General features: G+C 45.3%; 1 protein-coding gene and 1 non-coding gene across 2 annotated transcripts; both read right to left on the bottom strand.

Moving 5' to 3' along the window:
- Positions 1–21,583: 21,583 nt before the first annotated feature.
- Positions 21,584–24,108, bottom strand: Hey1 (hes-related family bHLH transcription factor with YRPW motif 1). Its single transcript, NM_001191845.2, has 5 exons — positions 23,859–24,108; positions 23,573–23,648; positions 23,348–23,431; positions 23,019–23,100; positions 21,584–22,152 (listed from the first exon to the last, which is right to left on the bottom strand). The coding sequence occupies exons 1-5, from the start codon at positions 23,945–23,947 to the stop codon at positions 21,584–21,586; spliced, it is 900 nt and encodes a 299-aa protein (NP_001178774.2). The 5' UTR covers positions 23,948–24,108.
- A 13,125-nt stretch (positions 24,109–37,233) lies between these two features.
- LOC120101326 (small nucleolar RNA SNORA17) lies at positions 37,234–37,360 on the bottom strand. Its single transcript, XR_015679466.1, has one exon. It is a non-coding gene; the product is annotated as a small nucleolar RNA SNORA17 (small nucleolar RNA).
- Positions 37,361–72,089: the final 34,729 nt, after the last annotated feature.

Below are 72,089 nucleotides of genomic sequence, written 5' to 3'. Positions count from 1 at the left end.
ATGCCAGAGCCTTGCACTTTCAGATGAGATGCAAAACCTCCGAGAACGTCTGTGCTTGCACCCGGCTTTTTTTTTTTTTTTTTTTTTTCTCTCTGTCTTTTTTTTTTTTTTGTCAAGTATTTTTTTTTAATTTATTTAATACTTAATAATAATTCTTTGGTTTCCGGGCAAACATCCCCCTCCCCCCTCCCCTTCCTTATGGGTGTTCCCCTCCCAACCCTCCCCCCATTGCCGCCCTCCCCCCATAGACTAGTTCACTGGGGGTTCAGTCTTAGCAGGACCCAGGGCTTCCCCTTCCACTGGTGCTCTTACTAGGATATTCATTGCTACCTATGGGGACAGAGTCCAGGGTCAGTCCATGTATAGTCTTTAGGTGGTGGCTTAGTCCCTGGAAGCTCTTGCACCCGGCTTTTTACACGGTCTATAACCCCAGGTACAGCAATCTACCCTCCCTACCGGAGCTCCCTACCAAAAGGAAGTAGGCATCCCTGTGTCCTGCCTGCCACATGGTTTCACAGACCAGAGGGTACAGAAGCCCAGTCCTCTGAGGCTGCTGCTGCTTCCGTACAGAAAGAGAAAAGTAAGTTTAACCCCTTTTCCCCACCACAGGTCTTCAAGACCCATTCATTTCAACCCCTCCATCTTTGACTGGGCCAAACCCATGGGGAGAGAACTGCGGCTCAGCTTGCTCAGTCCCCCCACCTTGAAGGCAGTCATCTCTGCTCAGAAAGGGGCAAATGTTTGTGACTCAAATGGCCTTTATTAGTCATTGTGTGCTCTAGAATAAACGGGTGTCTCTAAGGACCTCCTGCTTCCTGCGGCCAATGCTTTAACCTCCACCTCACCTTAAAGTTCATGGAGTTTGAGAAGAATGCTCTCCAGCTCAACAATTGACTGTATCTTAAGCACAATAAGCCGATCTTTAAAAAAAAATGGGAAAAAAATGGGGCCGAAAGTCAAGCCTTGTAAAATAATTCCAACATTTTATAGTGTTGTTCTGATACATACAATTCCCACAAGAAGGGAAGTCCCTTTAAAATAAGGACTATTCAATACTAGTCCAGGATTTCCTCTTGTTGTTGATAATTTCCTCCTAACAGAAGACACGACACAGTGCACAGTGAATTCAAAGGAGATACCCAGAGACAACACGGCATCTACGTTCTGCAAGGAACATTGTTCAGTTTAATTGATGTTTTCCTTGCAAAGCAAGAGTGAGTGGAACTATTTTTACCCAGAACAGAATAGATTTTCCTAAACTTAAGGCTTCCCCACCCCTCACCTAGTTTTATATATAGTCAGAATCATAACCTGTACTCTTGCAAACTCAACATTTCCATAAGAAGAGTTGTGAACAATAGACAAAGTGATGTGTCATGTTCTAAACAAACCAGCCTTTACCGGTTAGAACCATGGACGATTTGGTTCAAGCATTATGTTTTCAATGGGTCCTGTCATCTCAACAGAGATGGCTCATAGAAAAGATCTCTCTATTTCTGTGAAGTTTAAGGCTCTCCCTCTCCATTGAACAGTGACCCTGTGTAATCATCAGCTCAGCCTACCTATAATGGCTGAATGGTGTCCTATCATTTGGTGTGGTTGAGATCTCCCTAGGCAAACAATAACCTTGACTCTTGTATATACAAGGGCAAGTACATCAGTAAGCAAATTTTGGCAGAACATTTTTCCAATTTCCTCTCTTCAGTGAGAGAAGCATAATTCAACCCTCACAATTTGGCCTGACATGCTAGAAATAAACGAACACCACCTTTTGTCCAAGTACTTAAACATATCCAGTGAAGACGGTGAGTCTCTGTTTAGACTGAATTAGGCAAAAGCTTTGATTATGCAAATAACACTGCTTGGGTTAAAACGACAGGGTTGTAGTAGCAAACACCAATGCTCTCTAGCACGTGGATTTTTCAGATTTTAACAGAAGCAGTTCTTAAAACCGAAGCATACTATAGTCAGTGTAGCTCAGGGTCAGTCTCAGGTGTTCCATTTATTTGAATAAATAAATGAAGACTGCATGTAAAATCAAATTCATTTTCAGAGTAATACTACTTTTTTTCAAGTTACGTCAGCAGTCTGGGGGATAAAATGAATTAACTATTAGAGCAACAAAAATACTCTCAGGCTTCCAATTGTGTATACAGAGTTAGAAAGTGGGAGCTGGGGCTAGAGAGATGGCTCAGCGGTTAAGAGCACTGACTGCAGGGGTTGGGGATTTAGCTCAGTGGTAGAGCGCTTGCCTAAGAAGCGTAAGGCCCTGGGTTCAGTCCTCAGCTCTGAAAAAAAGAAAAAAAAAAAAAAGAGCACTGACTGCTCTTCCAGAGGTCTTGAGTTCAATTCCCATCAACCACATGGTGGCTCACAGCCATCTGTAATGGGATCTGATGCCTCTTCTGGTGTGTCTGAGGACAGCTTCAGTGCACTCATATATAAAGTAAGCAGAACTAAAATGGGAAGAAAAAAAAGTGGGAACTGAGGTTTAAACAGGTTAGGTAAGTGCATTCTTGCTAGCTGCATGTATTCTAAGCTAGCAATTCTTTGCTGAAGACTTGGTTTCCCTTTCTGTCAGGAACTGTGCAACGAAACTACCTTACAGGCAGGGAAAGTTTGTGTTGGGGAGGAGACAGGGTGGTGTGCACGGTGCCTATGCTTGTGTGTGCACCCGTGTCAGTATAGCTCTTCTCACCTGTGTGGAGGCCAGAGTTTGTCCTCTTACTCTGTGTTGTCCTTTATCTCCCTCAGCCTTATTTTTGATGTCATTCCTCTCATTGAACTGGGCATTTGCCATTTCAGCCAGAATGGCTGGCCAGGAAGCACATGGCATCGTTCTGTCTCTCTTCCGGTGCTGAGGGCCAAGGGTGCTCACCTCCACTCCCAGCTTTGACATGGATGCTGGGATTCAAACACAGGTCTTCTCAGCTACAGAACAAAGTTTACTCACTGAGCCATCACCCTAGCCCCAGAGAAGTCTTTAAGGAATAGGTAACATAAAGAGCTAACCAAGAGGAGGGCCATGGTGATGATATTCTGTGTGCCCTGTCACTTGTTTGCCTATCACCTGCTCTTCTGGCCTAAAGATACAATTTTTCTTCTCTCCATTAAGAGCTGGTCCCAAAGCCAGGACAACATCAAAGCTGTGCAGACCATAAGAGTGTTGTCTTCTATATCCCCTCCTAATGACCACACTTAGAGACTTTCTTCATGTGTACCCAGCTGTTGAAAGGGAGCCCCAAGTCTCCTAGGTCTCATTCAGCCTGCACGCGCACTGCCACACAGTCCTACTGAAATGCCTTTTTAATGTTCTGCCTCTTTGTTTCAGGTCCTGGCATGGATCCTCGGAGACTGGGGCTGGAAGAAAATCTCCATGGCAGACACCACACTGCATTCAAAACAACCCCTGGCTTTTGAATATGGTTGACCTTGTTACTCTGTTCTCTTCCTGTGGTGCTTTCTGGAAAGTGTCTGAGCCCTTCCTGTAAAGCAGCTACTGTTCCCAAGACAAGCATAGGCATGTCTCAAGGCAGCTGGGGACTCCCACTCAGGACTCTTATCCTCCCTTGACCCCACAGCAGGAATCCAGAGCAATTCTTCAAGCTTGACCCCTCAGATGTTATATGATCAAAGATCAAAGAAGCAGGCCACATGCATGCAAGGGGAAGGTTTTGGTGGCCAGAAGAGCTAATCCTCCAGCGTGTTGTATTTACTCCACAGGAGTCCTGAACCGAAAGTTCCAACTTCATTTCCTTACTACCCTCCAGCTTTTTGACTCAGGTTGCACCCTTAGCTACTCATTGTGCAAAGGTCACTGGAATCCGTGCATGCAAAGAACAGAAGGGACTCTTTCGAGAGTTGGAAAGGACATTTTGTGGAAACTTTAGTTTCATCCTGGGGCCGATACACCCTAAAGTTGGTCCCTGAATGGGGACTACTCAACAGGCATAGAAATAATTTGTCTTTGCAGCTCTCACAAAGTATGTGATTAGCTAGACATGTTTCTAAGACCCTGGACGACTGCAGAAGGCTCCATGCAAAGAGGAGTCTCCACAGCCTACAATGCAACCTGTCCTTGGCTCTCCCTGTGTCCATTACTCAGCTGCATCTTGGTGCATTCATGAGAAGGGATCAGCCCTTCAGCTGATGGCTACGAAGCTGAAGGGTCAGCTTCAAGGACCAAATGAGAAGCCATCCACAGGTCCATCCAAAGATTGGGTCCTTTTAGCTGCTCTTGGCTCAATGGTCTTCACCGCTTGCAGTCTGCACTTCTCTGTTTGCTTGCTACTTTTACACGTCCTTTCTTTGTGGTGACATGGGCCAAGAAAGAACCTTTTTCATCCCATTGCTCTAAGCATCCTTGAAGGTCCCTCCACCGGAGAGGGGAGGAGTTGAGCATTGTTTTGTTTTGTTTTGTTCCTAAACTCTGCAAATAATAGAAGAAACCCGATTGTTTGTATTGGGTGCACCTGCTTCCCTTGCCGGGGTGAGGTGTTTTGTTTTTCTCTCTCAACCCCCACTCTCCTTTTATCTCCACTGCACATGCTTTGTTGTTCGGTGGGAATTTTTGTGGCTCCTGATTTCTTAGGGAACTTCCTATCCCAGGGAACTCTGAGATTCTCCCCAGAGGCCCCCAGAGACTCTTGTTTATTGCCCCCACCCTTCACTGCAGGGCCATATTAAAGAGGCACCAAGAGGTGTACAAGATGTTCTGAAAGCAGCAGAAGAAATGCAATCCTGCAGCAAGTTGCCTGTGTAGATGTGCAGCCAAACTATGCATGCATGCTTGAATGCGTTCCCACGGCCAGGAATGCACATCACACAAAGAGCCTGTGTGTTCACTCTATGCATTCTCATAGTCTTTAACACAGGCCTTCTAGCACCGTTTGTGGTCCCCACTCCTTCCACAAGTCAAGCACTAAACTGATCATAAACCATCAAGTAGTGTACTTTCAACTGTTTCTCTGATATATACATACATATGTGTATGCATGTATGTAAAAATGTAATTTTACCATTTATTAAAGGTTAAAGTAAATTTGCATACCAATGGAAGGGATGTGCTTGCTTATTTATTCCTTTATTATAGGTGTGTGTGTGTGTGTGTGTGTGTGTGCTTCGTTTGTTTTGGGGGGCAGGATGAGGTCTCATGTAGCACAGGCAGGCTTCACACTTACCATCCATCTGAAATTGGCCTCGAACTCTATTTCTTACATGCTGGGACTACAACCGTACCATGGCACCTGGCAGAAAGTCTGCCATCATCCTAAGCCAAAATTCACTGAAAAAAAGAAAGTTATGAAACTCAGCTCAGCAAGTCCAACAGCAGTTTTTAAGATGAAGCTTTCTTTCTTGAGACAGGGTATTATGTGGCCTTGAACACACCATGTACCCCAGGTTGACCCCAAACTCCTAATATTCCTTTTCTGCCCTGGGATTATAGGTACACACCACCATGCCCAGCTAGAAGTGAGCATTCTGACGCAATCCAACCCAAAGAGTAAGGACTGATGTTAAGACAGCATTGAGAGTTTTCATTTTCTGTAACTGAGCTGTTGTTTAAGAAGAAAACGTTGTGCAGAAAATACTGCATTCGTAACATATACGGTCTCAAGTCTGAGCTGATGGGTATCACTCCGAGTTCAAAGGCACCATGTGCTACTCAGCACATAAGGGGCAGCCTTTGCTGTGTGTTCAGAACTAGGGCTGCAGTCAAGTCATAATCATGTTGGTGAATCCCGCCAAAAGGCCTGGCACTTGTTAATTTGATTTTCTATCATTGTTTGTTGCTGTGAATCAATTGCACTTATCCCAGAAGCTTGAAGACCTGAGTTTGATTCCCATGCCTTACCACACCCAGCCCATGGCACATAGGTGCTTGCCAGCTCTCCTCCCCGTCCCCATCCTCTCCCCTCCCCCTCCCTCTCCTCCTTCCCCTCCACCCTCCTCCTTCTCCTCTTTCTTCCTCTTCTTGCTCCTCCTCCTCCTTCTTCCTCTTCCTCTTCTTCCTCTTCCTCTTCTTCCTCTTCCTCTTCTTCATCACCAAAAAAAGAGGCTGTGGTTTAATACAACAAAAATGAATACCTTAGGTGCACAACTCAAGGAGATTGGTGATCCACCCGCCACATACATTTTGTGAACTTCTAGATAGAATCATGCCCTGCTTCATCCCTGTGCCCTAAATGCCTGGCAAATAGCTTCACACATAGGACTGTCAAGCCCCTTCACGGCTCTGCTCTGGTTGTCTTTGTGAATCTATAACACAGCTCATCCTAATACTTCTCTGATTCCTGCCATCCAAAGTGGATGTGGCTTTACATTACTATGTCAGCATGATGTACAAGGCAGGAACTAAAGGAACTGGTCTGCCAACAAATTAAGCTCCATTCTCAAGTGAAATGATATAGTATCCTTGACCTCAAGTGAATATTGAGGGCTCAGCTGCCATTTTTCTGTATAGCCATCCTCAATCCAAATCCATGTCATGGGTCCAGACACCATGTCCTTCTAGATCACTGAGAAGAAGTGCAGGGAGACAAGACCACAGCAGCTTTTGCAGCAGCTTTTGCAGCTGGGCCCCATTTAATGCGATCCTGGAATCTCTACTTAACCTCATGCTTATGCATCATTGACTAGACTCTGGTTGGGTAAGACGCTACCCAAGTACAAATAGCAGCTCATTGCTCAAGTGGAAAATGAGAACTGAATGGCTGCCGCTGACAAACAGTGATCCAGTAGTTCATTGCGATCTATTTGGCTTTGTAGTTCCAGAAAACTGTATACAGTTGTTACGAGAGCTTCAAGTTTTCTCAAACCCTGACGTTTCAACCATTCCTGAGAAAAATGGGTAAGGGGATAAAAAGATAAAGTAGTTTGTTTCTCAAATGGAAACTTTACATTAGATTGTAGTTGGCGACAGAGCGCCCTCCACTCTACTTAGACCACTTTCTCTCATTTTCATGAGACATGTGTTTCCTGTGGGAAATGATGCTGGGGTAGATAAATTCCATTTAGTTTTATTCTGGTCCTTGCTTCTTACACTGCAGCTGTGGCCTCTGCTCCAGCAGCCTGGTTTGTTCTCTGTGAGTCTTATCTGCAGAAGTCCTTAGACCTTTTCTTTATTTGATTCCCAACTTCCAGATTCAGAGAAATCTGGGGCTAGGTGGGGGGCATGTCTATATTGCATTAATAATAACAGAAAAATGGAGGTCAGAGGTTTGGTTCATTGAGGAAGATATAAGTCTCTCATACATCGACATCAAGAAAAAGCTTGCTAGTGATGTTGTCATCTGTAAGAAAAGAAGGTGTGTTTATCCCTAACTTCCTAAATTCTAATACTTCTTCTACACAGAATGAATCTGAACAAGCTACTCTTCCTCTTATCTCATTTTCATAATCTGTAAAATGGGGCTAATAATAGAGAATTTGAAATGTAAAACATTTGTAGAGAATTTACCACACAGTGCCTAATACAGAATGCATCTTATTTCAGGTAGTAATTCAACTGTCAATCACTTTCTAGACAATTTTCTGACAGCTTCAGGACCTGTTTCTTCTCCCTGGTAAAATACAGTGGAGAGGCAGTCAGTCCAAGGTAAGAACGACTGGACAGTGCCGTAGTCACCAAAGACCTGGATCTTCTATCAGCAAGTTCCACCATTCAGTTATCAACACAGCTCAGGAGCCGAGCATAGACCTCTATATGCAGAAGGCAGAAATGGCATGAGAAGATGCTATTGTCATTTCTTCTGAAATCCTACATCTTCCGTTAAATCATGGGGCAGAATTTAGTCCATGAGCAAACCTCAGAAGTGGGGCCTGTATACACTGAGCAGTACTATCTTGAATGTGAGATCCTGTGGCCAGTCAAGGAGAGAATGAGCATGGGGTTAGGCAGTGGATGACTGGGCCAACAAGGAATCGCCATATTGTTTCTCATTGCAGAATCTAGGAAAAGTGAGTGGCCACAGCTAATGACTCTGAAGGTCACCACTGTAACAGGTGATGGCCAATACTACCCAGGCCACAAATCCTAGAGATCTTCTGTGCCTGCAGGAAACAGCATTTCCCTGTGTATTTAGAAATTCACAATAAGGGAAGATCTTGGGATGCAGGTAGAGATTCGCTGGTGGAGTACCTGCCTAGCATGTGGAAAAACCCTGGCTTCTGTCATTCTACCATCAGAACTTTGTAAAGCTTGGCATTGTAGTACACACTTGTAATCCAAACACCTAGGAGGGGGAGTCAGTAGGACCAGAAATTCAAGTCATCTTGACTTCGCAGCAAGTTTGAGGCTATCCTGGTCTACATGAGACCATGATGGGTACTCGGGGCAGAAGAGATATCTTAGTGAGAAGGGACACTTGCTGTTCAAGCTTCTGTTTTGTTTTGTTTTTCAAGGCAGGGTTTTTCTGGCTGTCCCAGAACTAGCTCTGTAGCCCAAGTTGGCCTCCAGAGTGCTGGGATCAAAGGTGCGCATCATCATCACTTGACCTCGGCTGTTCATGTTTAAGAACCTGGGTTCAGATACTGCACCCACATAACAAGTTAGGAATGGTCCGACACACACCTCATAAGCTTGGCAATGTTGAAAGTGAAGATGGGAAGATTCCTGGGACTTATGGAGTGCTAGCCTAGCTGAAGAACGTAACTCCAGTTAAGGGAGACACCTTGACTCAAAGCAATAGACAGGTTGATAGGAGTCAACACCAGTTCTACCCTGGGCTCTGGGAGTGGGTGTGTGTGCATCACTACATGCATACATTGATACACGCAAAGAAGAAGGAACGAAAGAAGGAAACAAAGAGTATTTGTTGTAATTTTATCACTAAATTAAAATAAAGAGAACAGGAGAAAACTTTGGAGGTAATATCCATGTACTTATGACATTAACTCACCAGATTGCATGCAATAACTATACAGTGTTTTTTTTTCTTTTTTTTTTCTTTATTAACTTGAGTATTTCTTATTTACATTTTGATTGTTATTCGATTTCCCGGTTTCCGGGCCAACATCCCCCTAACCCCTCACCCTCCCCTTCTTTATGGGTGTTCCCCTCCCTATCCTCCCCCCCATTACCGCCCTCCCCGCAACAATCACGTTCACTGGGGGTTCAGTCTTAGCAGGACCCAGGGCTTCCCCTTCCACTGGTGCTCTTACTAGGCTATTCATTGCTACCTATGAGGTTAGAGTCCAGGGTCAGTCCATGTATAGTCTTTGGGTAGTGACTTAGTCCCTGGAAGCTCTGGTTGCTTGGCATTGTTGTTCATATGAGGTCTCAAGCCCCTTCAAGCTCTTCCAGTTCTTTCTCTGATTCCTTCAACGGGGATCCCGTTCTCAGTTCAGTGGTTTGCTGCTGGCATTCGCCTATGTATTTGCTGTATTCTGGCTGTGTCTCTCAGAAGAGATCTACATCCAATTAACAGTGTTTTTATATCAGACTCATGTCTTAGTTTGGATTTTATTGCTGTGAAGAGACACCATCGTAGGATTAGATTCTTGAAAACCTACTTTGATAAGGGTAAGTAAATGCTTTAACCTCCCTTCTAGCCCACCACCCACCAGAAGTAGTAGAAAGGAAAGGTTAATAGGGCAAAGGAAGAGATGAACCTGTTTAGAAATAGTTCTTTGGAGAGAATCCAATTTGTGTTGTCAGGATATGAGTGGTTCAGTTCACACAAATCAACCAACCATGGTAGCTTGATCCACCCCGAAGCACCATTCATGAATCGGCAAAGGCATTTGGTCCAGAAGAAACATTGAGGCTGTGCCAGTCTGCCCGAGTCACAGAGCACCATCAGAAGTTCTCTGCTGCATTTCTTTCTATGAAGTCATGGCAAAAGATGACAAGAAAGAGTGGTAAGGTGAACTAATACCATACAGCATCTTCCATTGCCTGTTGGATTTATACAAACACTTTCCAAATATCACATGTTCTTTCAAGCATCCTCTCCAGCAAAACATCAAACGCCCTTTTTCCAAGCTGCTTCCAGAAAAACACCATGTGTCTGTTCTCAGCAAAACATCTTCCCACGTGTCTACTTCAGCAAAAATACCCACTCATAAGACAGGTTCCAGAAAAACATCACATGACACAACTGAGCTGTGAAATTTCCACTTCATACCATGACCAAGGCGACTCTTATAAATGAAAACATTTCATTGGAGCTGGCTTACAGTTTCAGAGGTTCAGTCCATTATCATCAAGGTGAGAAGCACGGCAAAGTGCAGGCAGACATGGTGCTGGAGAAAGAACTGAGAGTTCTACATCTTGATCTACACACAGCAAGGAGAGACTGTTCTCCACATTGGGCAGATCATGAACACAGGAGCCCTCAAAGCCCACTCTCACAATGACACACTTCCTCCAACAAGGCCACACCTCCTAATAGTGCCACTCCCTATGGGCTAAGCATTCAAACACAAAAGTTGATGGGGGCCATTCCTATTCAAACCACCACAACTTAACTTGTTCAAATACCCTTTTTAAAACCCAAAACCACATGAGCAGGAAAGTCTTGAAGGCATAATGTGAGTCTCCTGGAGTTGCAACCATGTAGTAGTTACTGCACAGACCTGCAGGCTTCATGCCATTGCCTGGAGCTAGTGCAGTCTACATGGGATCCACTGTGATCATCTGCAGTTCTGCCCAGCACAAAGGTGCAGCTGGCTGCTCTTTAGAACTACTTAGAGGATCTGCGCTTCAGCTCAAGTGTGATGGTGTTGCTAGCACTGGGCTGTGGAAAAGGGAGGAGTGGGGCAGTGACCTCAGAAAACAGTAGCGACATCTTTTTCCTTTAAGGATTTATCTGTACTTATTTTTCTGTGTTTGTGGGTGCTTCTGGGTGTATGCATGTGCACCACAAGTGTACAGGTGTCCACGCAGGACAGAATAAGATAGCAGATTCCTTGGAACTGCTCATATAGATGGTTGTAAGCCATCTAGTATGATTGCTGGGAATCAAATCCAGGTCTTCTGCAAGAGAAACATGTACTCTGAACCCCTGAGCCATCTCTGCTGGGAACACCTTTAAATTCTCAAAACTCACTTAAATGCCAATTTTCTAATGGATTTTAAAAGACTGCATATGCATTATAATTATTTAATTCTAAAGTAATACAGTTATATTAAATTGCTCAGTGTTTAATATAAAACATGACAAAGGCAGAAGTAATATATTTTAGAATGACACCTGGATAAATGTGAATTTAGCCACTCATGTGCCTGTGGTGGTGTTCTGATTCTTCAGACTGACAGTCATGGTTCTCAGAGGTCTGAGCTCTTCCAGTATTCACATCTCACCCCCCAGTTCCCAGTGAGAGCAAGACAGTTCAGGAGTTGGTTCGTTCCTTTTGAACAGTCCACTGACCTAATGCCCTGCCAGCCCACAGGTCCCAGCAAAGAGTCCCTGCTTTCTCCTTCTTCTCAGAGTTGGAGAGGGACCTTCCCCAGCCCCTGCCCCTGCCCCTGCCCCTGCCCCTGCCCCTGCCCCTGCCCCTGCCCCTGCCCCTGCCCCTGCCCCTCACATTGCCAGTGTTCCTGCTGCTGCTGTTTCTGCCACCTAACTGTCCATGTGTCTCTTATGCCTGGCCTTGCCCTATACCAAAATACTTTGCACCAGTTTAGCTCTGTACTCGGTTTTATTTGTTTTCCCATTCCTCTTCCCGTCTTGGTTTGCTATCTCTGTCTTGACTCTCTACCAAGGTTCTTTAGCAGCCCATCACCCAAATCAAAACTAAGGTACTTTCTACAGTGCTGGAACACTGGAAAGCCCAAACAGATGTGAGAACGTATCTGGAAGGACCTTTGTTGCGTTCACACTTTAAAATCCACATTTCCCACTGATTCTCATCTTCATCTACTGTTCTGTTTCAGGCGCTAACACATGAGCTGTGGGAAACCACACTCAAACAAAAGGAAGGCTTTGTCATAAGTATCCTCATCCAGAGGGAGGAAGAGACTAAATAAAGAAGCATAAAGACTATCTGTAAATAATTCCATTGTCTGGAGAGACCTTGCAAACCCATTTAGTGATGAAGTTGAGCAAACTCACTTGGGCTAGCCTACCATCCCTGTGTCAAGTAGCCAGGAAGGCAGTCTGGACAGTCATGCTGCCAGGGCGCGGTGGGGCTGCTGTGCTGGAGGAAATAATAAGAGGTGAGCTTCCTTGACAAGGCTGTGAAGGACTCAGGGTACCTGAGCTTCCGTTAAGGATTTGACTAATCCCTCATCCCTGCGTTCAGCTATTTCCTTTCTGATGCCACTGTGTCACTCTGATAGACCATCTCCCTGGTGAGTACACACAGTAGGCAGCCCAGAGGCATGGCAGTCCATACAATGAGCCTTCATTTCCACAGAAGTCTAGAGACTCTGGTGCTAAAGATGAGCATGAGTAGTAGTGTTGCAATTACCTGTCAGTGGCCAGATGTCTTGGGGACAGAGACAAGCTTCAGATCCGCTGGCAAATGAGAGTTAAGACAATACAAGAGAAATGGCAAAAACCCATGTCAACCTCGAGGAGCAAAGTTTTCCTTCCACTCACTGTCGTTACTTACCGAACAAAGTCTACCGATCCGTGAGCTGTCTAACTGCAGGTGTATGCCTGTATGGCCAGAGGCTGTCTGGTTTGGCTGCACTCAAGATCAGCCTCGAAAGCAAGCCAGCTTTCAGCATCTGGCCTCTTCCAGGTCACCTGTCACTCAGCACTGTTTCTTCTTTCAGTCTCCTAAAGCAGCCAAGATCAAACTCAGCTACGAAGCTTTTTTTTTTTTAATTTCCTGGGGAATTTTAAAAAGCACTGATGCCACCTCTGGATCTTCTGATTTAATTAATCTGGGTTGTGAACTGTCTGTCAAGATTGCCTGAATTTTTCCCCCCAGTGACTCTGATTTGAAGCTCGTTGAAATTCACTGTCCCAAAGTATTTTTAACAAGACCTTCTCGTGTATTCAGACTTTCACTAAAGCTTTCGATTTATAAAAGTGTGACTCCAGCAGAAGATGGGGAGGGAAAAATCTTCAAAGTCTATTTGAAATATTTGTGTCTTACAAATATAAAATGCGTTAGTCTATCCCCTCCTTTGGAAAACTTGAAAGAAGTGAGCGGCAACCTCCTCCCATGAGTTCCTCCCCCTCCCTCAAGATCCTTTTCTCCCCAACTTGTAAACCTGCACCCAGTGTTGGTGCTCTGGGCATTTAATATAATATGAACCCTACAGAAAAGAGTCACTGGGAAGGTTGCTGCAATGGTGAGAACCTCTGAGCGGGCCACCTGGGAGTCTGGGAATCAGCTGTGGTTACAGAGGACATTCTGCATGGTGGTAGTAAATGTTCCCATTAAAATATCAACAAGAACCTTGTGGACACTGACTGGACATCTGTAACCAGACACAAGATTGCAGGATTTCTGGTAGTTGGCCATCATGTCTTTCATCAGGTGATGAGAGATCAGGCAAGAAAGCAGAGGAAACCCTGTGCCTCCCAGCATTCCAAATTAGATGATTCCACTCTCTGATCCCTGTTGCTGCTCTAGAACCTTTCAATCCACTCCCGCTTCCCTCACTACCTCAGCCTAACCCAACTGCAGGATGTAACTGCCCCAGAAACCAGTGAAAATGGAGGATAAGCAGGCAAAAAAGAGATTTGGTTGTTGTGCTGTGTTTTGAAGAATTTACCTAGGGGCTGGGATGTGGGGCAACTGGTCAGGTGCTTACCCAGAAGTCTCAGATTCAACCTTCTGCACCACAGGAACTTCACATAGCTTAAAGGTTGAAAGGTTTGACACATTGATAAAGGAGATTAAAGGGAATATGGGTTGATGGAAAAGTGGCCTAGTCACAGATTGGAAGAGTTCATCCTGTTGCAATGTACACTCTTACCCAATGTGAGCCATGATGCAAGGCCTGTGCAGTTACACAAAAACCATTCTAAAAGTCACATCTGCTAGGGGGAAAAGACCCTCTGCACAACACTGCGATTAGTAATACTGTATTCATAAAAGTTGTTTAGGAGAAGGGGGCTGGAGAGATGGCCAATGGTTAAGAGCACTTGCTGCTCTTCCAGAGGATCCAGGTTCAATTCCCAGCACCCACATGGTGGCTCACAGCCATCTGCAGCTCCAGGCTCAGAAGATCCAACATCCTCTTCTAGCCTCTGGCACCAGTCACAGATATGTGTGCCGACAAAACACCTATGCACATAAAAATGAACTAATTGAAAGACATTTTTCTTCCTTGTCTATGAAAAATGTATTAGGGGAAGATTCTAAGTGGTCTTACCACCTACGAAAACAGGTAGGTTCAGCATATATGATTGAGCTCAATGGAGACAAGATATACTATTCATGATAAATATAAACAAGTTTTCCCTTTAAATTTTAGGGTGTTTTTATTGCATGGCATGGCATGAAAATTGAACTACAGTACACATAATAAAGGTCAGAGGACAGCTTGTAGAACACAGTACACGTATGAAGGTCAGAGGACAGCTTGCATGGTGGTGGGAAGTGGAAACTTCTGGTTTCTTTGGAAAGTCAGTCATGTCAAATGATGTTTTGCTGGGGCACACAGGATGTCTTGCAGACATGTGCGTGAATGGTTTCCTGAAGCAGATACAACTGAAGGGATGTTTTGTTGTAGCAAACATGTAAAAGGGTGCACGATATTCAGCATAGGTTTGCTCTGCTCCACCTCGCTAGTCTTCACTAATGACCGGCATGCACTGGTTCACCTTACACTGCATTGCTGAGCTCTGCTTGTGGTGCCTTGGGGTAAAAGTATGGAGACATGTATGTACCACAGCACTCACCTGAAGGTCAGAGGACAGCTTGCAGGAGCTGGTTTCCCCTTCTACCATGCGGGTTCCAAGAATCTATCTAAGGTCCTTAGGCTTGGCTTCAGTGGTCTTGAAAGCACAAGATAAAGAATTTTTAGGCTTCAATATTAAAAACTAAGTGATAAAGATATATTTTATGTGCAACAATAGACCACACATAGCTGAAGCAATGTTGATGTTTTTGAATGTACTCTCTCTACCAACTGGGCTACATCCCAACTCGTAAGTTAAATATTTTAAATGATAATTTAATAGTAGTAAAGAGAAAATGCAAAAGTAAAGTATAAAAACTGTTTCCCAATAGATTTTAAACTAAGATTGGAGGTAGGGGGTTGGAAGGCTGAGACATACCTAAATGCAACTCTGTCACTCTGCTCATAAAGGTGAGCCTGACTATCCCATGTATGCACGCATCCATCCTCCCACACACCCATATATCCACCCATCCACCTGCCCATCTATCATCCATCCATCCACCCATCCATCCACCTGCCCATCTATCCACCCACCCATCCACCCATCCATCCACCCATCCATCCACCTGCCCATCTATCCATCCATTTACCCATCCATCCATCCACCCATCTATCCATCCACCCCCACACACATATATTCATCCATCCATTCATTCATCCATCATCCACCCATCCATTCACCCACCCACCCACCTACTCATCCAGCCATCCATCCATCCATCCATCCATCCATCCATCCATCCATCAAGTCATTAAACAAATGTTTATTGAAAGCCTCCAGTATGGTAGGTGCTGTTTTAAAGTGACAGAACCACGGAAATGACAAACCAGCCAAAAACATACAGTAAGCAAATCATCAAAAAGTGTGTACTGTCACTTTTATAGTCAATAGTGCAGTGCCATAGGGAGGAACAGAAGAGGAAAGGGAGGGTGGAGCATGAAGTGTAAGTGAGTAACCCTGTTTGAAATGGGATTGTCCTGGAAGACCTCAGGGGAAAAGAAAGCTTAGGACACACCCCAGCTGAATCTGATTACAGACATGTCTTAATCTATCTGCTGTTGCTGTAACAGAATATCACCAAATCTGATTGATTTTATGAATAGAAACTTGCTTGGCTCATAGTTCTGCATGCTGAGAGGTTCAAACCCAGAGATCCAGGGCCTGCAAGGGGCCTTCATCTTGCAGCACAGCGTGGCAGGAGTGTCTCAAAGAGAGAAAAATGGCGTGAGCTCATCCTTTTTTTGTCGGGAGCCCACTCATGGAATGGTCAGCCAACTCTCCAAATGACAGCATTGATCCATCTGACTGTGCACAGCCCCTCGAAGCTAATCACATGGCTGTCAGATGTCAGCAGGAGTTTTTAGAGGTTTTCAAATCATATAGTAGGGTGCAGTAGTGGACCTGGGCAGAGGCTTAGCAGTGAGGGCACGGGAGACTTGCCGTAGCCACTGCAAAGTGCCAGAGCCGCTGAGCCAGCTGCAGGGAGAGCAACTCGTATGAAATGGACTCAATGAGGTGTGCAGAGGCTCAGGAGCCCCTTCTGCAGCCACAATGGCTTAATGCTGCCTGCTGGAACTTTTCTAGATTCCAGAAACAAATCTGTTCCCAGGCAAGGAAAAACTCTGGAACTGGATAGATGTACCACACCCACACAAAACCCAATAAGGTTCCCAAAATCCGTATCAAGCAATTCACAACACGCTGTATCTCCAGGTCCACGAATTTCAGTAATCAATTCTCAGAGTCTTTGGGTTGAAATGTGTTTTCATGCCTGTTCACTAAATCAAGGCATAAACTCCCTACAAATGACACAGTTTTCAATTTTCAGTATGGTTCTTTAAGTTGAGTACAGGGCCACTTAACTTACAGAAAACAATTATGGAAAACGCCAACATTTCCAGTAAAGGATATGGGAAAATGTAAAACTAAGCTGTAAAGAACTCTGGGAAGTCAGCTGATTAACACCAAGTCCTAAAGCCTGCCTGAGCCCCAGACCTGTCTCTTGGGGGCACATCTTTCCCTTAAATTTGCCTGGTGCTTACTGTTGGGGAGTAGCTCTAGGACACATGCACCCACAGATGCTCACAAAGGAAGCCAGGATTTCTTCCTCCTTGTCTTGCTTGTACCACCCCAACTTGCAGCATCAACCCCTGGAGAATCTGAAGCATCCTAGAGGACCCTGCAGCCCAGCAAGCTCGAGATGAGCCCTGGATTTCAAGCTGGTTCAAATTCTTTCCTTTTTGCTGGGGCTTCTTACTTCCGGAAGTCAGGCCATGCCTTCTGGTGGGGTGCGTTGAGGGTGCTGAGTCCAGGCCACCATGCTGGCATCTTCTTAACTGTGGCAAAGTGAACACAGGAGCAAGGGGAAACACGTTCAGAAGAGATTCCTGTGAACTGTCCAGACACTACAAGAAGGATATTTTGTTTCTTTCTTTCTCCTGGCTTTATTTTATTTTGAGGGTATGTGATGGCCTAGAAAACTAACAAAATCTCCTAGTGTCAGCTTCAGTGCACAATTGATTCAATGTTTCCTTTGTCTGACGAGGCACATTCAAAAACATCCATAATAAAAATATCAGAGAAGTTCGGCCCTCCAGAAGAGCGGTTCAGGGCACTGCTCGGAGACATGGGGCTCCTGCCACCTTGCCAGCAGATAGATTTTGGTAAATAAGTTACCAACCAATAAAAATTGGTCAATTCCACATAGAAGTCCAAAGGTGAGTTATGGTCTTAAAGACTCTATAACATGTCCTGTCATTAATTTATAACAATAAATTTAGTTGAATACATGAGTGATTATCCAAGACTTCATGAATGTGACCAGGAAGATGGCTCTGCAGTTAAAATGCTCACTTGCCCTAGAATTCTGACAACATTCAATACCCAGAACATGTAGCAATGTTATCCTGACCAAGGTTAACACCCACACCCAGACTGTGGCACACCTACACACATGAACACAGGGGTGGTCGTGGTAAGCAATAAGTTACTGTTAATAATTTTTAAAGACTTCAACAGTTGGAAAGCACTAGACTAAACCTGTGTAGGAGCAAGATCTGATATGATCTCTCAACTGGCCTGATACCTGCTCTCTCCCCAGTCAGTACATGTCCTTGTGAGCAGACACTGAGGACCTCGATCCCCACCTAGTCCAACCGTTTCATTTGGCAGATGACCAAAAGAGCCTCTACAGAATTTGAATGACCTCTCCAAGGTCACCCAGTTAGATAAAGGCAGAGCTGAAGCTAAGATTTTAGCCTCTTTCCCAAGATGCCCCATTCCCTGGAGCTTGAGTTGCGAAAGAAACTGGGCCACAGCAATGTCTCAGATGATGTTGGCTCTGAAGTTGTTTTAATTATAAATCAGCGCCAGAAACTAATGAAGGCATCAAAGCCGTGGTACTGGTGCAGACCAGAAGGGCTGGGAAACTGTAACTAAGAGACACAGTATTTCCTGAGGGACTTTAAATTTAAGTAATCTATATTTAAAATATCATGACTTTAGTGACTAGCAGTAGGGACGGGAAAATCTGAATAAAAATTGCATCCTAATTTAGCAGTATGAAATAAGTTAGCTAGGGTATTTCCTGAACTTTTCTAATAGAGAAATTCATGCAAGTACTCTCTTCAGCTTTCATTAATTCACATGAATATATTTAATCAATTAAATGGGCGACCAGTAAGGACTTTCATGATATTTATGACCACTAGTAATTTTTCATAAGATAAATATACTAGGGGCTAGAGAGATGGCTCAGCCATTAAGAGCACTTGTTGCTTTTGCAGAGGACCCGGGTTTGAGCTCCAGCACCCCATGGTAGTCCACAACCATCCACAACCATCCACAACTCCAATTCAGAGGATCGAATGGTTTCTCCTGACCACCAAGGGCACCAGACACACACACAGTGCACACACACACACACACACACACACACACACACAGTGCAGATAGTGCACAGGAAAAATATTTACACACTTAAATACATCTTCAAGAAATAAATATATAAGTCATCTAAAATGATTATTCATTCTGGTAGATTATACAGGTGGGTGAATAAAAATCATATATGATATAAACACAGACTCAAGTCACTAACTGACAACCCTGGTGTTAATTTTTAATGCATAAGTTCAAAATGTGAATTATTGTAATCTAACAGTTCTGCTGGCTCTCGGACATAGTAATTCCGTCCTCCCACTCTGGCTAACCCACACACAGAGTTTGAGATGATCCTGGGGTAGAAGGGAGAAGGGTGAAGGGAGAGAGAGAGAAAGGAAGAACTTGCTCTCCCCACAAGTACTCCCTACCAGATCATGACACAGCCATCGTCCTGGTGACAAGGATGACACATTAGGTATCTCACACTTCCACAGCTCGTTCTGCAAACCGCATTAGCAGCCATCAGCCTAGGTATCAGCACGCTGTGGGAGTGAAAGAAAGCACAATGCTGTTCGGTACGCGGTAGCACCACCGAAAGCTGTGTTTGCTAAATTTAAACATGCCTGGCAAGATCATCAAAACACTTTCCATCACAGCCCTGTGACAGGCAGAGAGTGTCTGCACCGGCACAGGCAATGCTGAGGACCAAGCCAAGGATCTCAAGAGAGACCAATGGTTGAGGCCACAGAGCAAAGGCTTGAATGGCATCCTCACATTGGAAACCCAAGAGCCAGCCTCCTGCCCTTCCCAGAGACCCAGAAGCTATTGCCCAATTGCAAAGTCTAAACTTCGCTTTGTGTTGTCTTTGCTTTCTCATCAGGGAGGTCGACCGCAGTCGTTGCCCAAAGTAAAGGAACACTATTGTCGCCTGCCAGAGTGGGTTCTGCCTTCTCTCCTCTTTGCCACTGGTGGGATCAAGGCAAACTGCTTGAGAGGCGGTGCCCCTCCATTGGCAGGATCTTCAAGGCACTGGAAGGCATTCTTCTGTGGCCAATTACTGCCTCTGTCATGGTAGCATTATTTTCTAACTTAAAGCATATGTCTGCTTCCTAACACACCGTCAGGAGCACAGCGTGATCCAAGGGTTAAGTGCGTTCCTTAGAAACTAGACAAGGGAAGACTCCTTGGAAGTTTGCAGGTGCAGAATTACAGACCGCCAACTGCTCATCACAATGCTACACCAAGCCTTCTCTGCAGGCTCAGCTACAAGGCCACTGCGGTCCTGTTTTCCCACAAAAACAAAAACAAATAGACGTATGAAATGTCTGGTTTTGTCAGCAAAGAACTGAGCGCACAGTAGGTGCGTTCAGCACTCATCAAATGATCGACCACAGCTTAAAGTGATTACTAATAACTGCAGAGCCCAGCCTGAATCTGAGTCTAGAGACAGTTCAGGGGCAGACCACCTGACTGACAGTCAGATCAGCCACAGTTCACTCCCAGGAGGCCAAGCAAAGAAGCAGTGCAGTCTAACAAAGTCACTCCCTTTGGTGGTACAAATGCACACAGCCTAGAATTCCAAGAATAATGAAACTGGCAAATGGACGAAAACCAATCGTGAGGCAAAAATGAAAACCAAGAAACTGGAGGTTTCTCTCAGTCAACACGGGGAAAGGCTAAGGAAGACAGACACGGCAGCGAATATTGTCGTTTGCTTTTTATTTAGTCACAATACATCAGTACAACAGAGGTCAAACCCAGTTTAGAGGAGGCTGTTCAAACTACACCTGCTAAAGGGAGAAGCCTGTAAAACAATACTTTTAGAGTCCAAATCAAAATTTTAAAAATGAATGAGAAGGCAGAGAAGCCCTTTTAAGTATTGCAAGAACCACATTTTCATGCACCAAATAGGAAAACACAACATAAAAATTTCCACTTAAAAGAAAATACGGCAGTTCCAGGGAAAGCGGGTAATGTGTTTAACAGGCACTGACTGCTTTTGGACTACGATCACTTCTGCAAGTCGACCCTTGTGAACTTGAGATCCGAGAGACTGAAAATGCTTTGCATGGCCGGGGTCTGCAAGGTGCAGGCGTGGTCTACATAATTGTCTTACTTGCTGCCACCGCTCCAAATGGGGACCTAGCCTACCAGTGGCTGTTTCTAAACCTGAAATATCAGAAAGGCCGGGCAGGCCACAGTAGCTGTTCATCTGGATTCAGGGCCACTGACGAGTTTGTCCACTCACCTCACTGCTCTAAGAGGCAGAGAGCCACTGACGAGTTTGTCCACTCACCTCACTGCTCTAAGAGGCAGAGAGCTAATGTCTCTAGAATAAAGCTGATCATCTGATTTGTCAACGCTTTGTTTGGAAATATAATGCTTTGCTGACCCTCCCTCCCCAAAGAGTATCACTTGTACAACACCTTAATCTGTCAACGTATTAACAAAATCATGTTAACATTGAGCATAGTGGTTTGGGAAACGAATCCTCAAAAGATTGCAACTTACAGAGCCGGGAGACAGATCCCAAACACTAATGTTAAGATTTCCCCAAGCTGGGGCAAATGGAATCATTCTTGGACAGACAGATTTATACAGTAAATGAGGCACAGAACAGTCAACAGATCAAAGTATTGGTTCATAATCACTACCTCAATTGGATCTTTTAAACAAAAATTAACTAATTTTTTTAAAACTGCTAATGCATGACATGATAAAAAAATTAAAGAAAAAAGTAAACCAACAAACCTTTAGTCTTTAGAAAAAAATTATCTGAAAATGTACCTTTTTCCTGACCTTTACTGACGACTTTAAGGTGGTGTTGGCAACTGTCCCAGCACACCTGGGATTTTAAGCTTTCCCCTCCCTTGTTCTACAGCATCAGTTCTTTAGAAAGCTCCAATCTCTGTCCCCCAAGGTCTATAGGGCTTGCCAAGGTTTGCTGCCTGTGAGGGTGTCGAAGGACTCAGTAGATGAAAGGAGCTGAAGGAGAAGGGGAAGGCTGAGAGTGAGGCCACGGAGGAGAGCAGTGGCGGCGACAGTTTGGAGGCTGAGGTCACCACGGGAAGCACTGGTCCCAAGCCGCCACTAGGGGGCGCTCGCAAGGCCGGCGCCTCAGGATGGGCAGAGGCCAGCCTGCCCTGGTGATGCGGCTCCGTGGGTGACGCCGTAGTGCCAGCGTTCCCGTGGCCATTCTGGGGCAGCAGCAGCGGGTGTGCGATGTGTGGGTGATGTCCGAAGGCGCTTCCCCAAGGAATGTGTCCGAGGCCCCCGTGAGCGCCGCTCGCGGCTTCCCGCTGGGATGCGTAGTTGTTGAGATGGGAGACCAGGCGAACACGAAGCGGATCGGAGGCATCGAGTCCTTCAATGATGCTCAGATAACGGGCAACTTCAGCCAGGCATTCCCGAAACCCCAAACTCCGATAGTCCATAGCCAGGGCGTGCGCGTCAAAATAACCTGTGCACAAAAACAAAAGAAAACCTTCAAGGCTCTGCTCATTTCCTGAATTTCTTCCACTCCAAAGGCAGCCCTTCCTGGCAACTACGTACAGGAATAAAACAGCACAGATCATGCTTGGGTCCTGCAAGCCCAAATACTTTGGAGCTGACCAAAATCTTTGCATTAATCAACATTATATGTTTGCTAATGCAAGTTCAAAGTCCAATTAGAAGCTGCTGGGCAGAAATTGGAATTCTACCCTACCAGCAGTTGAAACTATGTTCTCTCCTTTAATGTTTTCCCTCCACAACAACAAAAAATACATCAAGGACAGAGAAACCACAGAGCAGTGAAATTCATTAGACACACAGATGTAAGTTATCATCGTGGAGCTTTTAGGCACGTGGTCCTTGGTGAAGAATCTGGGGGCTGGAGACAGACACCGACTTCAGTCTCTCGCCCTGTTAGATTTTTTTTTCTCTACTTAGCCCCAGCAGGTCTCTTTCCTCCAAATTCTTTTGGCAGTTCGTTTTCTAAATCCTCTATATGAGGCTATCTAGTTGTTGTTTTTAACAAGCCATTTCCCAAGGTTTTCTTAAATAGTAACAGACAAATGTGACTGACTTGACCTAAATCAGGGCTGTCACAACTGGAGGAGCTCCTGGAGAAGGCACTTGCTGAAAGGTGCATTAGCTCATTGAGAGAGGACTAGGGTGATGTATTCGCTGTTCAAGAACCCATGTGCTGTGGAAGGTGCACTGGTTGGCAATCACATACAGCTCTCTCCCCACCCCCAAAGCAAAAGCAGGCAGGGACTGCACCAATCCCAGACTGCGCTTGCTGCTCCCTCCACGCGCAGAGCCAGCTGAGCTGGAGAGGAATACCTTTCCCTCCTGCAGTGTGCAGCATTTTCAGGTGATCCACAGTCATCTGCAAGATCTCAGCTTTTTCTAGCTTCGCAGATCCCTAAGAAGATGACAAGAGGCTTATTCGACACAAGTGCTTTTGGAGAACTTAAAATATGCACACGAACATGCATACATGTAAAATACAAACGTAAACAAAAGCAAAACGAGATGTATCCACAAAAATCTGTTGGAATTTGTGTAAGGACGTTCAACGACCTGGCACAAATGGAGGTTAGAAGCATGGAGGAGAGGAAATCAGAAGGTGCTGAAGGCTACACTAGGCGCTCTCATACTTCCTCCATTACCTGCTTCTCAAAAGCACTGGGTACCAGCCTTCTCAGCTCAGACAAACTGTTATTGATTCGGTCTCGTCGGCGCTTCTCGATGATCTATGGGAAGCAGACAAAAACAAAGGAAGGCATTTCCATTATGACTGTACATTCCAATGAGGAGCAATGTGGTTCTTTCCGTTAGTTAATATAACAATGTGCATATGTGTTTAAATTGGGGGGGGGGGGGGAGATACTCACGCCTCTCCGTCTTTTCCGGGCCAAAACCTGGGACGATGTGGTTGGGGACATGGAACCCAGCGCCGAACTCAAGTTTCTGTAAGATGGGAAGCAATTGCCTTGAGAAAGGATGAGGAGTCAGAGCCTTCCTACACTCAGATTTCTTTGGCAACTTGAGCTGGATAGAGCGGAGAGGATCGCTCACAGCCAGAAGCGGCCGGCCCACGACTCCCGGCAATGGGGACCCAGCACCAGCGCACCCCATCCTCTCCTCCGGCTCCGGATCGGCCGGACGCCGCTAACTCACCCATTCTCGTCTGCGCTCTCCTTCTCCACCTCGATGGTCTCGTCCAGCTCACTATCAGAGGAGCTGTAGTCCGGGTGAGCTCTCTTCATGGTGGCGGAGCGCGGGCTCCCAGGAGGGTCGCGCGGCGGGCAGGGAGGAGTTAACTGCGCGGCCGCTCGGCGCTCGGCTGCAGGCGGTGCGTGCACACTGATCCCACTCACGCTCAGCCTCTGGTTAAAACTCAACCATCCCTTTCCCACGCTGCGCCCCTTCCCAGGGATAGGGGGAGGGCGGAGGAGGCGGGGAGGTTGGGGCAGGGGCGGGGCCGCGGCTCCCGGGCAACCGCGGGCTCCCGCCAATCGGCGCCTCGCTACGCGGATTGGCAGCCGCAGTGGGGCGGGACGAGCAGACCAGGCCCGCTGCGCCCCGCCCCTGGAGCCCGCCCCTGCCCGGCGGCAGTGCGTCGGCTCTGCGGGAGCTCGGCTGGGGGCCGCGGGCGGCGGTGGGCCGGCGGCGGGCAGGAATGGAGGGCCGGCCGGGGACACCAGCCCGGCAATAGCCACCGACCCGCCCCACCCGGCGCGCCCCGATTGGCCTGGCCGTGTGCCAGGGCCGCGCCTGCAGCGCCGCCGGTGAGCCGCACGCGCCGCGGGCCGTGGGAAAGTGCCGGCGCCCCGGCCGCCAGCCAATCCGGACGGACGGCGACGGCGGCCGCGCTGGCGGCGGCGGCGGCAGCTCTGGGCGTCCGCATGAATGGAGAAGAATAGCCTGGCGGGGGAGCGGGGCTGCGCGAGGGCGCGCCTGCCGGGCTCCTGGTGTGAACCTGTAATCGGAGTCCGGGCGCCGGCGGGCCCCGGAAGCCCCTGCCCGCGTCCGGCTCTCGGCACTGCTGTCGGTGCCCAGCGGCGGGAGGCGCGCACAGTTGGCGGATCCTGCAGGAACAGTCGCCCGAGGCGCCGCTCGTTTGGGTGGTGGCCACCAGCTCTGGGAGCAGAGCCTGGGGCGCCGATCAAGGGATGCTGCCTTTTGGGCTCTGGGAGCCCGTGACAATCCTTCAGGGCTTCTCAACTCCGGGACGCATCTCATTCCCGGGAAAGTGGACCGCTTGTTTTCTGGGTTAGCTTGAGGGAGGGCTAGCTGTCCCCGGAGACATTCATTATGTTGGGATTTTTGCTGTTGTTTTGTTTTGTTTTTGCCCTCCCTTCCCCCTAGAGTTGGCGGCCAGATCCTCTCAGCAGGCGACAGGGTGGCGGCCTGAGTGTTTGCTTCTGAGTCTGACTTCGCTGCGGGGATGCACGTTTCTGGCCGGCACCGCGCAAACACACATCATCCCTTTGGTCTCATTTGGGGCAGGCATTTGGGGTGCTATATGAGGTTCTGCACACCGTTCTCCCCGCTTCCCCACCAGGAAGGCCGACTTTTAAAAATAGTTTGGTTCCCGAGTCCAGAGTTCATAGAAGTAGACGTCCTAGAGAAAACCCAGTCTATCCCGCTCAAAGGTAGTGAGTGCACTTTGGGATCCACTCTTGGAGCCTGCAATCCTGTCTGTGAAACAAAACTTCATAAACGTTGAGAAGAGTAAAGCAAACTCATCGCCTTTGCAAGCAATTCTGTTTCTAGACCTCAAGAGTTCCATGAGTGCAGACTAAAGCCAACCCCTAGGTCCAGTCCTCCATCTGCACACACTTTAGACCACCTCCTGCGTCCTTTGAAAGTTCTTACTGCACTTCACCCTAAGGTCCAGCTAGCTCCTCAGCCCTCCCGGGCTCCTCTGAAAAGGGGAGGTCGCTCCATCTTGTCTTTGTTCTTCCTAGTGCTCATATCCCACCACATAACGCTTAGGGGTGGTCAATCCAAGGTCAGGTTCACTGCCTTCTTCCCTATCCACGTTCTCCATGTTTGCAGCTGAGCTTCTAAAGGGCTCCTGCAACAAACTGTAGCTCACCTCCAAACCTCTCTCTGCTGCCTCCACCTTCAGGGCCTCATAACACCTGCCTCTGACCGCCTGGTGATTCACAGTCTCCTTCCCATCCCTTATCTCTCCCTAAAGTGACAGAGCACCCTGCACCTGAATCAGCATGATCTCTACTGTGTAGCTCTCAACTTTCTGGGTCAGTGACACCTAGGGCAAGGCCTTCTTTGTTTTGGCCAATTTGGGCTGTGCTGGGACAGAAGCAAGCAGAGGTTGGCTGATAAAAATAAATGGTTAAAGTTGAGGGTGCTTGATTTTACACCATTTTAGATACCGACATTCCTCACACATATATGCATACTGTGGAAAATGAGGCTATCCTGTTGGGCATGTGAGATTGTGCGGCTAATCATAGAACTTGGGAAGAAGAGGCAAAATTTCATGAGTTCGAGCCCAGCCTATGCTATATACAGTTCAAGGTTCTCCTGAATTGTATGTATAATAAGACCCTGTACAAAAAAAAAAAAAAAAAAAAAAGTTGTGGCTATAATTCAGGAACCCAGCCCTTGTTTAGCACCACAAAGTAACATAGCTGCTTATCCATCTGTCCATTTACTCAGAACTTACGTAGTGTCTTCGACATGCCTGGCACAATGCTGGCACCCGAGGGACAAAGGTGACAAGAGGTGATAAGCTCCACTTTCTCAGAACTCACATCCCAGGGAGACAATACACAATGAGCACAAGTAGGACAGCTATAGGTACCCCCAAAGCCTAGTGGCACCTTCTGATAAGGAGACAAAAGAGAATGGGGCCCCTTTTATGAGGCCTGGGGGTCGTTTTCAGAGCTGACCAGAAATGTAAGATGGAGATGTGATCAGAAGCCAGGAAGGAAGGGGTGGTAGTGAGCGCTTCCCTTGGGTAGTGGCGTCTGAGAGTGCCAGGCTGTTTTCTGACCTGTTGCTAGCTATAGGCATTTTTTTTTTCTGGGAGATTTTGGGCACCTTGCAAAATGAATAGGAGAGCTCCAGGCCTGGCCTTTAAGAAAAGGGCCTTTGTATAACTCAAGTCCCTACTGCAGGACCTGCAGGAGACCCTTGTTCTGCACTGTGCTATCAGTGCGGGAGGTCTCACTAAATGCTGCTGGAATGAGGCCTCATCTGCAGCTCAGAAAGAAGGAAGGGTGGCTTCATGGCCCCAGCTTTCAGTCAACTTGTTGTATCCACTATGAAGCAAAAAAGTCGTTGTAACAGCCTGCCTTAAATCTCAGCTCTCAAGAGACTGAGTCAGCCAGATCTTAACTTTGAGGCCAGCCTGATCCACATGTGGAGTTGCAGGCCAATGCTGTGTGGTGAATCCCTGTCTCCAAAATGGTTTGTGTCAAAACAACTCTTAAGAGTTACTCACTTGGACTTGAGCTTTGTACACGGAGTTAAGTATACTGTCCAATCATCTGCAAATAGTGATATTTTGACTTCTTCCTTTCCAACTTGTAATCATTTGACTTCCTTTGTTGTGTAATTGCTCTGGCTAGGACTTCATGTACTATATACTATATTGAATAAGTAGGGAGAGAGTGGGCAGCCTTGTCTGGTCCCTGATTTTAGTGGGATTGCTTCAAGTTTCTCTCCATTTAGTGTGATGTTGGCTACTGGTTTGCTGTTTATTGCTTTTACTGTGTTTAGGTGTGGGCCTTGAATTCCTGATCTTTCCAGGACTTTTATCATGAAGGGGTATTGAATTTTGTCAAATGCTTTCTCAGCATCTAATGAAATGATCATGTGGTTTTGTTCTTTCAGTTTGTTTATATAATGGATTAATTAGATGGATTTCTGTACCCATGCATCCACTACATCCCTGCATCCGCTAAAACTAATAGAAGAAAGAGTGGAGAAGAGCCTAGAACACATGGGCTTAGGGGGAAATTTCCTGAACAGAACATCATTGGCTTCTGCTCTAAGATCACCAATTGACAAATGGGGCCTCATAAAATTGCAAAACTTCTATAAGGAAAAGGATACTGTCAATAGGACAAAACAGCAACCAGCAGATTGAGAAAAGATCTTTATCATTCCTATATCTGATAGAGGGCTAATATCCAATATATACAAAGAACTCAAGAAGTTAGACTCCAGAGAATCAAATAACCCTATATAAAAATGGGGTACAGAGCTAAACAAAGAATTCTCAGCCAAGGAATATCACATGGCTGAGAAGTACCTAAAGAAATGTTCAACATCCTTCGTCATCAGGGAAATGCAAATCAAAACAACCCTGAGATTCCACCTCACACCAGTCAGAATGTCTAAGATCAAAAACTCAGGTGACATCAGATGCTGGTGAGGATGTGGAGAAAGGAACACTCCTCCATTGTTGGTGGGAGGGATTACAAGCTGGTATATCCACTCTGGAAATCAGTCTGGAGGTTCCTCAGAAAATGTGACATAGTACTACCTTAGGACCCAGCTATACCACTCCTAGACATATACCCAAAAGATGCTCCAACATATAATAAGGACACATGCTCTACTATGTTCATAGCAGCCTTATTTATAATAGCCAGAAGCTGGAAATTACTCAGATGTCCCTCAACAGAGGAATGGATACAGAAAATGTGGTACATCTACACAATGGAGTACTACTCACTTATCAAAAACAATGACATCATGAAATTCATAGGCAAATGGATGAAACTAGAAAATGTCATTCTGGGTGAGGTAACCCCAGTCACAAAAGAACACACTCACTGATAAGTGGATATTAGCTCAAAAGTTTGGAATACCCAAGATATAATTCACAGACCATATGAAACTCAAGAAGAAAGGAAACCAAAGTGTGGATGCTTCAGTCCTCCTTAGAAGGGGGAACAAAATACTCAAAGGAGGTAGAGGGATTCTGGAGGAAGAGAGGAGGGGAGTGGAAAAGGTGGGCAGGATCAGCTATGGGAGGAGACAGAGATGATATACAGAGGGTCAGGAATTTGAACAGAGGTGTGTAGCAATGGGGCATGGGATGCTAGGGGTAGCCACCAGCAAGTCCCAGATGCCAGGAAAGCAAGAGGCTCCCAGGACCCAAAAGGAATGAGATTAGCTGAAATGCCCAACAAAGGGGAGATAGAACCTGTAGAGACCATATTCAGAGGATGGGCAAGACCCCTCCCATTGGAGGATGGGGCCACCCACTCATCCCCAAATTTTTACCCAGAATACCTCCTGTCTAAAGGAAATATAGGGACAAATATGGAGCCAAGTCTGAAGGAGAGACCATCCAGAGACTGCCCCACCTGGGGATCCATCCAATATACAGACACCAAATCCAGTCACTATCACTGATGTCAAGAAGTGCATGCTGACAGAAGCCTAATATAGCTGTCTAGTGACAGACTCTGCCAGAACCTGACAAATACAGAGGTGGATGCTCACAGCCAACCATTGGACTGAAGCAGGGACCCCAATGGAGGAGTTACAGAAAAGACTGAAGGAGGTGAAGGGGTTTGCAACCCCATAGGAAGAACAATAATATCAACCACCAAAGAGTACACATAGGGTTCTAGCCGCTTATGTAACAGAGGATGGCCTTGTTGGGCATCGATGGGACTCTTAGTCCTGTGCAGGCTAGATGCCCCAGTGTAGGGAAATGCCAGGGCGGTGAGGCGGGAATGGGTGGGTGAGAGGGGAACACCCTCGTAGAGGCAGGGTTAGGGGGTAGGGGATTCCAAAAGGAAAACTGGGAAAGAGATAACATTTGAAATGTAAATACATAAAATATCCAATTAAAAACAAAAAGAGTTACTCACCATGGGACATGCCTATAATTCCAGCCCTGAGACAGGAGGAATGAAAGTTTGAGGAAAACTCAGACTCCATTAATCCTGTCTTGAAAGCCAAAAACGAACCAAAGAAATTCCGAGGTGAAAGCAGCAGATGAAGTATTTGAAACCTCTAGGGTTTGGTTGACTAAGATTTGCTGAAAAGTCCTACTAAATGCTAGGCCTGGTGCAAAGAGGCCTAAAAGCCAGTCTCCATCCACCTCCTCAGGACTTCCCGACACTGGGCAAGTTTAACCTCTACATCTCCACTACCTGTGACACAAGGGCATTGATAATAGTCACCATCCAAAGCCAGTTACATAAAGAGCATTGATTCCATAATGTGTGGCCATTGACCAACACTAAATAGACAGCACCCATTGGTATTAGATGCTGTTGGCGAATGTAGCTGTAGGTGACCACAGCACGTTCTTCTGATATCTCACATCTGCTGAGATTATGTGGCATAATCTAGTAATGGGATATATCAACAAAGCATCTCTAGAAAGTAGAAGATCTCCAGCATCATGGTAGATAATTGGTGCCACCTATTTAAAGCACCGGTTGAGCAAAGGGGCCTTCTGCTATTCATTTTTAGTGAAAGTGCTGTTTCTGAGTCTCTTATTAAGAGACACCCCCCTGAGCACACACTGCTATAAATAGGTATATGAATTAGCTTCTGCTTCTGCTTCTGCGCAGAGTTCAGCTTCTGCTCCTTTTGGAGCTCGCATCAAGTCAGAATTGAAGCAGAATGGCCCCAAACTGTCACAAAAGAGTCTTGACTCAGCAGCCATTTTCCTCTACCCACTGTATGCAGTGCTCCCCCGAAACCCTGTTCAGAATATCGCGGAGCCTTGTGCCGTGCCACGCCACAAACAAGTGCACTTCCACGCTCGAGTCTCCTAGTGGAGAGCCAGTGTGAGGTGCCCTGCTGTTTGCTGGGTAGGCATGTTTAATTGTAAACCACACAAGACACGGAGGCACAGTGGGTCAGGAAGGGCGATCCTGCCTGGGTCTGAGTCACAGTGAGCTAGTCCTTAGCCACGCCCTCTCCTCACTCCCATGAGCCTCCGTTTCTTCATCAGTAGGAATGACGCTTCCCAGCATCTTTTTTTTTTCTTTTTTTCTTTTTTTTTCGGAGCTGGGGACCGAACCCAGGGCCTTGCGCTTGCTAGGCAAGCGCTCTACCACTAAGCTAAATCCCCAGCCCCCGCAGCATCTTTTGGGGTGCTGACAGTGCCTGTAATCCCAACACTTTGGAGATCATGACAGAAGGATCAGTGCAAGGCCATCCTCGGCTACATAATGAGATGAGAGCTAACCTGGAATACATTAGACACTATTTTAGAAACAATGAAAAGAGAGAGGAAGTGTCCAGGGAGAGAATGAACCCAGAAAGATTCATCCTATAAGCTCTGTAACTCTAGAGAACCCCAACTAATGCAACAGATTATTATAAGTATGTGAGGGTTAGTTGGGTTTTTGATTTTTGTTTTTGTCACTTGATATAAGCTAGGGTCATCTGGGAAAGGAAAACCTAAATTAAGAAATTACCTCCATCAGATTGGCCTGTAAGCAAGTCTGCAGGGCATTTTCTTGACTGATGGTTAATATGAGAGGGCCCAGAGCTCCACTCTGGGCAGTGTCACCCCTACGCAGGTGGTCCAGGCTGGTATACGAAAGTAACCTGAGTAAGTCATGAGGAACAACCAAAGACCAGTGTTTCTCCGTGATCTCTGCTTCAGTTCAGATACAAGAGTCCCAGCCAGCTGGGTTCCTGCTTGGCTTCACCTGATGTTGGTCTGCAAAGTGTTAGATGAAAATAAACCTTTCCTTTTCTCAATTTGCTTTTGCTCGTGGTGTTTTATCACAGCAATAAAGAGCAAAGTAAGACAAATCAAAATTTGAAAGGTCAAATACAGGAGGCTCCAGGTGATCCCCAGACAGGAATTCACAGGCTTCGTGGCTGTGAAATTAGCCAGCTTCTAGCCCACTGCCCATTGGCTAGAATTGGTACTTCCTGGAGCTTTGATTTTAGAGTCAAAAGAATTTCTTTTTTTTATCCAAAAGCACGGGGCAGAGATGAAGGCGAAAAGAGAATTGCAGGCACAGATATTCTTAGTAGACCAAGGTTAAGACCAGAGTCTAAAGGAGCTGGTAGATCATTTTGGAGAGAAAAGAAAGCATTGTCTGCTGTGTAAAACTGGTCTGCACCGCCAACCCACACCTTGGCCACACATGTGCATATACTCCCTACCACATGGCATCCTGGGAAATCTTGGTAGGATGGAAATCTTCACAAGGGCTTGACCTTATGGACAGAAGCAAGAGTCACCCTGAGAGGATGGATGAAGTGAACAAACAATGCTCAACTTGATCCACGGTTGACATGTCCTCCCCAGGTGAGGCTCAGAGCCTAGAACAGGGCAGAACCTAAGCCAATTGGAACGATTGAGTCACTAGTTTTTTTGGGGGGAGGGAGGAGTTTCTTCTTGTTATTCAGATTTATTTTTATTTTATGCATATCAGGATTTTATTACTATAAAGAGACACTATGACCAAGGCAACTCTTATAAAGGAAAACATTTAATTGGGTCTTGCTTACAGTTTCAGAGGCTCAGTCCATTATCATCATGGCAGGAAGCATGGTAGTGTGCAGGCAGACATAGAGCTGGAGAGGGAGCTGAGGTTCTCCGTCCTGATCCTTAGACAGCAGAAGTAGACTGGCACACCGGGTACAGCTTGAACTTAGGAAAGCTTCAGGCCTGCCTACACAGTGATGCACTTCCTCCAGCAAGGCCACACCTTCTCCAACAAGGCCACACCTCCTATAGCAAGGCCACACCTACTCCAGCAAGGCCACACCTCCTAATAACACCACTCCCTGTGGGCCAAGCATCCAAACACATGAATCTATGGGGGCCAAACCTATTCAAAACACCACAATCACATGAGTGTTTTGCCTGCATGTGTGTCTGTACACTATATGCATGCTTGATCCCCTGAAACTGGAATTGCACACAGTTGTGTGCAGCCATGTGGATCCTGGGAAATGAACCTGGGTTCTCAATAAGACAAGTGCTGATAACCACTGAGCTGGGTCTCCATTGCAATATGAGTGTAGATGGGGCCTTGTCTGTATTCAATATCTAGTGGGACTCTGCAACCTTGGGCTACTGCAGGGAAATAAAAGCAGCAAGCATTTGGATTACTGTCCTGTAATGGATCCACAGCCTGAAGGCACGGTGAAGGAGAAGGGGCCTCTGCTGGCTGGCTTTTATGTCAACTTGACACAAGCTAGAGTCATCTGAGAGGAGGGAACCTCAACTGAGAAAACGCCTTCAGAAGATTAGGCTGTCAGCAAGCCTATAGGATGTCTTCTTAACTAGTGATTGACAGGGTAGGGCCCAGCTCCTTGTGGGTGGTGCCATCTCTGAACTGAACAAGCCAGGGGGGGGACAAGACAGTAAGAAGCGCCCTCCGTGGCCCCGTGTCAGCTCTGCATCCAGGCTCCTGCTGTTTTACTTCCTGTCCTGACTGCCAAAGGTGATGAACTGTGATGTGGAAGTGTAAGGAAAATAACCCCTTTCCTCTCCTATTTGCTTTTAGCCATGGTGTTTCATCACAGTGATAGTAACCTTAACTAAACAGGGCCCTCGGGAGATAATTAAGTTTGGAGGAAGATGGAGCCATCATGATGAAACTGGTGCGCTGGTAAGAAACGATACCAAGAGGCTAGACCTGGTCCCTCCTCCCCACTCCTATCCCCACATCCTACTTTACACTCCCTCTTCCTCCCCTTTCTTTATATAGCACAGCAGACAGTAGCCAGACGTCTTCAAGGCCATACAGTGGGGTTGGTTCCCTGGCACCCCATCATGCTGGGACCCTCCTCTCGCACTTCCTGTCTCCAGAGCTGAAAGGGGATTCTTATTGTCTACATGACTCCGTCTGTAGAACTGAGCTAGGATGGCTGGAGGTAATTCATGTTGCAAAAGTTTTTTTTTTCATCTGAGAAACACAACAGCGTTTTTACTAATAAATTCAATGTTAAAAGTTAGATATTAATTTTTCTCTTATTCTTCATATTCATATTAGAAATTTATATTTAGAAAATCGTTCTATTACTCTACAATTCCAGACTGTATCGCATAACACATTCAGCTTGTTCTCTCAAGATTTAGAACTTTTCACTAGTTATGAAATTCTATACATGCTTTATTCTTTATATTGCCTATGCGTATGCACTTTTTTTTCAATGGAAAAATGAAAGTCTATTGACACATTCATTAAAATGATACCTTTCATTTTAATGAGCATTAAAGAAAACTATAACAAAAATCTTCTGGAGAATGAACAACAGAATCTAAGATAAGGATTGGGGGATTGTCCATTTCAAAATTTCTGTTACATACTACTACGCCTTCATAAGTAAGCATTCCTGCTCACAAAGGCCCTTTGCCCAGCATTTGAAATGTGTTCCACTGAGGGGCAGAGAGATGGCTCAGTGGTTAAGGGTACATACTGCTCTTCAGCGTATTGGGCACGGCCACAACCTTCTCTCTCTCTCTCTCTCTCTTTTTTTTTTCTGGAGCTGAGGACCTAACCCAGGGCCTTGCGCTTGCTAGGCAAGTGCTCTACCACTGAGCTAAATCCCCAACCCCCACAACCTTCCCCTTATTCCAGCTCCAGTGATTCTGCTGCTTCTGGGCTCCCCAGACACCGCACCTGTACTTGTGTGCACATACCCACCCCCGCCCCATACATACAAAATTACTTTTTGAAAGCATCATTAAAATGCATTTTACTTTATATATAATTGAATGAGCTGAGCAAAAGACACACTGTTTTACACTTTAAAAAGCCCTATTTTCAGAGCAAGTACGGTTGGTTTTGTTTTGTTTTGTTTTCAATGACTTTTTCAAATCCTTTAGGGATTACAAGTTAATGAACTAGGACAAGTTCCTTTCTATATTAGTGACACAGATCTTGGTATTTCTCACATCTCTACTTAAGAGCAGCTCGAGTTTTCAGCCCACATGTTTTTCTTCTTTCTTTCTCCACTTGAGCTGTTTGTCAAGTGGCAGAGGGCTGGATGGCCAGTTTCTCCCGGCTGGATATCCCCCTTTATAGAACTGATCCTTTGGCTATTGTTGGTTCATGAGACCAAAAAGGGAAAAAAAAGGGCCCAGGATCCTCCCTCCCTCTAAGATTTCAACTCCCTCTACTTGCCGTCCTGAATCCCAGAATGCACTGTTACCAGGGCTGCTTTCTCCAGGTTTATAGTTATAGCTATCTTTGCAAGAAGAGTCTTCCCAACAGTGAGCCAGACATGTCTTGTGCAGGGTAGATCTCTATAACTTGAAGTAAAGGGGCTGATATTGGCACAAGACACCCCCAGACCTAATGCTCAGCCCAAAGAGTTATTTTCCCCCAGACAGACAAAGAGACAGAAGACAGGACATAGATGAAAGGAGGGGGAGGCAAAAATAAGAGGGGGAGGGATATTTGTCCTGGGGCAGAGGGACAAAGGACTGCCTCTGGATGGAGAGGAGGCTAGAGTGGCCCATAGACAAATGGCAGTTGATAAAGGTAAAACGGGAAGCCCCATGTTAGGATGAGGTGTTTGATTCTTGTTGGGTTTTTGATTGCTGGGCTCCAATACTTTAAGAGGTGGGCCTCAGTAGTTAGACTCGGGAGGCGGAAGAGGCCAAAACCATAATAGACCTCGGTGGTTGGCTTCAGGAAAGTCACTTGACGGTTTTAGCAAGGCTGAGGAAATGCGGAAGAGGAGCAAGGCCACCAGAGCCATGCTTGCTACGCTCAGGCAACCAGAGTCCGTTCATACTGGACCTTTCTTTTGCTTTCTACCATGCAGATCATCCTCCAAAGTGAACACATCGCAGGTTTGTTTCCCAGTGTGGGAGGTGAAGGGACTGTCTGCTGGTTTGAATAGGGATGACCTCCATAGGCTCCCTGGGCACTGCTTGAGAGGGATTAGGAGCTATGACCTACGACCTTGTAGGTGTGGCCTTGTTGGAGGAAGTCATTAAGGAGGGGACTTTGAGGTTTCAAAAGCCTGACAGGCCAGTGTCTCTCTCTCTTCCTGCTGCCTGCAGATTCAGATGTAGATCTCTCAACTACTTCTCCAGCACCATGTCTGCCCGTGTGCTGCCATGCTCCCCACCATGATGAAATGGACCAAACTTGAGAGAAACTGTAAGCCAGTTAAATGCTTGCTTTTATGAAAGTTGCTGTAGTGTCTCTTCAAAGCAATAGAACACTGACCAAGACAAACCTTCAAGAGGACTTTGGTCATTGGTGAACACCGCCATGCCCCCAGATCTGATCAAATCCAGGGCCTTGTGCGTGCTAGCTCAGAACTCTACCACTGAGCTACACCTTCAGGCGTTTGAAGGATAGAATTAATTTATTTTCTACCATGTGAGGAAAAGTATAAAAACAGAAAATTGAATTGGCTGACTGTGTCATAGATTTTTAAACACGTTATCATTTTTGTAAAACAATATATTTGGCTTGAGGATAGTTCACTTTGTCCCTTCATTTGTGTGCAATCATGCCAATACCTCAGTCCCTAGTCCCTGCACAGTCAGGTTGACAAACAGTTAATGTAACTTTTGGTGGTTTTGTTTCTGTTTTTGAGACAGGATTTCGCATGGTAGCCAAGCTAACTTGGAACTCAGTATATAGTCCGGCTAACCTTAAACTCTCTGCTTCAGCCTCCTGAGTGTGGATTTCAGACATGAGCCGCAATCCTCTCCTTCAAAGTTTCCTTTGGTGGTGGTTGTTGTTGCTGTTGCTGTTGCTGTCATTGTCGTTTGCTACCTTTATTGGTTCTTTGTGAGTTTCACATTCATGAATTCTACTTCCATACATCTTCCTCTCCCTTCCTACCTACCTCCACCCTTGCAACCCAACAGAGAAAAACAAAAATCTCCCTGTGGAAGCTGTAGTGTGTCACAGTGTGTCCCACAAGATACACTTTTGTCCACACGTCTGTGCTTGCAGATGTTCATTGCAGTGACTGTACAAGGCCTCTGACTTGTGCTGCTGTCAATACTGGACCCTCACTGGGCCTCCTGGGTACCCTGCTATTGCCCTATGTCACGGAGACCTCGGATACTGCAAAGCCACAGACTCAGACATGGCTGCCAGTGTCAGCACAGTCCAGGACCCACCATGGTCCCAGGTAGCATCACTGGATACTCACCTCAGGCTGTTCCTCACTACCCTCCAGTCTCCCGTTCTGCCTCTCTTCATTCTTCTGTTTCTCTTCCATTTCTCCACCACTCACTTGCTCCTCTTAGCAACTAGGGGTCACCTCAGGCATGCTATGCCCCACTTGTGCCTCATGGCTCTGGGCAGGGGTCATCTTGGACATGGTTTGCTCCCCCTCAGGCCTACATGGCCAGGCTGGTAGCCATTGCAGACTAGTTCCCTGTCCATGCCTCACAGCTCCCATTTGGTGGTCATCTTGGGCTCATTCCTCACCTGGCCTGCCCTACTGACTTAAAGGTTCATCCATCTCAGGCTCAATCCCACCTAACAGTCCCAGGAGGGGTTCTTCTAGTCTCTGGCTTGCTCCCCATCCTGGAAACCTGTCCGGTCTGCCTGACTCCGGACTAGTAGTCTTCTTAGACTCATATATTTCAGGGAATGTTTAGACAATCATTCAGATGTTCATAGGTCAGAGCACAGCATAGACATAACCTGTCCCCTCTATGCCACCTACTGACACACATGTGACACAGCAGACATACCTGCAATGCCTCTGTGGGAAGGTCCTTAAATTTTTTTATTTAAAATACCCACCTTTGGGAGTATGCGGAAGGATAGCTAACACTAGAAACCTTTGGGGGGAAAGTATGTGAAAACATGCTGTGGACGTTTTCAGAAACACATACATATATAAAAAAGAGTTTCAGTGGATTTAGCCTATAATGGGGGTGGGTGCTGACCTCCTAGACAGCAGAGGTAATCAAAGTACCAGGAATGAGACACTCTTTTGATATTATTGGTCAGAGGAGTCTCATAGAATGCCCAACAACCATTACAAGCTCCTGCCATTGCTCCCAGTTCTCCTCCAGAACTTGATGGTAAGACCCTATTGTTGAAGACACCACAGACTTAAGTCAGAGAACAGGAAATCAGGCTGGTGCACTTCTGGAAATGTCGCCCCTCTGGATAGCTTCCTTACTGTTGAAACTTTATATTTGTGCTTCTTGGGGAAGAAAATTAATCATTAGCTCTACCCAACTCTGAACTGGGTAATCTGCATAGCTCCTGGCCTGTCAGGATATATCCACTCAGGCAATAGTGGTACAAATAGTGCTAACCAAGCACTTTCTGCTTGGATTTAAGGCCTACATCACAAAACAGAACTCATGTCTGGAATTGTTAAATACATATCCTATAAGTATAATTTTCTGTGAATTTCATGATTTGTCTGTAAAACCTGTCTCTTGGAGGATTTTTGTACCCAGTTTCAAGAGTTTCTTTAATATTTAGTGGCTAGGGAAAACAACGTGTTTCCTATAAGCTGGTTAATTTAACTGGCTCATGTTAAAACATTTTTATACTCAGTTCATTACTATCTTTGTTTCCTCTAAGACTTGATTCGGAACATAAAGATTTGCTCTTTCCATACTACTGATTTCTGATTTGCAACATTTATTGAACTTTTGTTTTTCTCCTTGAAATCTAATTGGAAGAATTCATCTTAACTTGACCCATGTTCTCTGTGTTACTTAATTCATTGCTGTGACAAAATATCCAAGCCAAAGCAGTTGGTAGGAAAAGTGTTTATTTTGACTCACGGTTCCAGGGAACAGGCCAAATGGTGGGGAGGTGGAGGGGAAGCCAGTTGCCAGTCACGCTGTGTCCAGTCATGCTGTGTCCAGTCACGCTGTGTCCAGTCACGCTGTGCCCACTTCAGAAAGCAAAGCGATAAGTTCTTATGTTCATTCACTTTCCCTCTTTATTCAAGAAGCCCAAACCGTTGGATGGCACTGCTTATGTTTAGGGTGGCACCCCCCTCAGTTAACCTCCTCTAGGAAATCCCTTCTAGGCAAACCCAGAGATTTGTTTCTGAGGTGGTTATAAATCACATCAAATCGACAATACTGACCAACACATTTATATACAAGATTCTGCTTCCTAACAGGTAAGTGTTTTCTACAAATTATTATATAGTTTAAATAATCTGCCTTGTGGAGTTTGCCATTCTTAAGTAAACACACTAGAAACCGAGACCACATCACAGTCCATGCTCACTGGCATTCCTCTCTCCATGTCTCTCTGTCTCTATCTCTGTCTCTCTCTCTCTCTCTCTCTGTCTTTCTGTTTCTGTCTGTCTCTGTCTCTGTCTCCTCTGTGTGTGTGTGTGTATGTGTATGTGTATGTGTATGTGTATGTGTATGTGTGTGTGTATGTGTATGTGTATGTGTGTGTGTGCATATGTAGTCTCTGAGTCACAATTTTATTTCAGTGCAGCCAGAATTTCATGTTTAGATGGTGGAAAGAAAGAAGAATGGTTCAGATTCTGTTTTGATGCAACAGGTCAAGAGTAAGTTGATGCCTTTGATCATATTATCTTTATTTTGTCGAGTCAAAACAGGAAAAGGAGAGGATGTGGTCATCTGGGCCTGGTAGAGAAAGGACACAGGGTAAACAGGCAGGAGGAAGGATGGCCCGGTGAGACAGGAGTTATGCAGCCCTATGGGCAAGGAAGTGAACTAAGTAAAATTATCTGTTAGACCAGAAACTGACAGGGATTTCCAGTCTGCACTTGCTTGTAGTTGAGATGATTTAAAATGACTAACAGAAGAAAGTCCTAGTGTTGAGATCTGTGGGTGAGTGTTTCCAGGGATGGAAAGAACATGGGAAATGAATTGTGAGAGGGCATTGAGCAATACTCAGGCTGTCAGTGGATAGAAGTAACTGTCTCGAAAATCATTTCCATACTAGGCACCTGTAATCCTCACATTTGGTAGTCTGAGGCTGGTCTGGGCAACAATAGTAACTTCTAGGATAGCCTGGGCTACCATAAATAAACCAAGCAAAACAAATCACTTTCTGTTTTCTAGCCCTCAAACAGTGGCTACAAGCATCTAGCAAGTATCGCAGGAAGTTAAGGTGACTGGTGGGTCCAAGGAGCACATTCGCAATCCATTGTTTTAAGAAACAATGTGTCTTTGCTGGTAGAGAACCTGACTCCAACGGGAAAGTTCTGAAGGAAACAAAGTTGCTTAGACTCTGTCTGTCCAGAGATCCTGAGATACACAATATTCAACTGTGTAGCTTTGAGATCTGCCCTGTTCTCTGGAATGGTAGGAACCTGGTCTTTCCCAAGGAATTGGGGATGTGTGTTAAATTCCCAATGTAAGCCATTTGAATTTGAGTATAGTTCCAGTGGTGACGGTTGGAGTTTGATGTCTAAGAAAGTTGCTGCCTATCTTGAGAAACTGTGACTCTCAAAATAAATTTCCCATGGGAAGGGTTCCACAGACAATAAAGGAAACCATTGTCTTCCCGTGTCAAATGAAATGCTCAGATATTTGAGTGCCAGATAAATGAGCAAGTAAAAGATAAAAGCATAGACGAGGCCATCCTTCAAATCTACAAAAGCAAAATAGTTAAAAGTAGAGTGTGCATTACAATGGCAATAATGGAATTTAATAATATATATTAATTATATAGACAGAGAAACTGCTCCTCTGATGCCTGTAGTCCACAGTGGGTTTTTTGTTTTGTGGTTAATTGCTCCTTTGTCTCACTATGTAGCCCTAGCTGACCTCCAACTTGCTCTGTAGACCAGGCTGGTCTTGAACCCACAGAGATCCACCTGCCTCTGCTGGTATTAAAGGTATGTGCCACCCCAGCCAGCCTAGTCCACAGCTTCATAATGAATTATGGGGGTCCAAATAATGGATGGGAGGGGTACACACACACACACACACACACACACACACACACACACACACCACACACAGGTATCCCAATTTCAGAAGCTAGTGCTGTGCTGAAGGCAGCAAGAATCAGAATCATACAGATTCAGGAGTGTTATCTACAGGGACTCAAACTGGAATGGCTCCAGAATTCATCTTCCAAACACATTCCCGAAGGATGCCGCCACGCCTTGCTTAGGAATGTGCTTTAGGAACTGCTTAAGTTAGTGCTATGGCTTGCAACTGGACCCCATTCTAGAATCATCCAGGATCCTTTTTCTAAACAATAAAATTTGAGTTATTAGGCCATATAACAAAATAACTGAGAGCACAACCTCTGGAGACAGAACCCACACGTCAGTATTTAAGTCCTCTGACAACTACGGGAAGTCAAGTCGAATAGGGACAACCAGTGACCTCAGGCTCCAGAGCACATCAGATTGGTGGATACTTATTTCTAGTTGGTTGCCTCTGCCTGCCAGGTGCTAAGATTAAAGGCCTGTGCCACCACGACCAGCTGGTGGATAATTGTTAAAGAATTGAATATGATGCCTTCTGTCCTGGAGTTTCAGTCGACTTGCATTTCAGTCGAATACCCAGGTGATGCTATTGCACCTTAAACTACGCCTTGAGACTCAGTGAGTGAGACCACCTTCAACCCTTCTGCACTTAAAAATATTAGGGGCCTGGTAGAAAATACTGAAGTTGACGCCATCTCAGCATCCCCATCACACACACACACACACACACACACACACACACACACAAATCTCTAGGGATTTGGATTTCATTAATTTGCACTGGAGTCTGGCAAAAATGCACTGTAACGCTCTCCCGGTGATTATGATATGTAACGAAGGTAAAGTCGCTGTAAAACCAATGCTTCACCAAGCAAGCTCAGTGCCAGTGGGAGAAGGCTTCACGGAGCACAGAATCATTGCGAGAATGTATCAGGAATGGTGTTTGCCTCTTCAGAGTTAAAGGTGAGTTCTTTTAAAAGGAAGGCAACTTAATCATTATGCACAATATACCTGTTGGGGAACAAAACACATTCGAAACATGTAAATCCCAATCATCTTTTGGCCATGGAGGGTCCTCCCATCCCCTTCCCTGCCGTAAAGACAGCACATGGTCTGAATTCTCTTAACCTAGTAAGATAGTATTCTGTCCCTTGGGTGAGCCCCAGCAAGTCATGGCAACAGGATCATCATAGCTCCTCAGTGCAAATTTATACTCACAGCTAAGTAAAATTTAACCCTGAATAAACTGCCTAGCTTCAGGGAAAGTCAATGTGTGGACAACACAATGCAGGGCAGAGATTTACTGCCAACTGATGTGTAAAATGACACAGTGACATTTTTAATCACACAGCACAGGAACACCTTGCCTGCTACAGACTGGAGCTTGGAGGCAGAGTGGAAGAGTATCAAATGCAGTCAGCCCCTCATATGGGAACTTGTCCAACTCCACACATCAGCTAGGAATACATTTGTAAATAATTAACTTTCTACTTCAGCCCGCCACTCCCAAACAATGATGCTGTTGCTTTTAGCAGCGACTATAGTAAGCGGCCAATCATGATCCTTCTAGACGGTACAGTGCAGGTCACAGGTCTTATTCCCAGGAAAGTCTCGGAAATTCACACTGGAAAGAGTTTAGGGCTCATCCAATATTTTTTTAACTTTATAGTTGAGAAATCACTCATGTATTTGGTTGTAGAATGACTGTAGTCAAAGGATCAGTCAACAGCCAGTGTTGATGAGGATTTGGAGAAAAGAAAACAGAGACTAGCATGCATTGTGGTTGGGAACACTGAGCCATTGGGTGCTACCTGTGGCTTTCTTTAAAAGCCAGACATAAATTTACCTTCAAACCAGCAACTCCACTTGTGGTTATCTACCCATGAGAAGGCATATGTCAGAAAGCCCCAGTAAACGTCTTAGCATTTTTCCTAAAGGCCACATTGTGGGAACAATTCTAGTACCCATCAACAAAATGTGATTTAAATCCCTGTAGCATAATATTATTGTAGTAGAATATGTAGGAAAATATTATTGGAATGAAAAAAAAAGTGCTGATTTGCAGCAAAACCTAGATGTACCCTGAAGAACCTGGTAAGTGAAAGACACTAATCACAAAGATGACAGAGACGACATATAAAGTTCTGTGTTCACTCTGTGAGACCGCTAGAGATGGGAAGAGATAGCTGAAGGTCCCAGGGGTGGGTGTGTGTGTGTGTGTGTGTGTGTGTGTGTGTGTGTGTGCTACTGTATTGGAAATTTGTTCATATGTGGGTGCATGCATGCATGTGACAGTATTGAACTTAGGGTCTTGCCCATGCTGTGCTGTGTTACTGACCTAGGCCACCAACCAAGATTTTGTTTTTGAGGAAATGACAATATTCTACCATCAACTAACTGGTGATAGTTGTGCACATCTAGGAAACCACTAAAACTGATCCAATCATATATTTCAAGTGAGTGGATTGTATATTAATTCAATCTCAATTTTTTAAGTCATTGATGTCCTGTACTGGGAAACTAAAGCAAGTTTCCATTATCCTCCATTCAGGGCGACCTTGACACAGGAGAACATTGAGTGTCAAGTGCCTAGAGTTTCGTCCAGCCAGCTGAGGGGCACCAGGACAGAGGCCCAGGTGAGGAGTGCCCCAGTTAGGGACACTGGCCTGGGGGCTACTGGGTCAAGTCTAGCTCTGCCTCATAAGAACAGGCCTGTACCTCTGGTTAGCATAATGAGCTGGCCTCTTTGGCATCACCAAAGCAGGGTCACTAAACCTTCAGGACACTGACCTGCCTCAAGGATATTTGGTAACAGTTGTTCTTCTCTGGCTCTAATCAACACTCAGTGACTGACCTCCAGCTGGATCTTGCAAGAGCTCTGACCATCACAGAGCCAAGACTGCGGGATGACCCTCCACAGGGACTCCGCCCTGGAGGCCCCTGGTTCTGCACAGAGAAGACGGGGGAGGGGAGCTGGAACTGTGGCGCGGCCGGGGTTCCCACGCTCCTATTGTTGGCGACTTTGTTTCCAATTCCCATCACGTGTGCTAATTAGTTGGAGCTGCTGGCTGCCTGGAAGGCGTGTGGCTCGCCTGAAAGCAGAAAGATCGCTTCCTGTTGGGAGTCGGGGGGGGGGGGGGCGGGGGGGGCAGGGCTCTAGCTCAGAAGGGGTTAGACAGGAATGATGACAAAGGTCCCTGAAAGCGGTAGCTAAAAGCTGAGGTGACCTGACCCGTGGGGAGGGTGGGGGAGGCTGGTCAGGAGAAGACGTTACCTCCCTCTAATCTGACTCATACTTGTGTTCCCCGTGAATCTTTTAAAGATTGGGATAATAGAAGACAGGTATTTAGTCGGCTCGTTAAAATTGTTCTTCACATTCTGAATAAAACAAGTGTGTACTATTCAACAGGAAAGGAGAAGAGATGTGAAATGTAGTGAGTCATGTTTGCTCAAGACTCTCTAGTCTTTGGACCCCTGACTTTGCACCTTGGCGCTGAGCCCTCAGAAGGGGTAGAGAAGGCAGACACGATAGCATTGAGCTTGCCAATGTACGGCCCAACAAAAAGATGTGTTTTCTGTGTTTCTGGGCTTCTTGTTGCATTTCAAGGTCCAGGTATTGCTCTGATCCCACAACGGAAGTCTCGCTTTCAAGATACTACATAGTATCTAGTGCCCTTAAAATAAGAGCAAAGGAGCATTTATGAGGATTCGTCTTACAACCTTCTATGTGGTGGCACTAGAGAGAGGAGTCTGCCGGAAAAGAGGCTGGCTTGTAGAGCAATAGGGAGTAGTTTCAGTCAAGTGAGGTCCACAAGGACACCTGAGTGGCTCCTGTGAGGGTGGCACTGAAGTGGATGTGCAAAGGTAGATCGTCTAGAGCTTATCTCTAAGTAGCCTACAAGTCTAGTGAAAGAGCACGTTCCCCAACCCTCAGGAATGACTCGCCAGGGTGGGGATGTAGCTCAGCTGGTAGAGTTCTCGCCGAGCATGCGGAAAGCCCTGGGTTGGAGTCCTAGCATGGTGGTACTTGCTGTCCATGTCAGTACTTGGAGGGAGGAGGACCATAAGTTCAAGGTCATCGTTGTCTCAAAGAGTTTGAGGACAGCTTAGACTGCATGAGACTCTGTCACAAACAACTGAACAAGTAAAATGATTGTCTGAGAATTAGACATCTTGGGGGCGGTGTGGAGGAGACCCAAGAGGGAAAATTGGATGCAGGAGGGGGTTTTTATAGGATCTCCTGTAGCTCAGGCTGGCCTTTGGTTTTCTGTGTAGCCAAGTATGCTGATGACCTTAAACTCCTGAGTCTATTGCTTCAGCTTCCAATTACTGGGGTTACAGGCAAAAGCTGCTACCCCATCTGTTTATGCTGCATCTGGTGATTCATCTCAGGGTTCCTGGATGTGTGTCAGACGGTGGCTAGTCCAACTGAATTAGAACCCTAGCTCCAGGCAGTTAAACCCGAAAAGGCTTCCTAGAGAAAGGATGGCTCTCCTAACACTTCTTAAACAATAAATAGATAACCATTGGCCAGGAGGAGGAAGGAAAAGGCATTGTGGGAACAGATCACGTGTTCAAGAGACCCGCTGGTCTATAATAGGGAGTGGAATAGTGTATGCACAACAGTAGCCTGGAACATAGACACAGGTGTGGGCAGGCTGAACACAACAGAATCGTGAAGAGAATCTATCCTAAAGATCAGGGGCAATATTAAATAACGCAGCAGAATACTCAGAATCATCTCCCACAATGATCACTTGAGCAGGAGTTTGCATGGTGCTCTGGAGGGACTCGAGAAAGCAGACCAGGCACTAACTCAGTGGCCAGGCTTTAAGGTGTAGGAGCCCGAGTTGAAAGTGAAGGGATGAGGCACAGCAGGGTCTGTTAGGAGACAGAAGTGACAGAGGAAGCATTGGGAGCTTCAGGTTTTCACAATAGCCTTTGTTGGGGTAGATGACTCAGGGATGGCATTTGAAAGGCAAGAGTACCAAATGATTAGGGATCAAAAGATAGGAAAAATATGACCGACGGTATCAGTTGACAATGCCAGTTGTAATTTGTAAATTAAGTGCTTGATATTGGAAAACTAAGTAATTAAATACGGTGAACTACATGTAAAGTGTTACAAATAACTTTTCTCTTTTAAGTTTTGAGACAAGGTCTCACTATATAGCCTTGGCTGTCCTGGAACTCACTAGGGTAACCAGGCTGAACTCGAAACTCAGAGATCTGTCTGCCTCCACCTTCCCAGTGCTGGGATGAAGGTGTGCACCACCACTCCTGGAAAATTTTTGCGAAGACTTTGTAACAACGCGAGAGATGCTTTCGAATGGGAATGTAGGGAAATCAATAATACATTGGAGGGCTGGAGCAATGGCTCAGGGCTTAACAGCACTTTGGCTCTTACAGAGGTCCCAGGTTCAGTTCCCAGCACCCATACATTAGCTACAACCATCTGTAACACCAGTTCCAAATTATCCCATGTTCTCTTCATGTCTCAAAGGGCTACCACATGGTGCACATATATGCTTGGATGCAAAACACTATAGACATGAAGTGAGATAAATAATTCTTCAACAATGCTTAAAGTAAGTACTTTAGGGGAGCATGTAGTTTTGGTTGGCACAAAGCCTGCCTAGCCTGCACCGAGCCCTGGGATGGGTCCCAAGCACTTTGTCAGTTGATGAGGTTACAGCATGCAGGAGGCAGAGGCAGGAGGATCACACGTTCAAAGTCATCACTGATTGCATAGTGAATTTTAGGTTTGCGGGGGTTACAAGAAGTTCTGCTACAAAAAGTTATTAGTACTCTCATCATAACTATATCAAAAACACATAAAATAAATACCTGGAGGAAAATATATTAAAGTATTTGCTGTAGGGATTTAATTTCTGTTTTGAACCAGAGATGTTTTTTTCCAATTTCCATATTAAATAAATAGTACTTTACAATGGAGAGAGTAAACTACAGTCCTTGGTTTTTCTACATAAGTACTACTACTCCTTTGACCTTAAAAGAGGTTTTGGTGGGGTTGGGGATTTAGCTCAGTGGTAGAGCGCTTGCCTAGCAAGTGCAAGGCCCTGGGTTCAGTCCCCAGCTCCGAAAAAAAAGAAAAAAGAAAAAAAAGAGGTGATTTGGTGGAGGCATGGGGGCCACTCCTGTAACCCCAACATTTGTGAAGCTTCGTATATTTGAAGCCGGCTGCGATGTGTAACAAAGCCCTATTTTAAGGAAACAAGGTAATATCTAATGTAAGAAAGAGACAGAGCTCTTGCCTAACATGCTCCAGGTGTGGGCTCCATCTCCAGCACCACAAAACAATAGCTTCACGAATAAATAAAAGTTCAAAATGGCCAAACGTGACGGTGTTCGCTTTTCATCCCAGCAGACACAGAGGCAAGTGGATCTCTTGAGTGTGAGGCCAGCCTTATAAGTGAAGAAAGTTACAGACTAATCAGACACGCATAAGAGACCCTGACTCAAAATAATAAGTAAATGGATTGATTAGCTAATAATTTCAAAATAAGCATATTGAAATTTTAGTTCTATCTGCATTTTCACCCAGCATTGTGGCTTTGCATTAAAGTCAAAACTACAACAGTTCCTCGAATATTGTTACATAAGTGACCTATAAACACATCAAAAGCAAAGCTTTTCAAAGACATTAAAAATGTCTTCACTTGGGGCTGGAGAGATGGCTCAGAGGTTAAGAGCACTGACTGCTCTTCCAGAGGTCCTGAGTTCAAATCCCAGCAACCACATGGTGGCTCACAACCATCTGTAATAAGATCTGGTGCCCTCTTCTGGTGTGTCTGAAGACAGCTACAGTGTACTCATATATAATAAATAAATCTTAAAAAAAAAATGTCTTCACTTGAATATTTGCTTTCTCCTGTGTGAGAAAGAGGAAGAAGCAGGAGAGCTTAGTTTCAGGAAGTGACATCACAGATGTTAGTTGATTCTGTGTGATTCACAATCAACTAAAAAGTTTTTTAAAAACCCAAATAGTAAATAAACCTCATGACCCTTAAGCCTACACACACACACACACACACACACACACACACACAGGCACAAGCACACATACACACACATGCACATGGACACATAGACACTTTGAAGAAGTACTAGAGGGAAAACATTGGTGTGACTTATTAGAGACCTCTTCCTCTGCTCTGGCGCAATCTGAAGGGTCCCCAAATGTTTCCTCTCCAGGATGCAAATCTGTAGGGTGCTGTGGAATTCCAAGAAGCAGAGCCCCTTGAGGAGGGGTGTCCATCCTTACGGCTCAGAGAGGGCACCGTGCTTTCAGGGAGGCCCGTAGGACCCATTTCTCTCCTCTCTCTCTCTGGTTCCCACTGTAGCTGTCTGTGATCTCTGGCCATGGCATGTTCCTGGGCTGCCCTCACCAGGGATCCTAACCAAGGGGCCTGCCTGATCTTGAACTTGAACCATAAGCCGAAATAAACCTCTTTTCTTAATAAGTAGTCTTTGTAAGGTATTTCGTTACAGTGACTTCCTGAAAGCTGACCAATAAACCGTAAAGTTAGTATACTAGTGAAACCCTCGCTGGCCAGACTGCTCACCGAGCATAGGCCCTGGCTGCCGGCTAACCTGAGTTTGATCCCCAGAACCCATACGGTAGAAGCAGTTAACCAACTCTAGAAAGTTGTCTATTGAATCTCCAAACATGTATGTGGTGCATGCCCACATACACACATACACATACATACATACATACATACATACATACATACATACATACATGCATGCATGCATACATACGTAAATGTAAAAATAAATCAAACACACAAACCCTTACAAGCCATATTCCTTATTGGGGATTTCCTAAAGCTTTAGCAAACAGGGTCACCCACCTGAGATGTGACCAGTTATGCCCTAAAACTATCTCCCTTTGGTTCCTACTTAATTACCTAATCTCTGGCTGCCTCTGTCCGTGGGGCTGTCCCTTAGCGAGCTCAGCCGCTGTCCACTTACCTGTGCCTATTTGCTGCACACTGTGTTAGCCTTTCTGGAGTCCATATGTGGAAAACATGGGACTGCTCCCTGAGCTGCTCTCCAAGTGGCGGCTCTGACCTTATGGATGGATATAAGCAGAAACATCTCAGTGCATCGCCCACATAAGTGCCACACAATAGGCTGGCTGCGAGCTCTAAATAAGGTCTAATTTCCTGAAACTGTAGACAACATCTCAGAGGAAAAGGAAAAGAAAGCCCACCAAATAGTCAGCACTAAACACTCTATGAAAGACATGTTAGGAGTATTTATATCTTTTAGGTGGGATGAATGGATGCCTGAAGATAATTACGGCAGAATAGAAGTGAAAATCAGCCATGTAGCTATGGAACTGATCACAGATGGCTGTGGGCTTCTCCAAGCCCCATCGCTAGGCTAGAAAACCCAGGTGTTGACACACCCTCTGTCCTTGCTGCTGGGCCCTTTGTGGAGCCAGGCGTTGGTGGAGGGCTGTGCCTCTGCAGTAGGCCGTAAGTACGTCTGGCGTTGGGAGAGTCCAGGGGATTCATCACACCAGAGCCTGCAAAGGAAGGGGTGGAACCTTCACTGGAACGATGCCTTGGCCACCTGTCCTGACACAGCACAGCACAGCAAATCGCATCTCACACCAAGGAGCCTGTGCCATCTCAGAGAATGACTTTGTAGAGGACAGGGGACTTCCTGGCTCGGTCAATCACCCTGGCCTCTCAGGGAAGAGTCTAGCACATGTCTCTTGTCCTGTGTGGAATTCAGAGGTCAACCTCTGCTGACATTCTTCCAGAGCTCTCTATTCTTTTGAGACAGGGTCTCTCCCTGGGACCGGAAGCTCACTGATCAAGCTAGGCTGGCTAGTATTCCAGCAAGCGCCAGGGATCTACCTGCCTCTACCTCCACAGTACTGAGATGACAGACAAACACCACCACTGCCTGCCTGCCTGCCTGCCTGCTGCCTGCTGCCTGCCTGCCTGCCTGCCTACCTGCCTGCCTGCTGCCTGCCTGCTGCCTGCCTGCCTGCCTGCTGCCTGCCTGCTGCCTGCCTGCCTGCCTGCCTGCTGCCTACCTGCCTGCTTGCTTGCTTGCTTTGTGTGAGTTCTGGGGACAGAATTCAGTCCTCACATGTGCAGGGCCAACACTTTACCAACTGTGGCATATTCTAGCACTTGACAGCTCCTTATTAAGAGCCCAGACTAACTGGATATAATCCTCGAATGCAAACTCCTCCTTCCTCTCCAGCACCAGAGTAAAGGTAAGGCCGATGGCTCCACTCAGAGTTTCTCAACAGCAGGCGGTGCAGACTGCATCCCCTCACTAGCAGTCCAGTGGGCACGTCTCTGACGGGCCAGCATCAACCCTTGACACACAGCACATTGGTTTCACTCTGCCCAGTTATGATCCTGCACTGACAGAAGGAAGAAGTTGTTCCTTCTGGCGTACCCCAGGCCTATTCTTTTCACATGCAGATGGAGTAGTTCCTGCCGACTACCCTAGGACAAGAGGACAAGCATCCGTGAGTGACCCAAGGAACTGGTAACCCCAGCTGCTTCCATTTTGATCCAAAGCTGCAAGGACGCACAGCTCAGCAGTAGATGAGACTCTGACTGCAGGTAAGTCTCACAAGGAGGGTAAAGGATGCAAAGGATGTATAGGAAGAGGAGTGGGTCGTCCATTTCCCTTAACAACCTCTTGGAGCATTCCAGGTTACAAGGGGGGAATTTTAGAGACACTCCACTTGGGTCAAAAGCATCATCTTGAAATTCTCATTTCTCAACCGTGTTTGTCACAACCTATCCTAAACAACTGTGAACTCCCTCCGGCCATAGGGTCTGAATCAATGTGATTTTGCTGAATTTGTTTGGAGGAGATGATAAGTCCCCCAAGGCTGAGAGACTTGGAGAAGGTGGCACTGCTTACTAGGCTGACCCCTAGTTCAGATGCAAAGCACAGGGTTCCTCAGGGCAGCCCACAGCCAGAGCAACCTCAATCTGTACCAACTCCTCCCAGAGATGTTTCAGAAGGCAGCCACTCATTAACAGCTCGTTCTCAAGCTGCCAGGGACTCGTTTCTGTTTACCCCAGTGTGACAGCCACCACCCACCCCAATTTCATAGTCACTGATTTCATGGGGTTTCCATTGTTGTGAACAGACACCATGACCAAGACAACTCTTATAAAAGACATTTAATTGGGGCTGGCTTATAGGTTCAGAGGTTCAGTCCATTATCATCAAGGCAGGAAGTATGGCAGCATCCAGGCAGACACAGCGCTGGAGAAGGAGCTGACAGTTCTATATCTTATTCCAAACGGAACCAGGAGAAGACTGACTTCCAGGCAGCTAGAAGGAGGGTCTCAAATCCCACTCCCCATAATGACACACTTGCTCCAACAAGGCCACATCTCCTAATAGTGCCACTCCCTGGGCCAAGCATATTCAAAGCCCCATGTTACCTTGACTTACTTTGTTGTTTCTGGATATGTGTACGTATACACCCGTGCCACCGGTACAGCACGTGGAGTCAGGGATGACTCTCCGGGTTCTCTCTTGCCACCGTGTGGGTTTTGGGAATCAGGCACAGATTTTAGGCTTACCTACTGAGCCATTTCTTTCTCTAGCTCACTCTTTTTAATATGTTTTTAAAATTCTGCTTTTAGCACTAGTGCATAAACAGTGTGCTTCCTTCTTCAAGCTTCTGTGTCTATATTCTTTATGTTACTTTTATCATTGATGATTAACCTCCCTAGCAATTAAGGCTGAAAAGACTTATTTTAGCTCATGGATTCAGACATGTAAGTCCATAGTTGTTGGTTCTGTTGATTCCGGACAGTAAGGCAGAATGTAGGGAGCATGTGATAGAGGGTTCACCTCATGGTAAACAGGAAGCAGAGAACAGAGAGGCCCGGAAACCAGGTATGTCCGTCCAGGCAAGCCTCCAGGGACTGCTTCCTCCGGCATAGACTATATGTCAGAAGTTTCCAGAGCCTGCCAAACAGCACTACCAGCTAGGCCAAGGCATCTAACGTGTACCGTGAGAGACATTTTACACTGCAGTCTAACATTCCCCAGAGACATCAAATACCCCCAGCATACCCACCCCAATACCCCCATATAGCCACTCAAATAAATACCCCAAGTACCTACTCTGCCTTAAAAAGAGGTGATTTCAAGAAGTGTGTTGATTTTTTTTAAGATGGAAACAGTTTGCATAAAATCAATGTCATTTAAAACAATTCCAAACACTTTATCATTTTACAGAACTTAACTAACTTCCTCCTCCCCTTCCCACCTCTCCCCGCTTTCTCTCACACACACTAACACACACACCACACACACACACACACCACACACCACACACACACTCACATATACACACACACTCACACACATACACCACACACACACACACCACACACACCACACACACACACCACACACACACTCACATATACACACACACACTCATACACACACACACACACACACACACACTTTTCTTCTTCAGATCAATACTGCAAATGATAGAGAGGGCTTCTAGAATTTGCTTTCAGATTCATCAAGGCCCCATGACCATGACACCTTCATTTCTGGCTTCTCAAACCCTCCTTATTTTCAGAGGCCGTCTGTAAGCAGTGACCTCGCTGACCTTCAAGTTTGGTACAGTAGCTGAGCCCAGTCCACTCCTGTGACTGTGCCATAGCTGACGGGTTAATCCTCCTTGTGCTGAAGCCTGACACGGAGTGAACCATATCCGCCCCTCACAGCTGTTACAGCATCTCACACGCCTGACAAGGAGCATTCGTGTCTGACCTAAACCTCACCTGTTGCAACGTGACTCCGCCTCATAGATTCATTCTGTTAGAGAGCCAACAGTTAATCCTCACACTCCTGTTGCAGGGGCTTGCTGTTGTCCAAAGCTCGGAGGAGCCTGGGGACCAGAGCTCCTGTCCAGCTGCAGAGACAGCACACCATAAATCACCAGCTTTCCACATGTGTTGTGGAGGTAGAGGAGCTCGAGGTGCGGGTGGAGATTGCAGAATGGCTGGCCTGAGACAGCCTCGTGAGGCCCATGGAGGTGCAGATTGAAGCACTGTTTGGAGCTGGACAACAGCTGATACTTACCTTCCTCCTGGGAATACTTTTCCCTCAAATTCTCTTTTGAATCTCGATAGTCTCCATGGATCTCCCTTTTTGTAGCCAAGCTTCAGCCTTTTCATCCCCTCTTAGTGAGGTTCTTCTTCCTCTGAGCTAGAAACATTTGCATCTCCTGCCCACATTTACCAGAAGAATCCTAATGCCTCGGCGTCTAAGGAATTGAGGCCCTGAGGAAGATATGCTCTGGGGCGGGGGGGGGGGGGGGTGTCAGTGCTCCGGTGCACTGAGATCGGTGCCCGTGTAAAAAGAGAACTCAGAATGCATGCCAAGCCGTCCACCATGTGAGGCTACACTGAAAAGACAGTGATCTGGAGCCAGGAGCCAGGAGCCTCACCATGCCCTAACCGAGCACTTCCCAGCTTCCAAACCGTGAGAAGTCGGTTGCTGGTCTACACAGGCTCCACGCTATGGTATTTTGTTATAACAGCCCAAGGCATTAAGATACTTCCTCTGTAACTCGAGGTCCATGAAGCCTAGTACAGTGACCGGCAGTCAATACCTGTTCAGTAGATACACGAAGCCCATTCTCCCTGGGCTTCATTAGCCTGACACAGAGGGTGATGATATTTAAACTGGACTCCCACTATTAACCCAAAGCTGAAATCTTAAGTTCTCCTTCTGCTCACTGCCGTCAGGCCCCATCTTCTCCCGGTACCTCCTGCTCCTTCTATGCACACCAAAGCTTTCCGAGATGCAAGGCCATGACCACAGCCATGAAGTCTGGGAAGGGTGATATTTTTCCTTGCAAAACCCCTGTCACAAGGCTCCAAAGCAACCCAGCATTGCACTTTGCACATGGAGAGTTTGAAATGAAACAGTGTCTCCATATTTACCTCGGTGCCTTCCCCTTTGTATCCAGAAGCAAAGCACTACCCTCTGCTAAAAAGAGCATCATTGGTCCACCAGGCATGCCTGATGCCAGTGGGGTGATCCCCTGGGGCTTGAAAGGTACCAGCAAATTCTTCCAATGAGGTGGAGCCTGGGGTTGGTATAGAAACTTGTCCTGCCCATAATCAAGCTGTGCATTTGTCATTCAGATTTTATGTAGTATTCTGGAGTTTATGAATGGCCAGGAAATCAGTCAATTAGGCTGGGACTCCAGAGACGGCTGATGACTGAATCTCACCCACTGACCTGGCTTCTCAGCAAACCCAAGGGTTCTGTTCTGCCAGCCCAGCAGAAGGTAGCACCCTTCCTGCAGTAGATGGAACCATTACTATTCCCCATACTCCTGAACAGCATCCTGATGTCACAGTGCTTGATGTGTACAGGATGCAGACAGCTAAACTTTGATCATCTACTCCCTTGTGGGTATGCCGTGTGTGATGCTTTGAACATGCCTGGCCCAGGGATGGCACTATTAGGAGTTGTGGTCTCAGTGGACTAGATGTGGCTTTGTTGGAGAAAGTATGTCATTGTGAGGGAAGGTTTTGAGTCCCTCTTTGTAGCTGCCTAGGAGTTAGTCGGTCTCTCCTGGCTGTAGTCGATCAAGATGCAGAACACTCCCAGCTCTTGCTCCAGCACCACGCCTGCCTGAAAGCTGCCATGCTCCCACCTGATGATAATGGACTGAACCTCTGAACCTGTAAACCAGACCCAAGTAAATATTGTCCTGTGTAAGAGCTGCCTTGATCATAGTGTCTGTTCACAGCAGTAAAACCATAACTAAGACACTGTGCTTCGGTAATCCATTTACAAGATAGAGATACATTCTAATGTTTTGCTATTAAATAATCAACAAATAGGTTTTGTTTGTTTGGTTTAGTTTGTTTTGTTTTGGGGTAGGGGTCTCATATGGTTCAGAATGGCCTCAAAGGTGCTATGTATCTCCTGGTCCTCTTGGTTCCACTTCTCAAGTACTGAGATTGAAGACACATGCCACAATGCTTTGCTAACAAGAGTTGCTGAATGCTGATTGTGGGTTACTCCTTTCAAAGCCATAAACAAAAAAGATAAGGTTGGGATTGAGAGCTACTCACTGGTTAAAAAGAAAAATGCCACACAAGCATAAGGACCTGAGTTTGAAACACCCCCAAAACCCTACAGAAGCTGGACACAGTACAGGCATCTGTCACACCAATAATCAAATGGGGAGTTGGGAGATGTAGACAAGAGAATCCCAAGAAGCTGGCAGGCAGGCTATTCCTGGCACGGACAGTGCAAGCAGCAGACAGGCACAGACAGACAGACAAACAGACAGACAGGCAGGCAGGCAGGCAGGCAAACAGGCACAGGCAGGCAGATAGACAGATAGGCAGACAGACAGACAGGCAGGCAGACAGGCAGACAGGCAGGCAAACAGACAGGCAAACAGACAGGCAAACAGGCCAAGGCAGGCATAGGCAGACAGACAGACAGACAGGCAGACAGACAGACAGACAGGCAGGCAGGCACGCAGGCAGGCAGACTCTGTCTCAATGGAAATAGGTGAGGATTGGAGATTGACATCCCAGGTTGTCCTCTGATTTCCACAATACACACTCACATGCACACGTACACACACACACACACACACACACACACACACACACACACACCTTTTATTGTCTATACCCTGCAGAGCTTCCCTGATGAGGTATTGCCAGACTTCATAAGAAAGGACGTTGACCTTTAACTTTCTTTTCTTGTTGGGAACAGGCAGGATGTCCAGAGAAAGGCACAGCCCTGGCTATCTTGGGATCAGGAAGAGTGGTCAAGACAAGGAAGAAATTCAAGATGTCATGCCTGGCACAATAGAAGCAAAGAGAGACTGAGTCCCTGGTGGCACTGCCAAGCCTTGTGTAGCCTTCACCCAGCTTCCCCAGTGTCTCAATGGTTGCTGAGACAAACAAGGCACAGTGGTCTGTGTCTGGGACAGGTGCACTTGGAGATGGAGGTCAGAAGATCAGGAGCTCAAGGCTAGGCTGAAATATATAGACAGTTCCAGGCTAACACTAGCCTATGCCTCATACATATACATATATAACATGCATACACACACACACACACACACACACACACACACACACACACACACCATACTGAGGATCTAGCCCAGTAATAGGGCACTTACATAGCATGTGCAAGACCCTGAGTTCAGTCCTCAGACCTGCTGCTGCTATTGCTCATGTGTGTAGTTTTGCTATCTCGCTTTAAGCTCCGGGTGGACTGAGCTACCAGCTCCCACCCAGAGAATTTTGGATCCAGGATGAAAAACACAAACATGCATGATGCTCAATTCAACCTGCTTTCTTGGCTTAATTACTGGGAACTTCTAATCTACCATGGCTAGCATGCCCTCCCAAATACTCTTAGCTCAGCACCCTAAATCTGCCCTCAAATTAGTTATGGTTCTAACTTCCTGCCTGGAGAAGTGGACTATGGCCGCTCTGCCCCAGATCTAACATGGCTGGTAACCTTTTCTCCCTCTGAAGCACGCTAAAAAACTCCTTTCCTCCCCTCCATGACCGGAAGTCCTGCCTCTTCTCTGTAGAGTGTTGCTCTGAATGAAAACAGGAAAAGGGGTGAGTGGGGTTTGGGGATGATTGCCATTCATTAGGGCACAGACTCTGTTTGCATAGCCCTGCAAACAGAGGAGTGGACCTTTACTGAGCCCCTACTACATATCAGATACATTACAAATAAATTCCCCCTCATTCCTCCCAATAGAGCAGCAATGAAAGCTAGGGTTATGTTGTTCGCTTGTTTTCTGTACTATCCATTGAGCCCAGGGTCTTGCCCTCAAGGCAAGCCCCCTACCATCCAGCTACCCCCAGATTGGTGTTTTGTTTAAGACCTTATTTTATGCCCACACCCGCGGATCCCAGCCCGCAGCAGCTCTCTGCTCCCAGACCCCATGAGAGAGAGACCCAACCGCCTGGTCAGGTGGGCACTCCTGAGGCTGCAGAGCAGAAGAGACCACCAACACTGCCCACCCCTGCCCACATCCCTGGCCCAAGAGGAAACTGTATAAGGCCTCTGGGCTCCCGTGGGGGAGGGCCCAGGAGCGGCAGGACCCCTGCCTGAGACACTGCCGGAACCTGAAGGAAACAGACCGGATAAACAGTTCTCTGCACCCAAATCCCGAGGGAGGGAGAGCTAAACCTTCAGAGAGGCAGACAAGCCTGGGAAACCAGAAGAGACTGCTCTCTGCACACACATCTCGGACACCAGAGGAAAAAGCCAAAGACCATCTGGAACCCTGGTGCACTGAAGCTCCCGGAAGGGGCGGCACAGGTCTTCCTGGTTGCTGCCGCTGCAGAGAGCCCGTGGGCAGCACCCCACGAGCGAACTTGAGCCTCGGGACCACAGGTAAGACCAAATTTTCTGCTGCAAGAAAGCTGCCTGGTGAACTCAAGACACAGGCCCACAGGAACAGCTGAAGACCTGTAGAGAGGAAAAACTACACGCCCGAAAGCAGAATACTCTGTCCCCATAACTGACTGAAAGAGAGGAAAACAGGTCTACAGCATTCCTGACACACAGGCTTATAGGACAGTCTAGCCACTGTCAGAAATAGCAGAACAAAGTAACACTAGAGATAATCTGATGGCCAGAGGCAAGCGCAGGAAACCAAGCAACAGAAACCAAGACTACATGGCACCATCGGAGCCCAATTCTCCCATCAAAACAAACATGGAATATCCAAACACACCAGAAAAGCAAGATCTAGTTTCAAAATCATTTTTGATCATGATGCTGGAGGACTTCAAGAAAGACGTGAAGAACTCCCTTAGAGAACAAGTAGAAGCCTACAGAGAGGAATCACAAAAATGCCTGAAAGAATTCCAGGAAAACATAAATAAACAAGTAGAAGCCCATAGAGAGGAGACACAAAAATCCCTAAAAGAATTCCAGGAAAACATAAATAAACAAGTAGAAGCCCATAGAGAGGAGACACAAAAATCCCTGAAAGAATTCCAGGAAAACATAAATAAACAAGTAGAAGCCCATAGAGAGGAGACACAAAAATCCCTGAAAGAATTCCAGGAAAACACAATCAAACAGTTGAAGGAATTAAAAATGGAAATAGAAGCAATCAAGAAAGAACACATGGAAACAACCCTGGATATAGAAAACCAAAAGAAGAGACAAGGAGCTGTAGATACAAGCTTCACCAACAGAATACAAGAGATGGAAGAGAGAATCTCAGGAGCAGAAGATTCCATAGAAATCATTGACTCAACTGTCAAGGATAATGTAAAGCGGAAAAAGCTACTGGTCCAAAACATACAGGAAATCCAGGACTCAATGAGAAGATCAAACCTAAGGATAATAGGTATAGAAGAGAGTGAAGACTCCCAGCTCAAAGGACCAGTAAATATCTTCAACAAAATCATAGAAGAAAACTTCCCTAACCTAAAAAAAGAGATACCCATAGACATACAAGAAGCCTACAGAACTCCAAATAGATTGGACCGAAAAGAAACACCTCCCATCACATAATTGTCAAAACATCAAACGCACAAAATAAAGAAAGAATATTAAAAGCAGTAAGGGAAAAAGGTCAAGTAACATATAAAGGCAGACCTATCAGAATCACACCAGACTTCTCGCCAGAAAATATGAAGGCCAGAAGATCCTGGACTGATGTCATACAGACCCTAAGAGAACACAAATGCCAGCCCAGGTTACTGTATCCAGCAAAACTCTCAATTAACATTGATGGAGAAACCAAGATATTTCATGACACAACCAAATTTATACAATATCTTTCTACAAATCCAGCACTACAAAGGATAATAAAGGGTAAAGCCCAACATAAGGAGGCAAGCTATACCCTAGAAGAAGCAAGAAACTAATCGTCTTGGCAACAAAACAAAGGGAATGAAAGCACACAAACATAACCTCACATCCAAATATGAATATAACGGGAAGCAATAATCACTATTCCTTAATATCTCTCAATATCAATGGCCTCAACTCCCCAATAAAAAGACATAGATTGGGGAGGGAGAGCTAAACCTTCAGAGAGGCAGACAAGCCTGGGAAACCAGAAGAGACTGCTCCCTGCACACACATCTCGGACGCCAGAGGAAAAAGCCAAAGACCATCTGGAACCCTGGTGCACTGAAGCTCCCGGAAGGGGCGGCACAGGTCTCCCTGGTTGCTGCCGCTGCAGAGAGCCCCTGGGCAGCACCCCACGAGCGAACCTGAGCCTCGGGACCACAGGTAAGACCAAATTTTCTGCTGCAAGAAAGCTGCCTGGTGAGCTTGGGACACGGAAGCAGAATTTCTCTAGGAGGCACGGTCTGTGTTTACCGGAAGTCCCACACCCGCGGATCCCGGCCCGCAGCAGCTCTCTGCTCCCAGACCCGGTGAGAGAGAGACCCAACCGCATGGTCAGGTGGGCACTCCTGAGGCTGCAGAGCAGAAGAGACCACCAACACTGCTCACCCCTGCCCACATCCCTGGCCCAAGAGGAAACTGTATAAGGCCTCTGGGCTCCCGTGGGGGAGGGCCCAGGAGCGGCAGGACTTCTGCGCCTGAGACACCGCCAGAACCTGAAAGAAACAGACCGGATAAACAGTTCTCTGCACCCAAATCCCGTGGGAGGGAGAGCTAAACCTTCAGAGAGGCAGACAAGCCTGGGAAACCAGAAGAGACTGCTCCCTGCACACACATCTCGGACGCCAGAGGAAAAAGCCAAAGACCATCTGGAACCCTGGTGCACTGAAGCTCCCGGAAGGGGCGGCACAGGTCTTCCTGGTTGCTGCCGCTGCAGAGAGCCCCTGGGCAGCACCCCACGAGCGAACCTGAGCCTCGGGACCACAGGTAAGACCAAATTTTCTGCTGCAAGAAAGCTGCCTGGTGAACTCAAGACACAGGCCCACAAGAACAGCTGAAGACCTGTAGAGAGGAAAAACTACACGCCGGAAAGCAGAACACACTGTCCCCATAACTGACTGAAAGAGAGGAAAACAGGTCTACAGCACTCCTGACACACAGGCTTATAGGTCAGTCTAGCCACTGTCAGAAATAGCAGAACAAAGTAACACTAGAGATAATCTGATGGCGAGAGGCAAGCGCAGGAACCCAAGCAACAGAAACCAAGACTGCATGCCATCATCGGAGCCCAATTCTCCCGCCAAAACAAACATGGAATATCCAAACACACCAGAAAAGCAAGATCTAGTTTCAAAATCATATTTGATCATGATGCTGGAGGACTTCAAGAAAGACATGAACACACTTAGGGAAACACAGGAAATCATTAATAAACAAGTAGAGGCCTACAGAGAGGAATGGCAAAAATCCCTGAAAGAATTCCAGGAAAACACAATCAAACAGATGAAGGAATTAAAAATGGAAATAGAAGCAATCAAGAAAGAACACATGGAAACAACCCTGGATATAGAAAACCAAAAGAAGAGACAAGGAGCTGTAGATACAAGCTTCACCAACAGAATACAAGAGATGGAAGAGAGAATCTCAGGAGCAGAAGATTCCATAGAAATCATTGACTCAACTGTCAAGGATAATGTAAAGCGGAAAAAGCTACTGGTCCAAAACATACAGGAAATCCAGGACTCAATGAGAAGATCAAACCTAAGGATAATAGGTATAGAAGAGAGTGAAGACTCCCAGCTCAAAGGACCAGTAAATATCTTCAACAAAATCATAGAAGAAAACTTCCCTAACCTAAAAAAAGAGATACCCATAGGCATACAAGAAGCCTACAGAACTCCAAATAGATTGGACCAGAAAAGAAACACCTCCCGTCACATAATTGTCAAAACACCAGACGCACAAAATAAAGAAAGAATATTAAAAGCAGTAAGGGAAAAAGGTCAAGTAACATATAAAGGGAGACCTATCAGAATCACACCAGACTTCTCGCCAGAAACTATGAAGGCCAGAAGATCCTGGACTGATGTCATACAGACCCTAAGAGAACACAAATGCCAGCCCAGGTTACTGTATCCAGCAAAACTCTCAATTAACATTGATGGAGAAACCAAGATATTCCATGACAAAACCAAATTTACACAATATCTTTCTACAAATCCAGCACTACAAAGGATAATAAATGGTAAAGCCCAACATAAGGAGGCAAGCTATACCCTAGAAGAAGCAAGAAACTAATCGTCTTGGCAACAAAACAAAGAGAATGAAAGCACACAAACATAACCTCACATCCAAATATGAATATAAAGGGAAACAATAATCACTATTCCTTAATATCTCTCAATATCAATGGCCTCAACTCCCCAATAAAAAGACATAGATTAACAAACTGGATACGCAACGAGGACCCTGCATTCTGCTGCCTACAGGAAACACACCTCAAAGACAAAGACAGACACTACCTCAGAGTGAAAGGCTGGAAAACAACTTTCCAAGCAAATGGTCAGAAGAAGCAAGCTGGAGTAGCCATTCTAATATCAAATAAAATCAATTTCCAACTAAAAGTCATCAAAAAAGATAAGGAAGGACACTTCATATTCATCAAAGGAAAAATCCACCAAGATGAACTCTCAATCCTAAAGATCTATGCCCCAAATACAAGGGCACCTACATACGTAAAAGAAACCTTACTAAAGCTCAAAACACACATTGCATCTCACACAATAATAGTGGGAGATTTCAACACCCCACTCTCATCAATGGACAGATCATGGAAACAGAAATTAAACAGTGATGTCGACAGACTAAGAGAAGTCATGAGCCAAATGGACTTAACGGATATTTATAGAACATTCTATCCTAAAGCAAAAGGATATACCTTCTTCTCAGCTCCTCATGGTACTTTCTCCAAAATTGACCATATAATTGGTCAAAAAACGGGCCTCAACAGGTACAGAAAGATAGAAATAATCCCATGCGTGCTATCGGACCACCACGGCCTAAAACTGGTCTTCAATAACAATAAGGGAAGAATGCCCACATATACGTGGAAATTGAACAATGCTCTACTCAATGATAACCTGGTCAAGGAAGAAATAAAGAAAGAAATTAAAAACTTTTTAGAATTTAATGAAAATGAAGATACAACATACTCAAACTTATGGGACACAATGAAAGCTGTGCTAAGAGGAAAACTCATAGCGCTGAGTGCCTGCAGAAAGAAACAGGAAAGAGCATATGTCAGCAGCTTGACAGCACACCTAAAAGCTCTAGAACAAAAAGAAGCAAATACACCCAGGAGGAGTAGAAGGCAGGAAATAATCAAACTCAGAGCTGAAATCAACCAAGTAGAAACAAAAAGGACCATAGAAAGAATCAACAGGACCAAAAGTTGGTTCTTTGAGAAAATCAACAAGATAGATAAACCCTTAGCCAGACTAACGAGAGGACACAGAGAGTGCGTCCAAATTAACAAAATCAGAAATGAAAAGGGAGACATAACTACAGATTCAGAGGAAATTCAAAAAATCATCAGATCTTACTATAAAAACCTATATTCAACAAAATTTGAAAATCTTCAGGAAATGGACTATTTCCTAGACAGATACCAGGTATCGAAGTTAAATCAGGAACAGATAAACCAGTTAAACAACCCCATAACTCCTAAGGAAATAGAAGCAGTCATTAAAGGTCTCCCAACCAAAAAGAGCCCAGGTCCAGACGGGTTTAGTGCAGAATTCTATCAAAACTTCATAGAAGACCTCATACCAATATTATCCAAACTATTCCACAAAATTGAAACAGATGGAGCCCTACCGAATTCCTTCTACGAATCTACAATTACTCTTATACCTAAACCACACAAAGACCCAACAAAGAAAGAGAACTTCAGACCAATTTCCCTTATGAATATCGACGCAAAAATACTCAATAAAATTCTGGCAAACCGAATTCAAGAGCACATCAAAACAATCATCCACCATGATCAAGTAGGCTTCATCCCAGGCATGCAGGGATGGTTTAATATACGGAAAACCATCAACGTGATCCATTATATAAACAAACTGAAAGAACAGAACCACATGATCATTTCATTAGATGCTGAGAAAGCATTTGACAAAATTCAACACCCCTTCATGATAAAAGTCCTAGAAAGAATAGGAATTCAAGGCCCATACCTAAACATAGTAAAAGCCATATACAGCAAACCAGTTGCTAACATTAAACTAAATGGAGAGAAACTTGAAGCAATCCCACTAAAATCAGGGACTAGACAAGGCTGCCCACTCTCTCCCTACTTATTCAATATAGTTCTTGAAGTTCTAGCCAGAGCAATCAGACAACAAAAGGAGATCAAAGGGATACAGATCCGAAAAGAAGAGGTCAAAATATCACTATTTGCAGATGATATGATAGTATATTTAAGTGATCCCAAAAGTTCCACCAGAGAACTACTAAAGCTGATAAACAACTTCAGCAAAGTGGCTGGGTATAAAATTAACTCAAATAAATCAGTTGCCTTCCTCTATACAAAAGAGAAACAAGCCAAGAAAGAAATTAGGGAAACGACACCCTTCATAATAGACCCAAATAATATAAAGTACCTCGGTGTGACTTTAACCAAGCAAGTAAAAGATCTGTACAATAAGAACTTCAAGACACTGAAGAAAGAAATTGAAGAAGACCTCAGAAGATGGAAAGATCTCCCATGCTCATGGATTGGCAGGATTAATATAGTAAAAATGGCCATTTTACCAAAAGCAATCTACAGATTCAATGCAATCCCCATCAAAATACCAATCCAATTCTTCAAAGAGTTAGACAGAACAATTTGCAAATTCATCTGGAATAACAAAAAACCCAGGATAGCTAAAGCTATCCTCAACAATAAAAGGACTTCAGGGGGAATCACTCTCCCTGAACTCAAGCAGTATTACAGAGCAATAGTGATAAAAACTGCATGGTATTGGTACAGAGACAGACAGATAGACCAATGGAATAGAATTGAAGACCCAGAAATGAACCCACACACCTATGGTCACTTGATTTTTGACAAAGGAGCCAAAACCATCCAATGGAAAAAAGATAGCATTTTCAGCAAATGGTGCTGGTTCAACTGGAGGGCAACATGTAGAAGAATGCAGATCGATCCATGCTTATCACCCTGTACAAAGCTTAAGTCGAAGTGGATCAAGGACCTCCACATCAAACCAGACACACTCAAACTAATAGAAGAAAAACTAGGGAAGCATCTGGAATACATGGGCACTGGAAAAAATTTCCTGAACAAAACACCAATGGCTTATGCTCTAAGATCAAGAATTGACAAATGGGATCTCATAAAACTGCAAAGCTTCTGTAAGGCAAAGGACACTGTGGTTAGGACAAAACGGCAACCAACAGATTGGGAAAAGATCTTTACCAACCCTACAACAGATAGAGGCCTTATATCCAAAATATACAAAGAACTCAAGAAGTTAGACCGCAGGGAAACAAATAACCCTATTAAAAAATGGGGTTCAGAGCTAAACAAAGAATTCACAGCTGAGGAATGCCGAATGGCTGATAAACACCTAAAGAAATGTTCAACATCTTTAGTCATAAGGGAAATGCAAATCAAAACAACCCTGAGATTTCACCTCACACCAGTGCGATTGGCTAAGATCAAAAACTCAGGTGACAGCAGATGCTGGCGAGGTTGTGGAGAAAGAGGAACACTCCTCCATTGTTGGTGGGATTGCAGACTGGTAAAACCATTCTGGAAATCAGTCTGGAGGTTCCTCAGAAAATTGGACATTGAACTGCCTGAGGATCCAGCTATACCTCTCTTGGGCATATACCCAAAAGATGCCTCAACATATAAAAGAGACACGTGCTCCACTATGTTCATCGCAGCCTTATTTATAATAGCCAGAAAATGGAAAGAACCCAGATGCCCTTCAACAGAGGAATGGATACAGAAAATGTGGTACATCTACACAATGGAATACTACTCAGCTATCAAAAACAACGAGTTTATGAAATTCGTAGGCAAATGGTTGGAACTGGAAAATATCATCCTGAGTGAACTAACCCAATCACAGAAAGACATACATGGTATGCACTCATTGATAAGTGGCTATTAGCCCAAATGCTTGAATTACCCTAGATCCCTAGAACAAACGAAACTCAAGACGGATGATCAAAATGTGAATGCTTCACTCCTTCTTTAAATGAGGAAAAAGAATACCCTTGGCAGGGAAGGGAGAGGCAAAGATTAAAACAGAGACTGAAGGAACACCCATTCAGAGCCTGTCCCACATTTGGCCCATACATATACAGCCACCCAATTGGACTAGATGGATGAAGCAAAGAAGTGCAGACCGACAGGAGCCGGATGTAGATCGCTCCTGAGAGACACAGCCAGAATACAGCAAATACAGAGGCGAATGCCAGCAGCAAACCACTGAACTGAGAATAGGTCCCCTATTGAAGGAATCAGAGAAAGAACTAGAAGAGCTTGAAGGGGCTCGAGACCCCAAAAGTACAACAATGCCAAGCAACCAGAGCTTCCAGGGACTAAGCCACTACCTAAAGACTATACATGGACTGACCCTGGACTCTGACCCCATAGGTAGCAATGAATATCCTAGTAAGAGCACCAGTGGAAGGGGAAGCCCTGGGTCCTGCTAAGACTGAACCCCCAGTGAACTAGTCTATGGGGGGAGGGCGGCAATGGTGGGAGGGTTGGGAGGGGAACACCCATAAGGAAGGGGAGGGGGGAGGGGGATGTTTGCCCGGAAACCGGGAAAGGGAATAACACTCGAAATGTATATAAGAAATACTCAAGTTAATAAAAAAAAAAAATAAAAAGACATAGATTAACAAACTGGATACGCAACGAGGACCCTGCATTCTGCTGCCTACAGGAAACACACCTCAAAGACAAAGACAGACACTACCTCAGAGTGAAAGGCTGGAAAACAACTTTCCAAACAAATGGTCAGAAGAAGCAAGCTGGAGTAGCCATTCTAATATCAAATAAAATCAATTTCCAACTAAAAGTCATCAAAAAAGATAAGGAAGGACACTTCATATTCATCAAAGGAAAAATCCACCAAGATGAAGTCTCAATCCTAAATATCTATGCCCCAAATACAAGGACACCTACATACATAAAAGAAACCTTACTAAAGCTCAAAACACACATTGCACCTCATACAATAATAGTGGGAGATTTCAACACCCCACTCTCATCAATGGACAGATCATGGAAACAGAAATTAAACAGTGATGTCGACAGACTAAGAGAAGTCATGAGCCAAATGGACTTAACGGATATTTATAGAACATTCTATCCTAAAGCAAAAGGATATACCTTCTTCTCAGCTCCTCATGGTACTTTCTCCAAAATTGACCATATAATTGGTCAAAAAAACGGGCCTCAACAGGAACAGAAAGATAGAAATAATCCCATGCGTGCTATCGGACCACCATGGCCTAAAACTGGTCTTCAATAATAATAAGGGAAGAATGCCCACATATACGTGGAAATTGAACAATGCTCTACTCAATGATAACCTGGTCAAGGAAGAAATAAAGAAAGAAATTAAAAACTTTTTAGAATTTAATGAAAATGAAGGTACAACATACCCAAACTTATGGGACACAATGAAAGCTGTGCTAAGAGGAAAACTCATAGCGCTGAGTGCCTGCAGAAAGAAACAGGAAAGAGCATATGTCAGCAGCTTGACAGCACACCTAAAAGCTCTAGAACAAAAAGAAGCAAATACACCCAGGAGGAGTAGAAGGCAGGAAATAATCAAACTCAGAGCTGAAATCAACCAAGTAGAAACAAAAAGGACCATAGAAAGGATCAACAGAACCAAAAGTTGGTTCTTTGAGAAAATCAACAAGATAGATAAACCCTTAGCCAGACTAAAGAGAGGACACAGAGAGTGCGTCCAAATTAACAAAATCAGAAATGAAAAGGGAGACATAACTACAGATTCAGAGGAAATTCAAAAAATCATCAGATCTTACTATAAAAACCTATATTCAACAAAACTTGAAAATCTTCAGGAAATGGACAGTTTCCTAGACAGATACCAGGTATCGAAGTTAAATCAGGAACAGATAAACCAGTTAAACAACCCCATAAGTCCTAAGGAAATAGAAGCAGTCATTAAAGGTCTCCCAACCAAAAAGAGCCCAGGTCCAGACGGGTTTAGTGCAGAATTCTATCAAACCTTCATAGAAGACCTCATACCAATATTATCCAAACTATTCCACAAAATTGAAACAGATGGAGCCCTACCGAATTCCTTCTACGGAGCCACAATTACTCTTATACCTAAACCACACAAAGACACAACAAAGAAAGAGAACTTCAGACCAATTTCCCTTATGAATATCGACGCAAAAATACTCAATAAAATTCTGGCAAACCAAATTCAAGAGCACATCAAAACAATCATCCACCATGATCAAGTAGGCTTCATCCCAGGCATGCAGGGATGGTTTAATATACGGAAAACCATCAACGTGATCCATTATATAAACAAACTGAAGAACAGAACCACATGATCATTTCATTAGATGCTGAGAAAGCATTTGACAAAATTCAACACCCCTTCATGATAAAAGTCCTGGAAAGAATAGGAATTCAAGGCCCATACCTAAACATAGTAAAAGCCATATACAGCAAATCAGTTGTTAACATTAAACTAAATGGAGAGAAACTTGAAGCAATCCCACTAAAATCAAGGACTAGACAAGGCTGCCCACTCTCTCCCTACTTATTCAATATAGTTCTTGAAGTTCTAGCCAGAGCAATCAGACAACAAAAGGAGATCAAGGGGATACAGATCGGAAAAGAAGAGGTCAAAATATCACCATTTGCAGATGACATGATAGTATATTTAAGTGATCCCAAAAGTTCCACCAGAGAACTACTAAAGCTGATAAACAACTTCAGCAAAGTGGCTGAGTATAAAATTAACTCAAATAAATCAGTTGCCTTCCTCTATACAAAAGAGAAACAAGCCGAGAAAGAAATTAGGGAAACGACACCCTTCATAATAGACCCAAATAATATAAAGTACCTCGGTGTGACTTTAACCAAGCAAGTAAAAGATCTGTACAATAAAAACTTCAAGACACTGAGGAAAGAAATTGAAGAAGACCTCAGAAGATGGAAAGATCTCCCATGCTCATGGATTGGCAGGATTAATATAGTAAAAATGGCCATTTTACCAAAAGCAATCTACAGATTCAATGCAATCCCCATCAAAATACCAATCCAATTCTTCAAAGAGTTAGACAGAACAATTTGCAAATTCATCTGGAATAACAAAAAACCCAGGATAGCTAAAGCTATCCTCAACAATAAAAGGACTTCAGGGGGAATCACTCTCCCTGAACTCAAGCAGTATTACAGAGCAATAGTGATAAAAACTGCATGGTATTGGTACAGAGACAGACAGATAGACCAATGGAATAGAATTGAAGACCCAGAAATGAACCCACACACCTATGGTCACTTGATTTTTGACAAAGGAGCCAAAACCATCCAATGGAAAAAAGATAGAATTTTCAGCAAATGGTGCTGGTTCAACTGGAGGGCAACATGTAGAAGAATGCAGATCGATCCATCCTTATCACCCTGTACAAAGCTTAAGTCCAAGTGGATCAAGGACCTCCACATCAAACCAGACACACTCAAACTAATAGAAGAAAAACTAGGGAAGCATCTGGAACACATGGGCACTGGAAAAAATTTCCTGAACAAAACACCAATGGCTTATGCTCTAAGATCAAGAATCGACAAATGGGATCTCATAAAACTGCAAAGCTTCTGTAAGGCAAAGGACACTGTGGTTAGGACAAAACGGCAACCAACAGATTGGGAAAAGATCTTTACCAATCCTACAACAGATAGAGGCCTTATATCCAAAATATACAAAGAACTCAAGAAGTTAGACCGCAGGGAAACAAATAACCCTATTAAAAAATGGGGTTCAGAGCTAAACAAAGAATTCACAGCTGAGGAATGCCGAATAGCTGAGAAACACCTAAAGAAATGTTCAACATCTTTAGTCATAAGGGAAATGCAAATCAAAACAACCCTGAGATTTCACCTCACACCAGTGAGAACGGCTAAGATCAAAAACTCAGGTGACAGCAGATGCTGGCGAGGATGTGGAGAAAGAGGAACACTCCTCCATTGTTGGTGGGATTGCAGACTGGTAAAACCATTCTGGAAATCAGTCTGGAGGTTCCTCAGAAAATTGGACATTGAACTGCCTGAGGATCCAGCTATACCTCTCTTGGGCATATACCCAAAAGATGCCTCAACATATAAAAGAGACACATGCTCCACTATGTTCATCGCAGCCTTATTTATAATAGCCAGAAAATGGAAAGAACCCAGATGCCCTTCAACAGAGGAATGGATACAGAAAATGTGGTACATCTACACAATGGAATATTACTCAGCTATCAAAAACAACGACTTTATGAAATTCGTAGGCAAATGGTTGGAACTGGAAAATATCATCCTGAGTGAGCTAACCCAATCACAGAAAGACATACATGGTATGCACTCAGTGATAAGTGGCTATTAGCCCAAATGCTTGAATTACCCTAGATCCCTAGAACAAACGAAACTCAAGACGGATGATCAAAATGTGAATGCTTCACTCCTTCTTTAAATGAGGAAAAAGAATACCCTTGGCAAGGAAGGGAGAGGCAAAGATTAAAACAGAGACTGAAGGAACACCCATTCAGAGCCTGCCCCACATGTGGCCCATACATATACAGCCACCCAATTAGACAAGATGGATGAAGCAAAGAAGTGCAGACCGACAGGAGCCGGATGTAGATCGCTCCTGAGAGACACAGCCAGAATACAGCAAACACAGAGGCGAATGCCAGCAGCAAACCACTGAACTGAGAATAGGTCCCCCGTTGAAGGAATCAGAGAAAGAACTGGAGGAGTTTGAAGGGGCTCGAGTCCCCATATGTACAATGCCAAGCAACCAGAGCTTCCAGGGACTAAGCCACTACCTAAAGACTATACATGGACTGACCCTGGACTCTGACCCCATAGGTAGCAATGAATATCCTAGTAAGAGCACCAGTGGAAGGGGAAGCCCTGGGTCCTGCTAAGACTGAACCCCCAGTGAACTAGACTATGGGGGGAGGGCGGCAATGGGGGGAGGGTTGGGAGGGAACACCCATAAGGAAGGGGAGGGGGGAGGGGGATGTTTGCCCGGAAACCGGGAACGGGATAACACTTGAAATGTATATAAGAAATACTCAAGTTAATAAAAAAAAAAAAAAAAGACCTTATTTTATGCAGCCTGGGGCAGCCTCAAACTCATTTTGCAGCTAAGGATGACATTGAACTTTTTGATAATAAAAACCATTTAAAACTAATGGAGTAACCTAAGTACTGTAGGAGCCTATTTAGACCTTTCTAATCTGTCATGCCAGGATATAAACCCAAAATTCCCGTGGAGCCCATGAACAAAGAAGGTGAGTTTCCTGCAGACTTTAATACACCACCTATCTGTTGTACCCTCCGTCTGGGGCCACAGACTTCTGTTAATTAATACCTGTTCATAGGAGGCAATTATCACTGCCCTCTATTTGGAGTCAGGGACTAACTTCCCCTATCCTAGTTCTGAACTGTGGGCGAAACTCCCCACGTGATATGGACAAAATCTATATACAAATCTATCCTAAAAGCACATAATCTCACTTTTATAAATTCACAGTTCAATCAATATGTGCCCCCGAGAAGTAGGCAGCGTCCATTCTCCAGCTCTCTGACTCAGTGCAGCCATCTTGTCTCTTTTCAGAGCGGGAACCTCAGAGCCCTCTTTCTTTGTTTCAAGGTTCCCACTAGGCCATCACGCGACCTGACTCTGCACCGCTCACCGAACCTCCAAATTTCTAACTACAGGCTACGAATTTTACATTTCATTGGACATCATCACCACCACACGCTAAGGCCCGCTACTCTTTGGCGCCGGCAGTCAGTCTCGCCTCCACAGGCCTGAGCATCCACGCTATCGCCCCGGGGCACGGCGGGCCTGCTCTGTTCTCATCTTCCAAAAACTCTCTGACCCAGAGCTCCAAAATCTCTCCACCGGACTTGAAAAGTTCCCATGGTGGGTCGCTGCCACGCCAGCCCTACGCCTCCAAATTCACAGGGCTAGCTGGTTTGCACTTCTCACAAATCCATGTCTTGCTGCCCTACCTTTCTCTCTGGAGCCCAGCTGAGCCACCGAGTGAAGGAAAACTCCACACAAACTGAGTTTAGAATCAACAGGTAACACAATCGCTGAACGCAGCAATTAGCATCCTAATTTTGTAAGCCATTCTAAGTTAAACTCCTTCGGTGGCAAATCCTGGCGGATCCACCATCTAAACCTGGGACCTCTTGTTAGCTACCTTTTCTCCAAGCTCTCCCCATCCAAAACACTGACATTGAACTTCCGATGGACCTGCCTCCATCTCCAAGTGCTGAGAACACCTGGTTCTCCAGCCTTTTTCTTACTCTTTTATTTTGCAAAGGGCCCTATTAAGTCGATCATACTGGACTTAAAAATCTATAGCCCAGAACTTGTTATCCCTCTGCCTCAGCCTCCTGGGCAGCTGGGATTATAGCCTGCATCACTACACCCAGATAAGGTTGGGACTGTTCACCATATTGATGATCATGAAAGAGACTATGTAAAATTCAAGTAAGACATGATCTGAATTCTCCCAAATATTGGGTGTGCAACCTTGACCAAATTTACCTCAGTTTACTGAAACTGAAGAAAAAAAGAAAAGAAAAAAGAGGGTAAGATGGCACAGCAGATATAGTCACTTGCCGCTAAGCCTGAAGACCCGAGTTCGATCCTTAGCACCCGGTTGATAGAGAGAATGGATTCCTTGGGCTGTCTCCTGACCTGTGCACACGCACATAAAAGCAAATGCACGTACATTTAGAAATACTCTTCGCTGCTCTTTTGGACATGATCCACATAGCCTCTCATACAGCTGACCGTAAACTTGTTAAATGGCTGAGGATGGCCTTGAACTCCTGATTCTTGGACCTCTGACTCCTAAGTGTGTGAGGATGGATATAAAACAGCCCACTCAGCAAATAGTATTTTCAGAGATGGAAAGAGATTTTTAAAAAAAGTGAGCGCCTCAGACAGCACCTTCATGTATTTATCAAGTGTATTTTGCTAAGCACTGAGGAAGAGCAGACATCATGGTCTGGTTCTCATGGAGTTTGTATAATGACTGTGGTCAGGATGGTGGTGCTATCAACAGCACCCAGGAAGGCTTCCCCATGTACCAGGCTCTGAATGCATCGCCACAGTAAGTAACAAAAGCAGAATGTCCTTGTCCCTCGTCTTGTCCCTTGACTCTTATACGACCCTTCCCAGCAGTACCATTTTGCAAGAAGAATCAAACTTAGCTGCAGTGGAATAATCCTGCTGTGCAGGGGACAGGTCACCCGAAGGATGATGGCTGACCATCCTCATCGCTACAAACCATCCCTGGTAGGTGTTACAG

The sequence above is a fragment of the Rattus norvegicus genome, chromosome 2 (genome assembly GCF_021556685.1).
Source record: "Rattus norvegicus strain SHRSP/BbbUtx chromosome 2, alternate assembly SHRSP_T2T, whole genome shotgun sequence".
Lineage (NCBI taxonomy): Eukaryota > Metazoa > Chordata > Mammalia > Rodentia > Muridae > Rattus > Rattus norvegicus.
This window is presented reverse-complemented; position numbering and strand designations above follow the sequence as displayed.

What these genes read in the sequence shown, in the direction of transcription:
- Hey1 (NM_001191845.2), bottom strand. Translation starts at nt 23,947, where the DNA reads ATGAAGAGAGCTCACCCGGACTACAGCTCCTCTGATAGTGAGCTGGAC. An exon ending in GAGAGCGCAGACGAGAATGG is followed by an intron (nt 23,649 to 23,858) that starts GTGAGTTAGCGG and finishes CCCATCTTACAG; the next exon opens with AAACTTGAGTTCGGCGCTGG. An exon ending in CCAGTGCTTTTGAGAAGCAG is followed by an intron (nt 23,101 to 23,347) that starts GTAATGGAGGAA and finishes TCATCTTCTTAG; the next exon opens with GGATCTGCGAAGCTAGAAAA.